The 72,089-nt window shown below is 45.6% G+C and overlaps 1 protein-coding gene across 1 annotated transcript; it reads left to right on the forward strand.

The window, feature by feature from the left end:
- Window positions 1-1,740: 1,740 nt before the first annotated feature.
- On the forward strand, window positions 1,741-57,659 carry LOC120020192 (amphoterin-induced protein 3-like). Its single transcript, XM_038963691.1, has 3 exons — window positions 1,741-1,758; window positions 10,906-13,329; window positions 57,112-57,659. Exons 1-3 carry the CDS (start codon window positions 1,741-1,743, stop codon window positions 57,187-57,189), a joined length of 2,520 nt encoding a protein of 839 aa, XP_038819619.1. The 3' UTR covers window positions 57,190-57,659.
- Window positions 57,660-72,089: the final 14,430 nt, after the last annotated feature.

Raw genomic sequence — 72,089 nt, forward strand, 5'->3', positions numbered from 1 at the left:
AATTTTCCCCGAATGACAACCAAGTGACGAACAGCTGTTGTGATAGAAGATGTGCTGCAACAACAGCCCAAGTGCTGCGAGAAATGTCCAGAATATTTTTGGTGTCGCGTTCGTTACACCGTTGAAGACAGTTGTGCCTGGATCCACGTTGGATCTAATATTCCTAGTGAATTGATGTTGATCATCTGTTGTCGTCTGCTTGATTTACAGCAAGGTGTCGTTAGATTTAACAGAGAAAACATCAAGGTAATGAGTTTATGTTATCGTATGTTTTTGTCTCCCTCGAATTGGACACTGAGTCAGTCTACTGTGCGCAATTGTGTAGGATAGACTAATTGCCCAACACCCAACACTAGTCCTTCAGTTTGATTAGCCAATACCTTCATGAAGCCTGCTTTAAAGATGGCCCAAGGCCTATGTGGTTGTATAGCTGGAGTTAAGGTCTAATTTGTATATATTTACTATTATCACTCTAAGTACACATGTGTAACGGAATAAAAAAAATCATTTTAATTTTGGTTTCAAACCATTTAGAGATGTTGATCCCAATGTCACACATTGGCACCCATTTATTTATAGAAAGACCCAAGTGACCTCAGTCGCTAAGCAATTGTCCATTCGTGAATTTAGAAAAAATGAACCGTTCCTATAATAAGGATTCACTATCGTTTCACAAACAATTGAACACATAACCCAACCCAACACAGAGCAAAAAAAATAAAAAAATAATGAAAATACCGCAGGGAAAAAGTGGACTCAGTCAGTCAAACCCTCAATCTGCAAACCATAGGAGATTTGTAGTTTTCCAACAATGGAAATGAGTGTGAATCAGATTTTTGATAATCTTACGGCACGGCTATAATATGATAAATGATTCAGTAGAATAGAATACATCATTTACCATAAGTATAATAAAGGAAGGCACAATTTATAGTCCAAAATTACAGAAAATATATTCTGCAAGCACCTGAAGGGAATCGATGCCCAAACATTCCACCACAAAGCCCTCACCTACAGAGAAATGACCCTAGAGATGAGTCCCCTCTGCTAGCTGGTGCTGGGGCTCTGTTCACAAACACAAACATACCCCACAGAGCCCCAGGACAGCAACACAATTAGACCCAACCAAATTATGAGAAAGCAAAAAAAGATAATTATTTAATACACAAGAAAGAATACCTGACCACTGTAACTGTCCCATGACGCTCTCCCAGAAGATTGGCTGGTGATTGGCTGGTGAGTAAAACCAGCCAATAGGGGACCATGACGCTCTCCCAGAAGATTGGCTGGTGAGTAAAACCAGCCAATAGGGGACCATGACGCTCTCCCAGAAGATATGCTGGTGAGTAAAACCAGCCAATAGGGGAACATGACGCTCTCCCAGAAGGTTGGCTGGTGAGTAAAACCAGCCAATAGGAGACCATGACGCTCTCCCAGAAGGTTGGCTGGTGCCTAAAACCAGCCAATAGGGGACCATGACGCTCTCCCAGAAGGTTGGCTGGTGCCTAAAACCAGCCAATAGGGGACCATGACGCTCTCCCAGAAGGTTGGCTGGTGCCTAAAACCAGCCAATAGAGGACCATGACGCTCTCCCAGAAGGTTGGCTGGTGCCTAAAACCAGCCAACAGGGGACCATGACGCTCTCCCAGAAGATATGCTGGTGAGTAAAACCAGCCAATAGGGGACCATGACGCTCTCCCAGAAGGTTGGCTGGTGAGTAAAACCAGCCAATAGGGGACCATGACGCTCTCCCAGAAGGTTGGCTGGGGCCTAAAACCTGCACATTCAGACAAACAAAAAGGTACACTCGAAAAGACATTGCAGAAAGCTTACATCATTTTTCTTTTCTTTTTTTATTATTTTCATTGCATCAGGGATAACTTATACAGATGTATTGGCTTTGCAGCCTTCTTCAGTGACTGACCCAAAATTAAGAAACATGTTTGACTTAGGTACAGACTCAGTGAGCTGAGCATAGCCTTGCTATAGGCAGACCTGGCTCTCAAGAGAAGACAGGATATATGCCCACTGTCTAGAAAATGAGGTGGAAACTGAGTTGCACTTCCTGACCTCCTGCCAAATTTTATGACCACATTAGAGACACATATTTCCCACAGATCACACGGATCCACAAATAATTTGAAATCAAATCAAACATTGATTAACTCCAATATCTATTAGATTAAATACCACAGGGTGCCGTCACAGCAGCAAGATTTGTGACCTTTTGCCACGAGAAAAGGGCAACCAGTGAAAAACAAACACGATTGTAAATACAACCCATATTTATGTTAATTTATTTTAAAATATTTGCACATTGTTACAACACTGTACATGTCCATAATATAACATTTGAAATGTCTCTATTACGTTGAAACTTTTGTGAGTGTAATGTTTACTGTTAATTTCTGATTGTTTATTTCACTTTTGTTTGTTATTTATTTCCCTTGCTTTGGCAGTGTAAACATATGTTTCCCATGCCAATAATGCCATTTGAATTTAATTAAGAGAGAGAGTGAGAGAGATAGAGAGAGAGAGAGAGAGAGAGAGAGAGAGGGCGAGAGAGAAAGAGCGAGCGAGAGAGATTGAGCGGGTGATAGTGAAGGAGAGAGAGAGAGGGCGAGAGAGAGAAAGAGCGAGCGAGCGAGAGAGATTGAGCGGGTGATAGTGAAGGAGAGAGAGATTGAGCGGGAGATAGTGAAGGAGAGAGAGATTGAGCGGGTGATAGTGAAGGAGAGAGAGATTGAGCGGGTGATAGTGAAGGAGAGAGAGATTGAGCGGGTGATAGTGAAGGAGAGAGAGATTGAGCGGGTGATAGTGAAGGAGAGAGAGATTGAGCGGGAGATAGTGAAGGAGAGAGAGATTGAGCGGGTGATAATGAAGGAGAGAGAGATTGAGCGGGTGATAGTGAAGGAGAGAGAGATTGAGCGGGTGATAGTGAAGTAGAGCGAGAGGGCGAGAGAGAGAGATTGAGCGGGTGATAGTGAAGGAGAGAGAGATTGAGCGGGTGATAGTGAAGGAGAGAGAGATTGAGCGGGTGATAGTGAAGTAGAGAGAGAGGGCGAGAGCGAGAGATTGAGCGGGTGATAGTGAAGGAGAGAGAGATTGAGCGGGTGATAGTGAAGGGGAGAGAGATTGAGCGGGTGATAGTGAAGGAGAGAGAGATTGGGCGGGTGATAGTGAAGGAGAGAGAGATTGAGCGGGTGATAGTGAAGGAGAGAGAGATTGAGCGGGTGATAGTGAAGGAGAGAGAGATTGAGCGGGTGATAGTGAAGGAGAGAGAGATTGAGCGGGTGATAGTGAAGGAGAGAGAGATTGAGCGGGTGATAGTGAAGGAGAGAGAGATTGAGCGGGTAATAGTGAAGGAGAGAGAGATTGAGCGGGTGATAGTGAAGGAGAGAGAGATTGAGCGGGTGATAATGAAGGAGAGAGAGATTGAGCGGGTGACAGTGAAGGAGAGAGAGATTGAGCGGGTGATAGTGAAGGAGAGAGAGATTGAGCGGGTGATAGTGAAGGAGAGAGAGATTGAGAGGGTGATAGTGAAGGAGAGAGAGATTGAGCGGGTGATAGTGAAGGGGAGAGAGATTGAGCGGGTGATAGTGATGGAGATTGAGAGGGTGATAGTGAAGGAGAGAGAGCTTGAGCGGGTGATAGTGAAGGAGAGAGAGAGCGGGTGATAGTGAAGGAGAGAGAGAGCGGGTGATAGTGAAGAAGAGAGAGAGCGGGTGATAGTGAAGGAGAGAGAGAGCGGGTGATAGTGAAGGAGAGAGAGCGGGTGATAGTGAAGGAGGCGCCATATGAGGCTGAGGGAGAGAGCAGTCAAACTTCACAGTGAATGGGGTGGAAAGCGGGAGGGACAGACTCAAACGCAGGGAGGATTAAATGAGAGAGCGAGAGAGAGAGAGAGAAAGAGCTAGAGAGAGAGAGAGAGAGAGAGCAAGAGAGAGCAAGACAGAGAGAGAGAGCGCGAAAGAGAGCGAGAGAGAGAGCGAGAGAAAGAACGAGAGAGAAAGAGCGAAAGAGAGAGCAAGACAGAGACAGAGAGAGCGAGAGCGAGAGATTTTGCCAGTTGGAATTTGCCCAACCGGGAAAATGGCGGACGGAAGACAGGGTGGTGCGGCAGGTGCCGCTTCTCATTCGAATGCTGTAATTTTATCTAAACCATCAGGTGTACGCCGACCCCAGCTAAGTAACTCATGCAAAGAGTTAAAGCTCAATTATGTGTTTTATCTCCAGTACTCTGCCATGATTGTCAGTTATGTAGCTGCTCTACTGATAATCTCAGTGCGTCCTTGCTGGGATGACACAATCAGTCTACTACTGGAGAATATTAACACCAAACACATTGGTTCACCGTTCCACGGGAGCGGACAGTACACAGCATACCATAATGTTCTGAATAATGGCCAAGTCTACCTCGCTCCTTATTCTACTGAACCGCTTAGGCGCAACAAACACAAGTCCAACATTTATCAGAAACTGTTAAACTACCTGTTCACTACCCTCCTGCTCTCCGGGGATGTGCAACTCAATCCTGGGCCCAACATCACCGAGCCAGCGATACGCACCGGAGTGGAGAGCGGTGGATGGCCTCGTCCACTGATCGTGGCCGCTGTGGAGTGCTATGGTCCTATGGTTTCTCTCGACTCACCCGGCTCCAGGATAGATTTTGACTCTTCAAACATACCAAAGTCGCTATATGCGATCCCTGACTCTGCTTCTGGTACGCAAGCTGTTTTAATTAGTTCCCCGCATCCAGTGCAGGCGGGAGGGATTGTTAATTGCGCTACCGAACTGCCCCTAATCAAAACGAAACAAAACTGCCTAAACCCAGCCGTCTAACTTTTTTCAATGTGTCAATCACTCTCGAGTCATCTGGGACCCACGAGCTAAGCCCAAGGGACTACTAGGGGGGCACTTGAACATTCGCAGTGTCATTCCAAAAAGTGATCAAATTCAACATCTACTCACAGACTCCAACCTTGACTTTCTCTGCCTCTCAGAGACATGGCTCCATAAAAACTCTCCATCTGCTGCTTTGATTGTGCCTGGCTACAATGTTTTCAGGAGAGACAGGACTGAAGGAAGAGGAGGGGGTGTGATGATTTACATTAAAGAACATATCCGATGTAAACAAATTGAGTGGTCATGTGATAATGAACTAGAATGTATTGGCCTGAACATTACACTGTCTCCCCAAATGTCTTTTACCCTCATTGGAATGTATAGGCCACCTTCCACCAAAAGTGTGTTTTTTGATCAGTTTAATAACATGCTTAGGGAATGTGATTTTGGGAAAGAGGTCATCTTAATGGGAGATTTTAACATTAATTATGAAGACAAGTGTTGTAGGAAAACCCTCAAACGGATCACTAATACCTTTGACCTTACACAGCTAGTTAAAGGGCCAACCAGGGTGACTTGTTGCTCTAAAACACAGATTGATTTGGTGTTCAGTAATAAACCAGAGAGAGTGACTAAATCATTCAATATGGTTACTGGGCTATCTGATCATAATCTGACACTTATAGCCAGAAAGCTGTCTAAGAGCAGGTTTAACCTCTCTACTGTTAGAAAGCCTGATCAACTAAGAATACCTAAGAGTGAATTAAGCTATTTTGAAAACGCAATTAAGGGAATTAACTGGAATGATCTCTTGTCCTATGCAGACGTGGAAGCTGATGGTCAAGTTTTTCTATCCACAATCCAGACTACATTAAATGGTTTCCTAAAGAAAATCAAATCCAAACCTGGCCAACAGAGCACTCTTCCTTGGCTAAATGGAGAAATCTGGAAATTGATGAAAGAACGAGATTATTATCTAAAAATAGCCCTAAGATCCAAATTAGAGCATGACAGACGTAGGTTTACCATGTTGAGAAATAAGGTGATGAAAGAAATCAGACAGGCCAAGGCAAACTTCTTTATTAACATAATTGGTGAAGCAAAGGGAAATTCTAAACTGATCTTGGAGAATCTAAAAAAGTTAACAGGGAAAGACCATAGTAACACTGCAAAAAGACTAGAAATCATGGTGAATAACAATCTAACACAGGATGCAGTCGAAATAGCAATAGCCTTCAATTCCTACTTTAGTGATTCTGTCAGGGTACTGACACAGAACCCCTCCACTGGTTTCTTGGGCTCAGTGCTAGTAAATGATGCTCAACCTGTCTTCATCATAAGGGAGGTTTCTGAGTCAAAGGTGGACAAGGTGATTAGCTCACTAAAGAACTCTAAAGCCAAAGATGTGTTTGGGATGGACTCTACCTTTCTTAAAAACTACAAAGAGTCACTCATTGGCCCCATTACTAAGGTCACCAACACATCTATTGGTCTCGGGGTGTTTCCAAGGGTATGGAAGTCGGCCATAATAACGGCCATCTTTAAATCAGGCGACCCTGCTGACGTGAGTAACTACAGGCCCATTAGTATACTACCTGTGGTGTCAAAGGTTGTTGAAAAGTGTGTAGCAGAACAACTGATTGCCCACCTCAACAACAGCCCCTTCACATTACATTCCATGCAGTTTGGCTTCAGAGCGAAACACTCCACAGAAACGGCCAACTGCTTTCTTCTGGAAAATGTGAAGTCCAAGATGGACAAAGGGGGCGTTGTTGGGGCTGTGTTTCTGGACCTAAGGAAGGCTTTTGATACTGTTAACCATGAGATTCTCATCACAAAATTGTCCAAGTTCAACTTTTCCCCCGATGCCTTGAGATGGATGAAATCATACCTTGAAGGCAGAACTCAGTGTGTCAGAGTGAGCAATGAGCTGTCGCCCACTCTTAGCTATGATGTGGGCGTGCCCCAAGGGTCAATACTGGGGCCCCTCCTGTTCAGCCTGTACATTAATGATCTGCCTTCTGTCTGTACTGGGTCTGAAGTTCAAATGTATGCAGATGATACAGTGATATATGTGCATGCAAAGAGCAAACAACAAGCTGCACAAGAACTCACTACTGTAATGGTCCAGGTTACAAAGTGGCTCAGTGACTCGTGTTTGCATCTCAATGTGAAAAAAACTGTTTGCATGTTCTTCACAAAGAGGGCAACAGATGCTACTGAGCCAGATGTCTATGTGTCAGGGGAGAAGCTCCAGGTGGTATCTGATTTTAAGTACCTTGGCATCATACTTGATTCCAACCTCTCTTTTAAAAAGCATGTGAAAAAGGTAATTCAAATAACCAAATTCAACCTAGCTAATTTCCGATTTATACGAAATTGTTTGACTACAGAGGTAGCAAAACTGTACTTCAAATCTATGATACTCCCCCACTTAACATACTGCTTGACTAGTTGGGCCCAAGCTTGCTGTACAACAGTAAGACCTATTCAGTCTGTCTACAAACAGGCTCTCAAAGTGCTTGATAGGAAGCCCAATAGCCATCATCACTGTCACATCCTCAGAAAGCATGAGCTCCTGAGTTGGGAAAATCTTGTGCAATACACCGATGCATGTCTTGTATTCAAGATCCTAAATGGCCTGGCTCCCCCTCCACTCAGTATTTTTGTTAAACAGAAAACCCAAACATATGGCAGCAGATCCACAAGGTCTGCCATGAGAGGTGACTGTGTAGTTCCCCTAAGGAAAAGCACCTTTAGTAAATCCGCTTTCTCTGTGAGAGCTTCCCATGTCTGGAATACACTGCCATCAGACACACATAACTGCACCACATATCACACTTTCACAAAATGCATGGCTAAAAGACATGGCTAAAGGTCAATCAGATTTGTGAACATGGTCCCTAGCTGTGTGTTGCCGCTTTCCATGTCTGTTGTCTGTAACTTGTGAGGTGTGGAAACACTTTGTTGCTTTTATGAATTTTGTCTTGCTGCTTTTTGTTCTATGTTGCTCTGTCTGTATGCTACGTCTTGCTTGTCCTATGTTGCTATGTCTGTTTGCTATGTCTTGTTCTATGTTGCTATTGTCTATATTGTAATTGTTTTTAATAACCTGCCCAGGGACTGCGGTTGAAAATTAGCCGGCTGGCTAAAACCGGCACTTTTACTGAAACGTTGATTAATGTGCACTGTCCCTGTAAAAATAAACTCAAACTCAACTCAAACTCAGAGCAAAAGAGAGCGAGAGAAAGAGAGAGAGCAAGAGAGAGAGCAAGAGAGAGAGCAAGAGAGAGAGAGAGAGAGAGAGCTAGTGAGAGAGAGAGAGAGAGAGAGAGAGAGAGAGAGAGAGAGAGCTAGAGAGAGAGAGAGAGAGAGCTAGAGAGAGAGCGAGAGAGCTAGAGAGAGAGCGAGAGAGCGAGAGAGCGAGAGCTAGTGAGAGAGAGAGAGCTAGTGAGAGAGAGAGAGCTAGAGAGAGAGAGAGAGAGAGAGAGAGCTAGAGAGAGAGAGAGAGAGAGCGAGAGCGAGAGAGAGAGAGCGAGAGAGCGAGAGAGAGAGAAAGAGCTAGAGAGAGAGAGAGAGAGAGAGAGAGAGAGAGAGAGAGAGAGAGAGAGAGCTAGAGAGAGAGAGAGAGAGAGAGCGAGAGAAAGAGCTAGAGAGAGAGAGAGAGAGAGAAAGAGCTAGAGAGAGAGAGAGCGAGAGAAAGAGCTAGAGAGAGAGAGAGAGAGAGAGCTAGAGAGAGAGAGAGAGCGAGAGAAAGAGCTAGAGAGAGAGAGAGAGAGAGAGAGAAAGAGCCAGAGAGAGAGCTAGAGAGAGAGAGAGAGAGAGAGAGAGAGCGATAGAGCGAGAGTGAGATGCGTAGTGTAGCGGTGGGATAGGACCAGAAGCAGCTCCACACACGACACAACGCAGAGCAGCCACACAGAGACGAAGTCACAGCCCTCCCTCACACTCCTCTCACTGGATACTACAGCAACCTGTCCTATCGTAGATGTTTCACTGGATACTACAGTATATCATCCTCCTAAACTGTAGCTATAGCTAGATACTACAGACAACCTGAGCAGAGGGAAACATTCAACTAGTTTTACAACTTTTCTTTTGGACACCGGTGTCTCAGATGAAACCCTGCCGATGGAGTCGATTATTTCATTAAGTTTATTGCAGCAGAGCCTCCCCACAGAGTGTGCAGCTTATCTTTCCTAAAGACTCCTTCCTGTGTGATCGGGAGGAGAAGACGGGAGGACGGAAGATTCTGGAGGTTTTGGTTGGAGGTTACCTGCCTACTATCAAGGAGTATTTTTCTCTAACGGATACTGGTCTCCTGAGGAGGATGTTTCTATAAATAATATTGGGCTTCGTTCGATAAATCATCCGCCAGCTCAGGGAGGGAGAAGATTGTTTATATTGACCAATGAGAGAGAGGGGTGAGTGAAACCTGAACTGCCTGTCTGTGCAGCTGGCTATATGAATGTGTTAAGTGGGCTGGACAGAATGCTGACTTTTTTCAAACCCATCCCTCGCTCTCTCTGTGCCCGCACTGTCTGTCGCAGACAGCTGGGTTAGTGACTCGTCTGACTGGATAAAAGGACATTAGATTATAACGTAAAGAAAAAAGGTGACGAGAGGGAGAGGAGATGGCAGTGGACTACGTCTTCCCCAGACATGGTGTTGACATCAAAACAGGAGTTCCTTTTTCAGAAGAAAAAATAAAAGCTAAGATAAACTGTATCGGACAATAAGTTGACTCTTTTAAAGCTGATTTCTTCAGCTCACCGGAGAGAGAACTACAACTGTCCATTTCCGTGGACCGTAAAGATAATAAATGGACAATAAAGTATTCTTCTTCTAAACGGAGAAAGAACTACAACAGATATATAAAGCTTCCCAAGGACCATTAAGAGAGAGGATTCCAGCAGGACTTTAGCAGCCTTTTCCACGTGTTTTAATTACAGCTCTGAAGAGAGAGGAAGTCGTCAGACCAGCGTACAGTCTTAACAGGGTGTCTGATGAGTACTGCCACAGCAACAGTTCCAGGAGTGGATCTAATGAGACACTGACATGATATTTATGGACTTTGAGTAGGTGAGGAGTATAAACTTAATCCACTTTCAGCTATTACTGAGCTGTGATGCAGAAGTACATTAACCCTAATCCACTTTCAGCTATCACTGAGCTGTGATGCAGAAGGACAGTAAACCTAAACCACTTTCAGCTATCACTGAGCTGTGATGCAGAAGTACAGTACATCCCCAGAGCCAAATAATGATCATGGGCTTTTCGTCAGGGATCCCTCATCTTTCAGTCACATGAAATTAACAAACCCAACCAGGGCAGGGACTGAGTGACCTTTGAGCCCCAAACCCAACCAGGGCAGGGACTGAGTGACCTTTGAGCCCCAAACCCAACCAAGGCAGGGACTGAGTGACTTTCGAGGCCAAAACCCAACCAGGGCAGGGACTGAGTGACCTTTGAGCCCCAAACCCAACCAGGGCAGGGACTGAGTGACTTTCGAGGCACAAACCCAACCAGGGCAGGGACTGAGTGACTTTTGAGGCACAAACCCAACCAGGGCAGGGACTGAGTGACCTTTGAGGCACAAACCCAACCAGGGCAGGGACTGAGTGACCTTTGAGCCCCAAACCCAACCAGGGCAGGGACTGAGTGACCTTTGAGCCCCGAACCCAACCAGGGCAGGGACTGAGCGACCTTTGAGCACCAAACCCAACCAGGGCAGGGACTTTTGAGCCCCAAACCCAACCAGGGCAGGGACTGAGTGACTTTTGAGGCTATTGAACTAGTTATTTTCTCCTCTTTGTTTTTCCGGCCCAGTGGAAAGGCAGGCCGTTCTGGCAGCTGTCAATCTACTGCTGTTATTACCTGTAGCTGCTATATTCCACAGCCAATCCAAGCTCCTGTTGAGACAGAAACAGTACAATATCTCCCAACTCCACTCCCATTGGGAAACAGAGAGGGAGACATAGAGAGAGAGAGAGAAAGAGCGAGAAAGCACCAACCAAACTCCTACTGAGACATAGAGAGACTTTACACTCACCAAAACAGAGACCGTGCAGACAAACCAAGCCCCCACGGACGGACGTACAGACAAACCAAGCCCCCACGGACGGACGTACAGACAAACCAAGCCCCCACGGACGGACGTACAGACAAACCAAGCCCCCACGGACGGACGTACAGACAAACCAAGCCCCCACGGACGGACGTACAGACAAACCAAGCCCCCACGGACGGACGTACAGACAAACCAAGCCCCCACGGACGGACGTACAGACAAACCAAGCCCCCACGGACGGACGTACAGACAAACCAAGCCCCCACGGACGGACGTACAGACAAACCAAGCCCCCACGGACGGACGTACAGATTCCACGCCTGGTGACACTCTGGCCACTCTCCCGTCCCATCGGCACCATGTTCTGGTCTCAGGGTGTAGCTGCCCCTCTGGTGCTGGTGTTGAATCCTCTCTTCCTAGTGTTGCTGCTGCAACAGCAGGTAGCTGAGGCTGAGGTCTGGGCTGAGGATGAGGTCTGGGCTGAGGCCGAGATAGGGGCTGAAGCTGGGGTTGGGGCTGGGGTCTGGGCTGATGCTGGGGTCGGGGCTGTGGCCGGGGCTGAGGCCACGGTTGGGGACTGGGTTGATGCTGGAGTTGGGGCTGAGGCCAAGGTCGGGGCTGGAGTCGGGGGCGAGGCTGGGGTTGGGGGTGAAGCTGGGGTCGGGGGTGAAGCCGTGGCTGAGGCTGGGGTCAGGGTTGAGGCTGGGGTCGGGGCTGTGGTTGGGGCTAAGGCTGGGGTCGGGGCTGGGGTCAAGGCTAAGGCTGAGGTCGTAGCCGGGGCTGGGGCTGAGGCTGTGACTGAGGCTGGGGTCGGGGCTGAAGCTGGGGTCGGGCGTGAAGCTGGGGTCGGGGGTGAAGCTGGGGTCGGGGATGAAGCTGGGGTCGGGGCTGAAGCTGGGGTCGGGGCTAAAGCTGGGGTCGGGGGTGAAGCTGGGGTCGGGGGTGAAGCCGTGGCTGAGGCTGGGGTCGGGGTTGAGGTCGGGGCTGTGGTCGGGGCTAAGGCTGGGGTCAGGGTTGGGGCTGAGGCTGGGGTCGGGGATGAGGCCGGACCTGGGGCTGATGCCAGTTTTGGGACTTGTTTAGCTGGGGTCGGGGCTAGTGAGGCCGGGGATGTGGCTGAGGTCGGGGCTAGTGAGGCTGAGGACGAGGTCAGCAGCTGTCCCAAGGGATGCCTGTGTTGCTCCGACATCTTCAGCTGCGCCGACCAGGGTCTGAAGGCGCTGCCCTCCGAGCTGCACGCATACATCATCACCCTAGACCTCAACCACAACCACCTGACTGAGTTGAAGGAGGGAAGCTTTGCCACACTGCCCCGTCTGGAGTCCCTCCGCCTAGCTCACAACCGGCTGAAATGCCTCGAGGCCGGAACCTTCCGGAACAGCAGCTCGCTACGGCAACTGGACCTGTCGTCCAATCAGCTAGACAAAGTGGAGGTGCACTACTTCCTGGAGCTGACAGGATTGGAGGAGCTGCTGCTCTTCAACAACCGCATCGTTCGGGTGGAGAGCAAGGCCCTGGCTGCGCTCGGCAACCTGCGCAAGGCCTACATCAGCCACAACCACCTCACGGACTTCCCATTCTTCTCCATCCAGGAGGACAGCCACCCCTTCCTGGCCACTATGGACCTGTCCTCCAACAGCATGTCCAAACTCCCCCTGGTGGACATCGAGACCCTGCCGGCGGCCTTGCAGAGCGGACTCTTCCTCCATAACAACACCCTGATCTGCGAGTGCGAAATGTACAACATGTTCCGGCGTTGGGAACTGAAGGGATTCACCTCCATCAGGGATTTTCGTGAGGAGTACACCTGCCTGGTGTATGGGGAACGCAAGGCCTCCGTTAAGTTTTTCCAGCACAGACGCTTCTTTGAACTGAACTTAAACTGCAGTTCGGCGGTGGCTGGAGTTGTCAGGGAGCCTGAGGGCAGCCTGTTGGTGTACGAAGGAGACGGCGTGGTTCTGGACTGTCACACCACGCTCAGAGGACAGCACCTGACCTACCTGTGGGTGTCGCCTCACCATGGAGCCGGTGCTCCACCGGAGAACAACGGCACTCTCCGCATGCACGCCAACGGCAGCCTGGAGATCGTATCAGCGCAGGCTGAGGACTCCGGCGTGTACTGGTGCAAGGTCTTTGACACAGTCAAGAGGAACGAGTCATGGGAGGTCAACGTGACAGTGTTGATGCGGCACGACGAGGCCGAGCCTTTCAACACGGGGTTTACGACCCTCATAGGGTGCGTGACGACCCTCGTCCTGGTCCTCATGTACCTCTACCTGACCCCCTGCCACTGTTGGTGCTGCAAGCAGCCCCCGCCGCCGGGTACCCCCAGCCAAGCCAACGACCAGTGCAGCGCCCAGTCCTCGATCCTGACCCCCCCCCCACCCACCACCACTGAGGGCCCAGGCCGCAAGGTCAGTAACAACAAGCATGTGGTGTTTCTGGAGCCCATCAAAGAGGTGTAGAACGGCGGTTTTAGTTTCGAGGCACCCCATCACCTCAGTCTTCTGACTCACCCATTGTACCATAACACCAGACAGACATCTCCTACTGTACTTTCCCTCTACCCAACACCTCCCTCCTCTACTCCACCCCACTCCCAGAGAAAGTTTGTTGGGCTACCCACCAGGCAGGGAGTTGGACACTGCCTCTCATTGTAGGGGAAAGGCAGCAGAGATACAGAGAGGGAGTAGGGAGAGAGGCAGAGAGGCAGAAATAGGGATAGGAAGAGGAGGCAGGGAGACAGAACGCAAGACAGCGAAAGAGAGCAGAGAAATGAAAACGTAAACTCAACTGGCCCAGACAGGTTTGACTGGACTGCCTTATCAGAGGAGTAAAGCTGTAAGGAGCATATTGAGTGAGAAACAGAGACACCGGGTTAGGGTGACTTTCCCCAAAGTGTCGTGGTTTTTCAGAAATCCAGATTTGAAGATTCCTGGAATTACGAGGGGGAATACGCAGGAATACTCAGGCAATTCTCCAACCAGGATTTCTGTAAAAATCAGGGAATTTATGGAAAGTTCCCTGAACTTTGTAACCCACCACTGGGTAAATATTCAAAACAAAACAGAACAGGAGCTGTCCCTCTTTGCACGGCTTGAACCCTTTAATAAACCATATCTACTGTTATGGATGCTTTGTCTAGAAACATAAAATCAATCAAAGTCATAATTGTACATCTTGAAACGTTTTTTTTTATTATTGTAAGTCAGATTATTATCAGAATCAGATCTATAAAGTATAAACTTTATAGAAGAAAGACGGATAGAGAAAAAGTCCTTTGAAACCCCACTGTCGCCCTGTTAAATACCTTCGCTGTCGATTACAAAGAAAAGTATAAACAGAAAACTGAGTACGTGGGCAGAACGGTTGAACAGCAGACCTGCTGTGATTACGATGAGAGGAGATAGAGGAGATCGCTGCTGTTGAACAAGTTTCTTATTGACGTTCAGCCATGTTGGTTGCTACACTGACAAATGCAGAATATTGAGCGACAAAGTGCCAAATAACTAAAGTTATGGTAAATGTGTCGCTAGATTGAATTTCCAAAACAGACAGCTTGTTGTTTTCCAACTGGAATGATTTACCTCCTCTATCACCACGTACCCCAACACCCTTCTCCTCCCTCACACTTCTCCCCCTCCCTACTTCCTCTCCCCCTCCATCTCACATCCTTTCTTTCTCAATCAGTTAATACATCTTAATTAATAAATTCATATTAGTTAATAAAGCTTCTTGGACCGCAGAGGTAAATGTCTTCTGCCTTGTTATTATCGCGTGTCTGTGGCCAAGATTAGAGGAAGTGTGTGTGTTGTCTTGTGTTTATACTCAAGTCTTTACGAGATATATAATATGATATGCTAGCAAAGACGGGAACAGAGAAAGGTCAGCTGGTTGTTTTTTTTTTTAGATGTGATACGGGCGGTATGATTTCTACTGCTGACAACAGTCAATATACTGTCACACAAGATAATGCCCACCCAGGTCAATATACTGTCACACAAGATAATGCCCACCCAGGTCAATATACTGTCACACAAGATAATGCCCACCAGGTCAATATACTGTCACACAAGATAATGCCAACCCAGGTCAATATACTGTCACACAAGATAATGCCCACCAGGTCAATATACTGTCACACAATGACACCCAACACAATGACACACAACACACACACACGCAATTATGCACTCACACATACGCAACCACACACACACGTACTTAAGTGCATATACACACACAAAACACACACACACACAAAACACACACACGTTACTCTGGATAAGAATGAGAGGCGATGGGATTGATGGGGGTTTGCTAGAAGGAAGAATAGCCTAACTAACTGTTTCTGTCTCTGCCCAATATTTATATTAAATACTGGTTTCCTCATGTTGTCGCCATACTTGAAGCAGGGGTTATGATGCTCCATAATGTGTGTGTGTGTGTTTCAGTGTGTTTCTGTGTTTCAGTGTCTGGGTGAGAACAGGAAAGAAGGAAAGTACAAGAAGTGTAGCATTTAACAATCCCACATTTACTAAACCCACATTTACTAGACCCACATTTACTAGACCCACATTTACTAGACCCACATTTACTAGACCCACATTTACTAGACCCACATTTACTAGACCCACATTTACTAGACCCACATTTACTAGACCCACATTTACTAGACCCACATTTACTAAACCCACATTTACTAGACCCACATTTACTAGACCCACATTTACTAGACCCACATTTGCTAAACCCACATTTACTAAAAGCACATTTACTAAACCCACATTTACTAGACCCACATTTACTAGACCCACATTTACTAGACCCACATTTACTAGACCCACATTTACTAAACCAACATTTACTAGACCCACATTTACTAAACCCACATTTACTAAACCCACATTTACTAGACCCACATTTACTAGACCAACATTTTCTAAACCCACATTTACTAAACCAACATTTACTAAACCCACATTTACTAAACCAACATTTTCTAAACCAACATTTACTAAACCAACATTTACTAAACCAAAATGTACTAAACCCACACATTATTGGATGCTTTACAGTAGTGCCTGGCCTGCTCTGGCCTCCTCTCAAACAAACAGAGGTAAAGACATGAACACAACACACGGCCCACTAAAAAGTAGATTGTGTCTCTCTTTTAGAAGTAGCAGACAACAATCGAGATCACACATTTGTCAACCCAGTGAGATGGGTCCATGGCTGGCTGAACAGTCTCAGTGGGACTTGAATTTGAGCCACAGATCGTGTCTGAGGAGATCTGGTTATTGACCATTTGAACTGTGATGAGTGAGAGAGAGACTCCTGTCCTTTCAGGTTTGGAGCTAAGTGCCTCAGTCATCTCAGTCTCCTCTTCTGTCTATTTTTTTTTACTCTCCCCTCCCTCTCTCCTCTCCTCTTTCCTCTCCTCTCCCCTCTTTCCTGACTCCTCACTCTTTCCACTCCTCTCTCCTCTCCCTCTCCTATTCTCTGGTCTCCAGTAGAAAACCTCTTTATCTCAGTGGCCTGGTAAATATAAAGACTACAGCCATGAATCCAGATGAAGTATACATATATATATACATATATATATATATATATATATGTGTGTTCTATTGCCTCTTTAAGTAGATACATTCTGTGCTGGATTTCTTTTCTATTAACACTTCAGTTTTCACGTCTCTCTTATTCGTAAAGAAACATTCCTGTTTTCCTGATCCAACTAGTGTAAATAATCGTGTGTGACTTCGCCAGAGCCAGGGCCTGGACGGTAAATGGCTGTGTTAGAGATGGATGCTGATGGTGTGTTACTGGCTGCCTGGCTCCGCGTGATTGGGTATTAAAAATGAAATACTCCGGCTAGCATCACAGTGATTGGAGGAAATTATGAAATTGCACAACCGATTAACTCAATGTATCTACGACCGACGAGAACTAAACGAAAAGAGGGAATACTTAAGAGGAAAGAATAAAAATTAAAAGGGAATAAGCTACTTAAAAATGCTAAACAAGAATAAAGGAACTCTGTGTTAGCACACCGTCACATGAAACAGCATTAACAATGACAGTAAATATAGGTAGAATGAGTCTATTTACATTGTTAACAATGACAGTAAATATATGTAGAATGGGTCTATTTACATTGTTAACAATAGGAGTAAATATAGGTAGAATGAGTCTATTTACATTGTTAACAATGACAGTAAATATAGGTAGAATGAGTCTATTTACATTGTTAACAATGAGAGTAAATATAGGTAGAATGGGTCTATTTACATTCCTTGGCAGAATGATAATAATAAAGTGGTAATAAAGTCACCCCACAGACAATATCCCTCATTACAACCTCCCAGCAGCCAACCAGCTCCCTGCACCTCCTCCTCCACCCCACAGACAGTATCCCTCATTACAACCACCCAGCAGCCAACCAGCTCCCTGCACCTCCTCCTCCACCCCACAGACAATATCCCTCATTACAACCTCCCAGCAGCCAACCAGCTCCCTGCACCTCCTCCTCCACCCCACAGACAGTATCCCTCATTACAACCTCCCAGCAGCCAACCAGCTCCCTGCACCTCCTCCTCCACCCCACAGACAATATCCCTCATTACAACCTCCCAGCAGCCAACCAGCTCCCTGCACCTCCTCCACCCCACATACAGTATCCCTCATTACAACCTCCCAGCAGCCAGCCAGCTCCCTGCACCTCCTCCTCCACCCCACAGACAATATCCCTCATTACAACCTCCCAGCAGCCAGCCAGCTCCCTGCACCTCCTCCTCCACCCCACAGACAGTATCCCTCATTAAAACCTCCCAGCAGCCAGCCAGCTCCCTGCACCTCCTCCTCCACCCCACAGACAGTATCCCTCATTACAACCTCCCAGCAGCCAGCCAGCTCCCTGCACCTCCTCCTCCACCCCACAGACAGTATCCCTCAAACCCCCCAGCAGCCAGCCAGCTCCCTGCACCTCCTCCTCCACCCCACAGACAGTATCCCTCATTACAACCTCCCAGCAGCCAGCCAGCTCCCTGCACCTCCTCCTCCACCCCACAGACAGTATCCCTCATTAAAACCTCCCAGCAGCCAGCCAGCTCCCTGCACCTCCTCCTCCACCCCACAGACAGTATCCATCATTACAACCTCCCAGCAGCCAACCAGCTCCCTGCACCTCCTCCTCCACCCCACAGACAATATCCCTCATTACAACCTCCCAGCAGCCAACCAGCTCCCTGCACCTCCTCCTCCACCCCACAGACAATATCCCTCATTACAACCTCCCAGCAGCCAACCAGCTCCCTGCACCTCCTCCTCCACCCCACAGACAGTATCCCTCATTACAACCTCCCAGCAGCCAACCAGCTCCCTGCACCTCCTCCTCCACCCCACATACAGTATCCCTCATTACAACCTCCCAGCAGCCAGCCAGCTCCCTGCACCTCCTCCTCCACCCCACAGACAGTATCCCTCATTACAACCTCCCAGCAGCCAGCCAGCTCCCTGCACCTCCTCCTCCACCCCACATACAGTATCCCTCATTACAACCTCCCAGCAGCCAACCAGCTCCCTGCACCTCCTCCTCCACCCCACATACAGTATCCCTCATTACAACCTCCCAGCAGCAAGCCAGCTCCTGCACCTCCTCCTCCACCCCACAGACAATATCCCTCATTACAACCTCCCAGCAGCCAACCAGCTCCCTGCACCTCCTCCTCCACCCCACATACAATATCCCTCATTACAACCTCCCAGCAGCCAACCAGCTCCCTGCACCTCCTCCTCCACCCCACAGACAGTATCCCTAATTACAACCTCCCAGCAGCCAGCCAGCTCCCTGCACCTCCTCCTCCACCCCACAGACAGTATCCCTCATTACAACCTCCCAGCAGCCAACCAGCTCCCTGCACCTCCTCCTCCACCCCACAGACAATATCCCTCATTACAACCTCCCAGCAGCCAACCAGCTCCCTGCACCTCCTCCTCCACCCCACATACAATATCCCTCATTACAACCTCCCAGCAGCCAACCAGCTCCCTGCACCTCCTCCTCCACCCCACAGACAGTATCCCTAATTACAACCTCCCAGCAGCCAGCCAGCTCCCTGCACCTCCTCCTCCACCCCACAGACAGTATCCCTCATTACAACCTCCCAGCAGCCAACCAGCTCCCTGCACCTCCTCCTCCACCCCACAGACAATATCCCTCATTACAACCGCCCAGCAGTTAGAGTGTTGCTCCCCGGATGCCGATAATGTGGATGTCGATTAAGGCAGCCCCCCCCCCCCCCCCCCCCTGCACCTCTCTGATTCAGAGGAGTTGGGTTAAACGCGGAAGACACATTCTCCCCCCCCCCCCCCCCCAGTTTGTGGCTTCCATCCATTACCACTGGGCAGCTTGACAAACAAAGCCTTCTCTACCCAGCTCTCTGCAACTCTTTACTTTATCCCCTGAAGCTAGTTTCCTCTTCTTTTTCTCTCCACCCATCAACCCACTACCTTCCACCCCCTCCCACCCACCCAGCCACCCAGCCACCCAGCCACCCAGCCAGTCATACACTCTTGCAGTCTGGTCGATACCTTGCAGTAGTCTGGTCTCTGTACTCCATCCATTAGCCAATGGGCAATTCAGACAGAAAGTATGAACGGTTTCCCAGCAGAACAACAGAGAATAAATCAACTTCTATCTCGACCAGGCTGCCATTTTAATTTCCTGCCTCCTTCCTGTGTGCTATGTTATTCATAGACATCTTATTCTCAGCGTTAGCCCAGAATGTGTGTGTCAGGGTTTTCCGTTAGCCGTTGATAGCCGGCTTTTGTCAGTTTTTGTTGTTGTTGTTGTTGTTGTTGAAAAGCTGATTGCCGCTGGCCAATTGTCCCGGGAGAAGAAGAAAAAATCCCATTGCTAAATATTGACTTTGAGCCTATCAGAGAGCATCGGGCCTCCCTTGACAAAAAAAAAATAAGAAAAAAAATGTGCCAATCAGCGTCGAGCTAAACTGAGCGAGCTCAACTGTGAATGGTCCTGGCGCACCAAAACAAAGTGTCAAGGGGAAACCAGCTTGGATTTGACGTCACTCCTATCAAATCCCATTGAGCGCCAACGTCATGGACAGAAACACCTTGAATTGTAGCATCTCGTTGTGTTGTCGTTCTCCGGTGGCTAGCTAGCCAGCCTTTTTCCTAAATTAGCCATGGATGGAGATAGGGATTTGGACTTGTGGTTTTACTTAATTCTCCATACTGGTCAATGATTAAAATGGCCAGATTATAAAATTCATACATTGTTGTGCACCTGGCCTGAGAGGATGGAAGTTCAATATGTACCTAGATGTAGAAGGCTAATGTTAACTAGCTAACGTTGCCCATGCGTGGAAGATAGGCTAGCGAGCAAGCCTTTTAGCCAGGTAGCCTAGGACAACATAAAATAAAAGTGTGTACAGTATGACAGTGATACTGTTTCGTCAACATGAGAGGAGGATGGCATTGACATTTCTCTACAAGTAGGGTGAGTCAACAATGTTTTCTACTTGCACGAAACCAGCTTACGTTGATTGGACGAAATTGTTTTTTGGTATCTTTTAGTTGTCACTGTATTAAACTAAGCAGAAGTGATTTTATGATGCTGAAATGTTGAAGTTGAAATAGTGCTGGAATAGTGGAGGCAGATCCTGTTTTATTTGTGACTTGCGGTAACTCTCTGTGGTTATAAATCAATAGTTTGGTGGTCCGAAAATATCGGGGAACATTAACGTGCTTGACCATGCTGTAGGTCATGTAACTGTCTGTTACTGTACATTCAATATGATGTGGACTTCACTAGACAGAGGATGCTATCCAGTTTTGGTTGAAAACAAAAGGTGTGGTTGAATTTATTCTGCCACTGTGTCTTCTTATTGTCTCGGCCTTTAGGCCTATATATATCACAGTCGCAAGGCATATGAATTAACAGGTTATAGAGCAAACAACGCAATTATCACAATAATAAATAAACAATGAATAAACTGCAACATGTCAGCTAAAGCGTTTGAATTCACAAATGTATTTGACTGTTTTTAATATTGACCATCAACCAAAAACACAGCATCTACCATGGTAGAAATATGTTATTGAGGTTTAAATATTTTTTATTATAATCTAAATTCATGTTTATTAGGTAGGCTACATTGTCTTTAAATACAATGCTCCCCCTTGCCGCCTTTCCTACCCTCCTTCTTGGACTCCTTCTTGACTTCCTTCTTGGTGTCCTACTTGATCTCCTTCTTCGGACTCCTCCTTTGTTCTCCTTCTTCGGACTCCTCCATGTTCTCCTTCTTGGACTCCTCCTTTGGTCTCCTTCTTGGACTCCTTCTTGGTCTCCTTCTTGGACTCTTCGATCTCCTACTTGGACTATTCCTTCTTCACTTGGACTCCTCCTTGATCTACTACTTGATCTCCTCAATCTTCTTGGACTCCTTTGTGGAATCCTCCTTGATCTCCTCCTTGGAGTTCTACTTGGACTCCTCCTTGATCTTCTACTTGGATTCCTCCTTGACATCCTACTTGAAGTCCTACTTGGGCTCCTCCTTGATCTCCTTAAACTCCTCCTTGGACCCCTTTGATCTTTCTTCTTGAACTCCTACTTGGGTTCCTACTTGGGCTCCTCCTTGGACTCCTACTTGGCGAAAGTCTATTGTTCTGCTAATATCCCATCATGGTGGATGGCTTCTTTTGTATTCCAATGTATTGAATGTATTAATTAGTAATTTACCGTTCTCTTTCTGAGAGCGGAAACATTGTTTGTTGAGTTCACAACCTAACTACACTTGTCATAAACAAGTGTTTGTAAACATGTTTTCAAAATGCCTCCAGCTGTCCATCACTACAGTAAACCGAGAACTGTATTCTAAAAACCAAAACACATCATCTACATTGGTAAAAAAATATATTATTGAATTCGATTTTTTTTTAAATACACTGTTTAAAATCAAATCAAATCAAATTTATTTATATAGCCCTTCGTACATCAGCTGATATCTCAAAGTGCTGTACAGAAACCCAGCCTAAAACCCCAAACAGCAAGCAATGCAGGTGTAGAAGCACGGTGGCTAGGAAAAACTCCCTAGAAAGGCCAACACCTAGGAAGAAACCTAGAGAGGAACCAGGCTATGAGGGGTGGCCAGTCCTCTTCTGGCTGTGCCGGGTGGAGATCATAACAGAACATGGCCATTTAAAAATGTATATGTTTATTAGTCTGACAAAAACCAACAGGACAATGAGATGTTTACTGTAGCCTACATAGTAAACATAGTGAAGTGCCTATCCTTACATAAGGGAGAGCAGACCATGTCCAGACTTTCTCAGTGACCTCAAGTACTCATTAACTCTGTTTTTAATGCTTTTTTCGGGTTGCATCACTCATGGACAGGAACTTCTGAGACACAGTATTAAAGATGAACACCCGGAGGTTCCCTGGTAAGCCACATTTTCCTCTGGATCCATCCCATTTGGTATTCTGTATCGCTCTTCGGTTACACACCCTTGGAATAGCAGAGCGACATAACGACGTGTAGTTCAGAGAGAAGCCAGCTGCCAGCCTACGACCAGGCGTGGTGCATGACATCTCTTTCCTGCACAGCAATTTGAAGACTGTTTTTGAAGTTATTGTTTTAATATGTATTTGTTTGTCTAATATCAGAAGGTTCTTTAAAGCGATTTGAGTTGTCAAAGTGCCGCATTGTGAGAAAAAAAAAAATCTATGTCGTGGTTTCTTTTTATCCAGATGTTGAATAGACGTGCAGACAAATTCATTAACGCAGGAAGGGAAGAGAGGAATAATATCCTACCGTCTTATCAAAACAATTAGGCGAAATACATTTATTGTTTTGTTAGGTAACGGATCGGCTCTCAGAACTCATTAAAGAGGCGGCTTCTATCTTCAATATATTCATTCAGAAAGGTTAAACCCTTTAGGTATTAGGCCTGCAGTAAATTAAACTACCAGATTAATTTGTCATTAGATTATAATAATCCATGCCTTCTGGGAATGTTAAAAAGTCCAAAAGTTATAGGTGGAGTTAGAAATTGACCGTAGCGTCGGTGCTTAACATTTTGTTTTTTGAAGTGTCGAAATAAAAGTTTATTTGACGTGTTCATTTTGACACGTTGAAGACCTGAACGGCCTTCCATTTGAAATAAATTACGATTTATACAGTTGTTTGTGTGGAATCACCTCATACATGCTCACTGTTTTGCTTAATGAGATAGACCCCCTCACCACATTCAGATAGATCTCCAGTGTTCATACCCAGACAAAAGCTGTGCTCCAGGTGGGTTGCAGACCTGGGTTCAAATACTATTTAGAAAAATGTCATATACTTTAGTATTAAAAAGAATCAACCAAAGTTAACCTTTAAATGCTTTATTTTCTAAATGTTGAAAGAGTGTGGGGGCGACGGGGAGAAAGAAAATGGTGCAGTTTGAGGCCATGTGGCGGAGAGTGATGCACTGGAGATGGGGGTGTGAGCAGGTATGTCTGGACAGGGGTGATGTAGTTGTCGTTTGTATGTGTATGTCATGTACGCTTCTTGGCGGAGGGAACGCAACACCCTGCTACAACTCAACTCCCCGTGGAGTGAAAAAGGTATGTGATCGTAGGTACGGGGGAAGGATGACAGAGGCAGAGTAAATTACTGTTTACAGGGAATTTATTATTCCTAACACGGTATTGTGGGTAAATGGGGCTGGACGAAGGCAAAGAAAGTTAGAGTTAGAGAGTCCCATCTACCTTACCAACTACTTACCTAATCTTTTAGCAGCTCCTGGCGTGTTAACCAAAATACAGGGGGTGGTCCGCCCAGGTCTTACCTATTGTGCATAGACAGTGAATATACTACAGGTATATGTATACCCGTAGGCCTCTTGCCTAAACACTCCTAAGGTGCGTTCCCCTTCCCCCCTGGGAACAAATGAAACTGAATAATTACTAACTTAAAGTGACCAACTTCAATAATCAAAAGCACTAAGTCCTATTGGCACACACATACCTCAGAAGTAGCGACTACAAAAATACTTTCAACAAGATTTTCACGGACTAACAACCAACACAGGACATCAAAGAAACTCTCTCTCTCTCTCTCTCCTGACAAAGGAACACTGGCTTTTATCCAGCTGGAGAAGGAGTTGGTAATTGAAGACAGCTGTTTCCCCTGACGAGCGGGAGGGTTCAGAGCTCCAATCATCGATGGGGCCGACCAATCAGCTGTTTGAGGAATCAAGGATTCCATTTACTGAAATACACTCACACACACACATACAAACCCACAACAACACAGAAACTGGGGAATTTAACAGTGTAGGTTTTTATTGTCGAAAAATATGAAATAAAATCGTACAAAAAAAAAAGTCTGGAAAAATTAAAAGCTTGCAACACGTATTCCTATGATTTATTCGTCATTATTCATTATGAATAAAATGTATTGGATTTATTTAGGTTAAATTCTTCATTGTAAACCACAATTTCACAAATAATTGAACACACACACAAAACATAAGCAGATTAACTTGGTCAAAACATTTCTTTATTAAAAACTTTATGTTGGTACTTATTTATTTTGATCCAAGCCCACACATGAGTCAGTCAGTCAGCTTTACGCTGACAATTATAGATTTATGCTGCAAAATAGCCTACTAAATAGGCCAAGCCTAAATGAATATATTAAATTGCCTAAATTGCAATGCTGAGTAAAAGACACATTCTTTCTGATTGTCTTTAGCAATTACTATTTGGATTATAATAAATTAGTATATTTGTAGGGGTTGTTGCATTTTTCGGCAGGTCTGTGATATTTCAGTTAGAAATGTAAATCTTTAGAGTACTTAAGCCTCGAATACATTATAAGTGAATCCCCTTTTTGTCCTTTAGGCTATACTTTATTATAGGACTCAATTCTGAAGCATTTCACAAGCATTTTACTACACTAGCAATAACATCTTCTAACCATGTGTATGTGACCAATAAAGTTGGATTTGATTTGATTAGAAATTTTGACTGACATCAGCATCTATCGGTAGCCTAAACTGTGGCACAAATTGGGGGATTTTTCACACCTAGCCCGAGCTAATAGACTATCCGTTTGTAAATTAACCTCTCTGGTACAAGTGGGACGCTAGCGTCTCGCCAACAGCCAGTGAAACTGCAGGGCGCCAAATTCAAAACAACAGAAATCTCATAATTAAAATTCCTCAAACATACAAGTATTATACACCATTGTAAAGCTAAACTTCTTGTTAATCCAGCTACAGTGTCTGATTTCAAAAAGGCTTTACGGCGAAAGCAAACCTTGCGATTATGTTAGGTCAGCGCCTAGCCACAGAAAACTATACAGCCATTTTCCAAAGAAGGAGAGGTGTCACAAAAGACAGAAATAGCGTTAAAATTAATCACTAACCTTTGATGATCTTCACCGGATGGCACTCCCAGGACTCCATGTTAGACAATAAATGTGTGATTTGTTCGATAAAGTTAATCTTTATGTCCAAAAACCTCATTTGAAATTGGTGCGTTATGTTCAGAAATGCATTGTCTCAAACAAACATCTGGTGAAAGTGCAGAGAGCCACATCAAATTACAGAAATACTCATCATAAACATTGATCTAAGATACAAGTGTCAAACATACGATTAAAGATAAACTTCTCCTTAATGCAACCGCTGTGTCAGATTTCAAAAAAGTTTTACGGTGAAAGCACACCATGCAATTATGTTAGGTCAGCGCCTAGCCACAGAAAACCATACAGCCATTTTCCAAAGAAGGAGAGGTGTCACAAAAGACAGAAATAGCGTTAAAATGAATCACTTACCTTTGATGATCTTCATCTGATGGCACTCCCAGGTCTCCATGTTAGACAATAAATGTTTGTTTTGTTCGATAAAGTTCATATTTATGTCCAAATATCTCCTTTTTGTTCACGCGTTTAGTCCAGTAATCTAAAATGCACAAGACGCGGGAACTAAATCCAGACGAAAAGTCAAAAAAACGTTCCATTACAGTTCGTAGAAACATGTCAAACGATGTATATAGTCAATCTTTAGGATGTTTTTATCATAAATCTTCAATAATATTCCAACCGGACAATTCCTTTGTCTTTAGAAATGAAAAGGAACGGAGCTCGCGCTCACGGCCGCGCCGGTGACTAAACTAAATGCTTTCAACCAGACCACTGGTTCAAACAGCTCTTATTCTCTCCCCTTCACAGTAGAAGCCTGAAACAACGTTCTAAAGACTGTTGACATCTAGTGGAAGCCTTAGGAAGTGCAATCTGACCCCATAGACACAGTATATTGGATAGGCAATCACTTGAAAAAATGACAAACCTCAGATTTCCCACTTCGTGGTTGGATTTTTCTCTGAATTTCGCCTGCCATGTGAGTTCTGTTATACTCACAGACATCATTCAAACAGTTCTAGAAACTTCAGAGTGCTTTCTATCCAAATCTACTAATAATATGCATATCCTAGTATCTGGGCCTGAGTAGCAGGCAGTTTACTCTGGGCACGCTTTTCATCCAGACGTGAAAATACTGCCCCCTACACCAGTGAGGTTAATGGCGGTGTGAATGTACATTTCATAAATAAATGAAGTAGCTCGGGTCTTCAAAATATGGGCAACCTTTTTCCACTCCCTCTCCTCGCTGGACGCTCTTTCATTCAGTTTCTTCTTCACATTAGCAAAGAAGTACAGAGTTTCAGAAACTCACTTCATATAGAGGGACTATCACTCTCAGGCTGTGGTAAATAAAGACAGTTTGTTTATTTAGAATGATTTCGTTCTGTTTTTAGAGGGAGAGAAAACAAAGGCGCACCGTCCATATCTTTCGAAAATCATCAGTCCACAGTCCATTGTATTTACCCAACTTTTCTCAACTCCAGGACCACCCGCCAGCAAATTTGTTTTGCCTGATTCAGGACTCTAGTGACGTAAGAAGAGGGACTCACGGACTAAAACATTCACACCTTCATTCATTTACAAAAAGATGGATCAACGCTCTAACTCCCCCTTGTGGTGCAATGACAGAATGACGCAATTTACCACAATCTGCCACCATTTACCACAATCTGCCACCATTTACCACAAATGCGACATAAGGAAGCTAGTCTATATCTACAAGCTGACCAATAGAATAGGTAGCATAAAAATGTTCTACTATAGTAGATTGACATAGGCTAGTGATTTTTGCCATCCGTTACTCGTCTTGTTGGCTGAGGGAAAGTAAATGTGGACAGTTATTCTAACATGTTTAAATTACACATTGTTGCATTCTCGACTTCCATGTTCTGTTAATACGAATGAACGTATTCTAAATGTGATTTGTCATTCTGAGGACTGTGGGTGGACGCCCTAATCCTAATCAAGCCCCCAATGCATATGGGTCTGGTACAGTTCTCAAATGTACGGTAAATTAAAATGTTTCTGGTCAAATGCTACATTTTCCTAACAGAAACCCTGGTGTGTGTGTGTGTGTGTGTGTGTGTGTGTGTGTGTGTGTGTGTGTGTGTGTGTGTGTGTGTGTGTGTGTGTGTGTGTGTGTGTGTGTGTGTGTGTGTGTGGATAATTTATCTGAGAGCAAAAGTTTTACATGAAAAGATTTAAAGAGCAGTTAGAAATCAGGTACATTTACACCAAAACTTGAAATGTTCCTTCCTCTGTGGCTGATACACACTAACACACTAACACACACACTCACTAACACACGCACACTAAACCACACACACAAACACACACACACACACACACACATAAACACACACTAACACAGACACACTAACACACACACACACACACACACACACACACACACACACACACACACACACACACACACACACACACACACACACACACACACACACACACACACACACACACACACACACACACACACACTAACACATAAACACACACTAACACAGACACACTAACACACACACACTAAAACACACACTAACACACACCCTGAGCCCTCCTCTCTCCTGACCTAGAGGGTGACACCCTGAACCTTCCTCTCTCCTGAGGACTTCCCTCCTCTCACTACTGAGGGCTTCCTTCCTCTCTCCTGAGGACTTTCCTCCTCTCACTACTGAGGGCTTCCTTCCTCTCACTACTGAGGGCTTCCTTCCTCTCACTACTGAGGGCTTCCTTCCTCTCTCCTGAGGACTTCCTTCTGATCTGGGTTTATGGATTATTTATGCTAACTGTGAGCTTGATATCACACTTCAAATGGAAACATGTAGCCCATTTTTTGGGTATTGCATTGCAGAGATTAAACAGTGCTCCCAACAGCCATCAAAGGAAAATTCAAAGCTGTATTTTGGCTATTCTTATGCCTACAGGTAAGCTTGTCCCATGTGGTCATTATAATATTAAATATATTCCCTTTAACTATTGTTCTTACTGGTTTCAACAATACTTTCTTACTGTCTACAAGACCAACTAGAAACCTTTCAGAAACCGGTAGGCCTAGAGGACAGTGTTCGGAGTGTACTAGAGGACAGTGTTCGTAGTGAACTAAAGGACAGTGTTCAGGGTGTACTAGAGGACAGTGTTCGGAGTGTACTAGAGGACAGTGTTTCGGAGTGAACTAAAGGACAGTGTTCGGAGTGTACTAGAGGACAGTGTTCGGAGTGTACTAAAGGACAGTGTTCGGAGTATACTAGAGGACAGTGTTCAGGGTGTACTAGAGGACAGTGTTCAGAGTGTACTAGAGGACAGTGTTCAGAGTGTACTAGAGGACAGTGTTCAGGGTGTACTAGAGGACAGTGTTCGGAGTGTACTAGAGGACAGTGTTCTGAGTGAACTAGAGGACAGTGTTCGGAGTGTACTAGAGGACAGTGTTCGGAGTGTACTAGAGGACAGTGTTCAGAGTGTACTAGAGGACAGTGTTCAGGGTGTACTAGAGGACAGTGTTCGGAGTGTACTAGAGGACAGTGTTCAGAGTGTACTAGAGGACAGTGTTCGGAGTGTACTAGAGGACAGTGTTCAGAGTGTACTAGAGGACAGTGTTCAGGGTGTACTAGAGGACAGTGTTCAGAGTGTACTAGAGGACAGTGTTCGGAGTGTACTAGAGGACAGTGTTCAGGGTGTACTAGAGGACAGTGTTCAGAGTGTACTAGAGGACAGTGTTCAGCCTCAACAATTCAAGCAGGAGCTGTCTTTTTTTCCAAAACAAAACACTTCTCTCATCTTAGCATAGCTCATAGACTGGTTATAAAGACTAGACTGGTTATGAAGACTAGACTGGTTATGAAGTGGGAAACAAATACGTTTTCCCACTGGCTCAGAATGTTAGTGTGTGTGTTTGTGTGTGTGTTAGTGTGTGTTAGCCTGTGTGTTTGTGTTAGCCTGTGTGTGTGTGTGTTAGTGTGTGTGTTTGTGTGTGTGTTAGCCTGTGTGTTTGTGTTAGTATGTGTGTGTGTTAGCCTGTGTGTGTGTGTGTGTTAGTGTGTGTGTGTTAGCCTGTGTGTTAGTGTGTGTGTTTGTGTTAGACTGTGTGTGTGTGTGTGTGTGTGTGTGTGTGTGTGTGTGTGTGTGTGTGTGTGTGTGTGTGTGTGTGTGTGTGTGTGTGTGTGTGTGTGTGTGTGTGTGTGTGTGTGTCAGTAACAGGGGGAAGGAGTGTTGTTTACAGACATTATGTTTAATGTTTTGGTGTAAATGGTCCTGAAATTAAAAAAGACACACACACACACACACACACACACACACACACACACACACACACACACACACACACACACACACACACACACACACACACACACACACACACACACACACACACACACACGGAGTTAGTGGTGACAGACCACTGTAATCAGTCCACTGAGTAGGCAACCAATGTTGACGGAGAATCTAAAAGCTATTTCCTTATTAGTACCGCAATCAAATGTACCCCCATAAATCTAGCTGTGTAAAACACTGTTAGAGCTGAGCTGCTCAGTTAGGCCTAAACACTAAACACAGGCAGTGAGAAGTGGCAGTGGAGTGTGTGTTTGTGTGTGTGTGTGTGTGTGTGTGTGTGTGTGTGTGTGTGTGTGTGTGTGTGTGTGTGTGTGTGTGTGTGTGTGTGTGTGTGTGTGTGTGTGTGTGTGTGTGTGTGTGTGTGTGTGTGTAGACTAATGAGGACCATGGCTTGGCTGAACCTGTCAAATTATTTAAATCCACCAATCAACTGTACAAAAAAAGGATCAAAACATTTCAAAGGTCCCTGTCTGCGTGGCACTAAAGGGTACAGGAAGCACCTCCTTCTCCAAACAATTAGGCTGCCCACGACAGATGAAACAGAGCAGTACCTAGCCAATTGCTTTGCCATAGATTTTGTCAGAACACAAACGGGAGGCCGTGCTCTTCGAGCATCTGTACGTGGCCTAGACTGTCGAATAGCAGCGCCGCCAGCTTGCACCTCCACCCGTGGCTGTTCCAGCCTGCTTGCACCTCCACCCGAGGCTGTTCCAGCCAGCTTGCACCTCCACCCGTGGCTGTTCCAGCCTGCTTGCACCTCCACCCGAGGCTGTTCCAGCCAGCTTGCACCTCCACCCGAGGCTATTCCAGCCAGCTTGCACCTCCACCCGAGGCTGTTCCAGCCTGCTTGCACCTCCACCCGTGGCTGTTCCAGCCTGCTTGCACCTCCACCCGTGGCTGTTCCAGCCAGCTTGCACCTCCACCCGTGGCTGTTCCAACCTGCTTGCAGCTCCCCACAACAACATGAGCACCTGACATATTGGTTGGCACAGTGCAGAGCAGTGAGTTTCCCCCACAGCCTCAGGCCAGTCCAGTGTTGCAGTAGCTGCATCTGTCTAATACCAAGGAGTGTTGTCCTGGATATAAGAGGAGATGTTCCACAATGGGTGACAAATGCCTCCACTCCTACACCGCGAGTCACTGGCTCAGTTTGCATATCAGTCCGTGTCCACCTGAGCTCCAGTCCAGTTGCACAGGTCATTGAGGTCCAGCCAGTCTGACCGGACTCCAAAGCCCGCAGCAAGAGTGTCCAATTTTCCATTGGCTTTCCTCTTGAAGTCCAGGAAGTTGTCCTGGCCAGTGGAACTTTCCTTCCCTTGTAGGTCCAGAAGGAGGGAGGCTCTGGCTAATTCCCTAACTGTCACATCATCACTGTTGAGCATGTCTGATAGCAGTTTACATCCACTCAATATTCGGGACACCAAAACCTTGCATCTCTTTGGCTTCGGAAGAGCAACATCCTGTGTGGTGTGTGTGCTTAAGGGTACTTTCTCACCACTTCCACTGTTTTGTTAGAATTTTCTGTGGGATATTCATATTTGCAAGCAGATGTTGAATCTTTGCTAGGGCCACCTCTCTCGCAGCTTCTAGCTTCATGACCACATGCAGAGGGGAAACGTCAATCATATCAAGCATGGTTGACTACTCACGGAGAACCTTCTCAACTTGTTCCCCCGTCCCCACTCGCAAGCAACATTAAACGTAAACTCAGCAAAAAAAGAAATATCCCTTTTTCAGGACCCTATCTTTCAAAGATAATTCGTAAAAATCCAAATAACTTCACAGATCTTCATTGTAAAGGGTTTAATTAAACACCGTTTCCTATTGTCACACCCTGACCATAGAGAGCCTTTTTATTTCTCTATTTGGTTAGGTCTAGCAATCTAGTTTTCCTATTTCTTTGTTTGGCCTATTATGGTTCCCAATCAGAGGCAGCTGTCTATCGTTGTCTCTGATTGGGGATCATACTTAGGCAGCCTTTTTTCCCACCTTAGTTTGTGGGATCTTGATTATGTTAGTTGCTGTATAGCCTGCAGAACTTTACGTTCGTTTTGTATTTTGTTGGGTTTTGGTGTTCATTTTAAAATAAAGTAAGATGTTCGCCAACCATGCTGCACCTTGGTCTCATTCCAACAATTAATGAACATGCGCCTGTGGAACGGTCGTTAAGACACTAACAGTGTCAGGAATGCACAATCCCTCCATCAGTGCACAGACTGTCCACAGTAGGCTGAGAGAGGTTTGACTGAGGGCTTGTAGGCCTGTTGTGAGGCAGGTCCTCACCAGACATCACCGGCAACAACGTCGCCTATGGGCACAAACCCACCGTCGCTGGACCAGACAGGACTGGCAAAAAGTGCTCTTCACTGACGAGTCGCGGTTTTGTCTCACCAGGGGTGATGGTCGGATATGCATTTATTGTCAAAGGAATGAGCGTTACACCGAGGCCTGTACTCTGGAGCAGGATCGATTTGGAGGTGGAGGGTCCATCATGGTCTGGGGCGGTGTGTCAAAGCATCATCATACTGAGCTTGTTGTCATTGCAGGCAATCTCAACGCTGTGCGTTACAGGGAAGACATCCTCCTCCCTCATGTACCCTTCCTGCAGGCTCATCCATACATGACCCTCCAGCATGACAATGCCACCAGCCATACTGCTCATTATGTGCGTGATTTCCTGCAAGACAGGAATGTCAGTGTTCTGCCATGGCCAGCGAAGAACCCGAATCTCAATCCCAATGATCACGTCTGGGACCTGTTGGATCGGAGGGTGAGGGCTAGGGCCGTTCCTCCCAGAAATGTACGGGAACTTATAGGTGCCTTGGTGGAAGAGAGGTGGAATATTTCACAGCAAGAACTGGCAAAGTAAAAATCTGTGTTTGCTAAAATGTTTGATCAAAGCCAGGCCATTGCTCTCATTTGTCTATACACACACATACACACACACAAACACACACTCCGCTGCCACTTGTCACTGCCTGTGTGTTTAGTGTTTAGGCCTAACTGAGCAGCTCAGCTCTAACAGTGTTTTACACAGCTAGATTTATGGGGGTACATTTGATTGCGGTACTAATAAGGAAATATCTTTTAGATTCTCTGTCAACTTAATTGGTTGGCTACTCAGTGGACTGATTACAGTGGTCTGTCACCACTATCTTCCTGTGTGTGTGTGTGTGTGTGTGTGTGTGTGTGTGTGTGTGTGTGTGCGTGCGTGCGTGCGTGCGTGCGTGCGTGCGTGCGTGCGTGCGTGCGTGCGTGCATGCGTGTATGTGTTTTTTTTACCAATCAGGGCATGGCCTGGCTGAACCTGGAAGAGCCATAGACAGAAGCTGGAAAGAAGTTGTCTTGTAGAGCTTTGATCAAACGGTTAAACACACACACACACATTTTTACATTTTAGTAATTTAGTAGACGCTGTTATCCAGAGGGATTTACAGTATTGATTGCATACATATCCGTCTTCATCTGTGTCTGGTGTTAGCTAGTTACTGGCATGCTAGGTCTTCATCTGTGTCTGGTGTTAGCTAGTTACTGGCATGCTAGGTCTTCATCTGTGTCTGGTGTTAGCTAGTTACTGGCTAGCTAGGTCTTCATATGTGTCTGGTGTTAGCTAGTTACTGGCTAGCTAGGTCTTCATCTGTGTCTGGTGTTAGCTAGTTACTGGCATGCTAGGTCTTCATCTGTGTCTGGTGTTAGCTAGTTACTGGCTAACTAGGTCTGCATCTGTGTCTGGTGTTAGCTAGTTACTGGCTAGCTAGGTCTTCATCTGTGTCTGGTGTTAGCTAGTTACTGGCTAGCTAGGTCTTCATCTGTGTCTGGGGTTAGCTAGTTACTGGCTAGCTAGGTCTTCATCTGTGTCTGGGGTTAGCTAGTTACTGGCTAGCTAGGTCTTCATCTGTGTCTGGTGTTAGCTAGTTACTGGCTAGCTAGGTCTTCATCTGTGTCTGGTGTTAGCTAGTTACTGGCTAACTAGGTCTTCATCTGTGTCTGGTGTTAGCTAGTTACTGGCTAGCTAGGTCTTCATCTGTGTCTGGGGTTAGCTAGTTACTGGCATGCTAGGTCTTCATCTGTGTCTGGTGTTAGCTAGTTACTGGCTAGCTCGGTCTTCATCTGTGTCTGGTGTTAGCTAGTTACTGGCATACTAGGTCTTCATCTGTGTCTGGGGTTAGCTAGTTACTGGCATGCTAGGTCTTCATCTGTGTCTGGTGTTAGCTAGTTACTAGCTAGCTCGGTCTTCATCTGTGTCTGGTGTTAGCTAGTTACTGGCATGCTAGGTCTTCAGCTGTGTCTGGTGTTAGCTAGTTACTGGCAAACTAGGTCTTCATCTGTGTCTGGTGTTAGCTAGTTACTGGCTACCTAGGTCTGCATCTGTGTCTGGAGTTAGCTAGTTACTGGCATGCTAGGTCTTCATCTGTGTCTGGTGTTAGCTAGTTACTGGCTAGCTAGGTCTTCATTTGTGTCTGGTGTTAGCTAGTTACTGGCTAGCTAGGTCTTCATCTGTGTCTGGTGTTAGCTAGTTACTGGCTAGCTAGGTCTTCATCTGTGTCTGGTGTTAGCTAGTTACTGGCTAGCTAGGTCTTCATCTGTGTCTGGTGTTAGCTAGTTACTGGCTAGCTAGGTCTTCATCTGTGTCTGGTGTTAGCTAGTTACTGGCTAGCTAGGTCTTCATCTGTGTCTGGGGTTAGCTAGTTACTGGCTAGCTAGGTCTTCATCTGTGTCTGGGGTTAGCTAGTTACTGGCTAGCTAGGTCTTCATCTGTGTCTGGTGTTAGCTAGTTACTGGCTAGCTAGGTCTTCAGCTGTGTCTGGTGTTAGCTAGTTACTGGCTAACTAGGTATTCATCTGGGTCTGGTGTTAGCTAGTTACTGGCTAGCTAGGTCTTCATCTGTGTCTGGTGTTAGCTAGTTACTGGCTAGCTAGGTCTTCATCTGTGTCTGGTGTTAGCTAGTTACTGGCTAGCTAGGTCTTCATCTGTGTCTGGTGTTAGCTAGTTACTGGCTAACTTAGGTCTTCATCTGTGTCTGGTGTTAGCTAGTTACTGGCTAACTAGGTCTCCATCTGTGTCTGGTGTTAGCTAGTTACTGGCTAGCTAGGTCTTCATCTGTGTCTGGTGTTAGCTAGTTACGGGCTAGCTGGTCTTCATATGTGTCTGGTGTTAGCTAGTTACTGGCTAACTAGGTCTTCATCTGTGTCTGGTGTTAGCTAGTTACTGGCTAGCTAGGTCTTCATCTGTGTCTGGTGTTAGCTAGTTACCGGCAAACTAGGTCTTCATCTGTGTCTGGTGTTAGCTAGTTACTGGCTAGCTAGGTCTTCATCTGTGTCTGGTGTTAGCTAGTTACTGGCTAGCTAGGTCTTCATCTGTGTCTGGTGTTAGCTAGTTACTGGCTAGCTAGGTTTTCATCTGTGTCTGGTGTTAGCTAGTTACTGGCTAGCTCGGTCTTCATCTCTGTCTGGTGTTAGCTAGTTACTGGCTAGCTCGGTCTTCATCTGTGTCTGGTGTTAGCTAGTTACTGGCTAGCTAGGTCTTCATCTGTGTCTGGTGTTAGCTAGTTACTGGCTAGCTAGGTCTTCATCTGTGTCTGGTGTTAGCTAGTTACTGGCTAGCTAGGTCTTCATCTGTGTCTGGTGTTAGCTAGTTACTGGCTAGCTCGGTCTTCATCTGTGTCTGGTGTTAGCTAGTTACTGGCTAGCTCGGTCTTCATCTGTGTCTGGTGTTAGCTAGTTACTGGCTAACTAGGTCTTCATCTGTGTCTGGTGTTAGCTAGTTACTGGCTAGCTAGGTCTTCATCTGTGTCTGGTGTTAGCTAGTTACTGGCTCGCTAGGTCTTCATATGTGTCTGGTGTTAGCTAGTTACTGGCTAGCTAGGTCTTCATCTGTGTCTGGTGTTAGCTAGTTACTGGCTAACTAGGTCTTCATCTGTGTCTGGTGTTAGCTAGTTACTGGCTAGCTAGGTCTTCATCTGTGTCTGGTGTTAGCTAGTTACTGGCTAGCTAGGTCTTCATCTGTGTCTGGTGTTAGCTAGTTACTGGCTAGCTAGGTCTTCATCTGTGTCTGGTGTTAGCTAGTTACTGGCTAGCTATGTCTTCATCTGTGTCTGGGGTTAGCTAGTTACTGGCTAACTAGGTCTTCATCTGTGTCTGGTGTTAGCTAGTTACTGGCTAGCTAGGTCTTCATCTGTGTCTGGTGTTAGCTAGTTACTGGCTAGCTAGGTCTTCATCTGTGTCTGGTGCTAGCTAGTTACTGGCTAGCTAGTTCTTCATCTGTGTCTCGTGCTAGCTAGTTACTGGCTAGCTAGGTCTTCATCTGTGTCTGGTGCTAGCTAGTTACTGGCTAACTAGGTCTTCATCTGTGTCTGGTGTTAGCTAGTTACTGGCTAGCTAGGTCTTCATCTGTGTCTGGTGCTAGCTAGTTACTGGCTAGCTAGGTCTTCATCTGTGTCTGGGGTTAGCTAGTTACTGGCTAGCTAGGTCTTGATCTGTGTCTGGTGTTAGCTAGTTACTGGCTAGCTAGGTCTTCAGCTGTGTCTGGTGTTAGCTAGTTACTGGCTAACTAGGTGTCCATCTGTGTCTGGTGTTAGCTAGTTACTGGCTAACTAGGTGTTCATCTGTGTCTGGTGTTAGCTAGTTACTGGCTAGCTAGGTCTTCATCTGTGTCTGGTGTTAGCTAGTTACTGACTAGCTAGGTCTTCAGCCAGCATGGAACAAATGAAAGTGTGGTTTAAAACTCTCTGAAGAGAAGTAGGAGAGAGGAAGGCAATAGGCAAAGAGGAAATGAATCAGGGCCCTTTCCACATCTTATAACCTTTATAACCATCCTCATAAATCTTCTTACAACTTCTTATTACCTTTGAGATTATATACTGGGGTCATCATCTTCATTGAGATTATATACTGGGGTCATCATCTTCATTGAGATTATATACTGGGGTCATCATCCTCATTGAGATTATATACCTGTAACGATCTGGGTGTCGGGGGGTGCGAAGTCAGACGCAGGAACAGCAGAGCTTCAATATGTTGAGTCTTTAATACCCAACTGGCAAACACAATGTCCAACACGGACGTACTGGGTGTCATACACAACGGTCCAACGACACGAGAAACAAACCCAGTCCACAATAATAACATCCACTCCCGAAATCCAAAAGTTACAATGTAACAATCCCGCACAAAGAAGCGTACGGGCTGGCTGACTAATAAAGCCACACTAATTAACAATTAACTGAACACAGGTGATACAAATAAACACATAAGGAGGGGGAGGAAAAAGAGTCAGTGGCAGCTAGTAGGCCGGTGACGACGACCGCCGAGCGCCACCCGAACGGGAAGGAGAGCCTGCCTCGGTTGAAGTCGTGACAGTACCCCCCCTCTGACGCGCGGCTCCCGCAGCGCGCCGACACCGGTCTCGAGGTCGACCCGGAGGACGAGGCGCGGGGCGATCCGGATGGAGGCGATGGAAATCCCTTAACATAGATGGATCCAAAATGTCCTCCACCGGTACCCAGCACCTCTCCTCCGGACCGTACCCCTCCCAGTCCACGAGGTACTGCAGGCCCCTCACCCGGCGTCTCGAGTCCAGAATGGCCCGTATCGTGTACGCCGGGGACCCCTCGATGTCCAGAGGGGGGGGAGGGACCTCCGGCACCTCACCGTCCTGCAGGGGACCAGCTACCACCGGCCTGAGGAGAGACACATGAAACGAGGGGTTAATACGATAATAGGAAGGGAGTTTTAATCGATAACACACCTCGTTTATTCTCCTCAGGACTTTGAAGGGCCCTACACACTGCGGCCTCAGCTTCCGGCAAGGCAAGCGGAGGGGTAGGTTTCGGGTCGAGAGCCAGACCCTTTCCCCCGGTACAAACACGGGAGCCTCACTGCGGTGGCGGTCAGCGCTCCTCTTCTGCCTCCTAGTAGCTTGTTGAAGGGACTCCTGGACGGCCCTCCAGGTCTCTTTGGAGCGCTGTACCCACTCCTCCACCGCAGGAGCCTCGGTCTGGCTCGGATGCCATGGTGCCAGGACCGGCTGGTACCCCAACACACACTGAAAGGGGGACACATTAGTAGAGGAGTGGCGTAGTGAGTTCTGGGCCATCTCGGCCCAGGGAATGTATCTCGCCCACTCCCCTGGCCGGTCCTGGCAATAGGACCGCAGAAACCTACCCACCTCCTGGTTCACTCTCTCCACCTGCCCATTACTCTCGGGGTGAAAACCGGAAGTCAAGCTGACCGTGACCCCCAGACGCTCCATGAACGCCCTCCATACTCGGGACGTGAACTGGGGACCCCGATCAGAAACGATGTCCTCCGGCACCCCGTAGTGCCGGAAGACGTGAGTGAATAAGGCCTCCGCAGTCTGTAGGGCAGTAGGGATACCGGGCAACGGGAGGAGACGGCAGGACTTAGAAAACCGATCCACAATTACCAGAACCGTAGTGTTTCCCTGAGAAGGGGGAAGATCGGTCAGGAAGTCCACGGACAGATGAGACCATGGCCGTTGTGGAACGGGGAGGGGTTGCAACTTCCCTCTAGGAAGGTGCTTAGGAGCCTTACTCTGAGCGCATACCGAACAGGAGGAGACATAAACCCTAACGTCCCGAGCTAAGGTAGGCCACCAATACCTTCCCCGAAGGCTCCCCACTGTCCTCGTCACCCCAGGGTGACCCGAGGAGGGTAGGACATGAGCCCACCGAATCAGTCGGTCCCGAACACCAAGCGGTACGTACTTACGGCCCGCCGGGCACTGAGGAGGCGCGGGTTCCGCCCGTAACGCCCGCTCGATGTCCGAGTCCACCTCCCATACCACTGGCGCTATCAGCCTCGAGGCGGGGATGATGGGAGTGGGCTCGGTGGTCCTATCCTCCGTGTCGTAAAGGCGAGACAGTGCGTCAGCCTTTACGTTTTGGGAACCGGGTCTGTAGGACAACGTGAACCTAAACCGGGTGAAAAACATGGCCCACCTTGCCTGACGCGGGTTCAGTCTCCGAGCTGCCCGAATATACTCCAGATTCTGGTGGTCGGTCCAGATGAGAAAAGGGTGCTTAGCCCCCTCAAGCCAGTGTCTCCACACCTTCAGAGCCCTGACCACCGCTAACAACTCCCGATCCCCCACATCATAGTTACGCTCCGCTGCACTGAGCTTACTAGAGAAGAAAGCGCAGGGGCGGAGTTTTGGTGGCGTACCTGAGCGCTGTGATAGCACGGCACCCACCCCAGCCTCGGACGCGTCCACCTCCACTATGAATGCTAAAGAGGGATCCGGATGCGCCAACACGGGAGCATCCGTGAACAGAGCCTTCAACCTGTTGAAAGCTCCGTCCGCCGCCGCTGACCACCGCAACCGCACCGGGCCCCCCTTTAGCAGTGAGGTAATGGGAGCCGCTACCTGACCAAAACCCCGGATAAATCTCCGGTAGTAGTTGGCAAAACCCAAAAACCGCTGCACCTCTTTCACCGTGGTTGGAGTCGGCCAATTACGCACGGCCTTTATGCGGTCACTCTCCACCACCACCCCCGAGGTGGAAATGCGATAACCCAGGAAGGAGACGGCTTGTTTGGAGAACACACACTTCTCAGCCTTGACGTATAGGTCATGCTCCAGCAGTCTGCCAAGCACTTTGCGCACCAGAGATACATGCGCGGCTTGAGTAGTTGAGTAGATCAGAATGTCATCGATATACACAACTACCCCCTGCACGTGCAGGTCCCTGAGAATGTCGTCTACAAAGGATTGGAAAACAGCTGGAGCATTCTTTAACCCATACGGCATGACGCAGTACTCATAGTGGCCCGATGTGGTACTAAATGCGGTTTTCCACTCGTCTCCTTTCCGAATACGCACCAGACTGTACGCGCTCCTGAGGTCCAGTTTTGTAAAGAACTGCGCTCCGTGAAATGATTCCACCGCCGAAGCGATGAGAGGTAGTGGGTAACTAAACCCCACTGTGATGGCATTTAGACCTCTATAATCAATACACGGACGCAAACCTCCCTCCTTCTTCTTCACAAAAAAGAAACTCGAGGAGACGGGTGAGATGGAGGGCCGAATGTACCCCTGTCCCAGAGACTCCGCGACATATGTCTCCATAGCCAACGTCTCCTCTTGGGACAAAGGGTACACGTGACTCTTGGGAAGCGCAGCGTTAACCTGGAGATCTATCGCACAATCCCTACCCGGTCGATGTGGTGGTAATTTCGTCGCTTTCTTTTTACAGAAAGCGATTGCCAAATCGGCATACTCGGGGGGAATGCGCACCGTGGAACCCTGGTCTGAACTCTCCACCGACGTGGCACCAATGGAAACTCCCAGACACCTTCCAGAACACTCCTCTGACCACCCCTGGAGAACCCCCTGTCTCCACGAAATACTGGGATTGTGCCGGGCCAACCAGGGAATACCCAGCACCACTGGAAACGCAGGCGAATCAATAATAAAGAGACTGATACGTTCCCTATGATTCCCCTGCGTCACCATGTCCAGGGGAACTGTGGCCTCCCTGACCACCCCTGACCCTAATGGCCGGCTATCTAGGGAGTGCACGGGAAAGGGAGAATCTATCGGCACAAGCGGAACGCCCAACTCTCGGGCGAGTCCGCGATCCATAAAGTTCCCAGCTGCACCTGAATCGACTAGTGCCCTATGCTGGGAAGAGGGGAAAAAATAAAGGAAAAAAATTGAGACAAACATGTGACCGACAGGGGGTTCTGAGTGAGTTTGGTGCTGACTCACCTGGGGTGATCGAGAAGCGTTCCGCCTGACATCTCGACTCCCAGACAGACCCCCCCAGCACCGATCGGCCGTGTGTCCTCTCCGACCACAGCTGGTGCAGGGGAGGCCTCCTCCTCCGATACCCCTAGGCGCGGCCCCTCCCAACTCCATCGGGATGGGAGCCGGGGCGCTGGATGGTGGAACGCACAGGACCCTCTCCGAGCGCCCGCGGGCAGCCAGCAGATTGTCCAGTCGGATGGACATGTCGATAAGCTCATCCAAAGACAGAGCGATGTCCCGACACGCTAGCTCCCTGCGGACGTCCTCCCGGAGACTACACCGGTAGTGGTCAATAAGGGCCCTGTCGTTCCACCCTGATCCCGCGGCCAAGGTCCGGAACTCCAGCGCGAAATCCTGTGCGCTCCTCTTCTCCTGCCTGAGATGAAATAGTCTCTCACCCGCCGCTCGGCCCTCTGGGGGGTGGTCAAACACGGCACGAAAACGACGGGTAAACTCCAGGTAGTGCTCCTTCGCTGAGTCCGGGCCATTCCAGACTGCGTTGGCCCACTCCAGAGCACGACCCGTTAGGCAGGAGACGAGGACACTCACCCTCTCCGCTCCCGAGGGAGTGGGGCGAACAGTGGCCAGGTATAGCTCCAGCTGGAGTAAGAACCCCTGGCACCCTGCCGCCGCTCCATCATAATCCCTCGGGAGCGTAAGACGGAGCGCGCTGGAGCCGGGGGATGGAGAGTCCTGAGGAAGGGGAGCCGAAGGTGGAGAGAGGAGCCCACTCCTCTCCCATCGCTCCATTCTCTCCATCATCTGGTCCATGGCTGATCCGATCCGATGGAGGACGGTGGTGTGGTGGAGAACCCGTTCCTCCATCGATGGGAGAGGGTTGGCTGCTGCTCCTGCTGACTCCATTTCCTGGGTGCGGGATTCTGTAACGATCTGGGTGTCGGGGGGTGCGAAGTCAGACGCAGGAACAGCAGAGCTTCAATATGTTGAGTCTTTAATACCCAACTGGCAAACACAATGTCCAACACGGACGTACTGGGTGTCATACACAACGGTCCAACGACACGAGAAACAAACCCAGTCCACAATAATAACATCCACTCCCGAAATCCAAAAGCTACAATGTAACAATCCCGCACAAAGAAGCGTACGGGCTGGCTGACTAATAAAGCCACACTAATTAACAATTAACTGAACACAGGTGATACAAATAAACACATAAGGAGGGGGAGGAAAAAGAGTCAGTGGCAGCTAGTAGGCCGGTGACGACGACCGCCGAGCGCCACCCGAACGGGAAGGAGAGCCTGCCTCGGTTGAAGTCGTGACAATACCGGGGTCATCATCTTCATTGGGATTAAATACTGGGGTCATCATCTTCATTCTCATTGAGATTATATACTGGGGTCATCCTCCTCATTGAGATTATATTCTGGGGTCGTCTTCCTCATTGAGATTATATACTGGGGTCATCATCCTCATTGGGATTATATACTGGGGTCATCGTCCTCATTCTCATTGAGATTATATACTGGGGTCATCATCCTCATTGAGATTATATACTGGGGCCATCATCCTCATTGAGATTATATACTGGGGTCATCATCCTCATTGAGATTATATACTGGGGTCATCCTCCTCATTGAGATTATATTCTGGGGTCGTCTTCCTCATTGAGATTATATAGTGGGGTCATCATCTTCCTCATTGAGATTATATACTGGGGTCACCATCCTCATTCTCATTGAGATTATATACTGGAGTCATCATCCTCATTCTCATTGAGATTATAAACTGGAGTCATCATCCTCATTGAGATTATATACTGGGGCCATCATCCTCATTGAGATTATATACTGGGGTCATCATCCTCATTGAGATTATATACTGGGGTCATCCTCCTCATTGAGATTATATTCTGGGGTCGTCTTCCTCATTGAGATTATATAGTGGGGTCATCATCTTCCTCATTGAGATTATATACTGGGGTCACCATCCTCATCCTCATTGAGATTATATACTGGGGTCATCATCTTCATTCTCATTGAGATGATATACTGGGTTCATCATCCTCATTGAGATTATATACTGGGGTCATCATCCTCATCCTCATTGAGATTATATACTGGGGTCATCATCTTCCTCATTGAGATTATATACTGGGGTCATCATCCTCATTGAGATTATATACTGGGGTCACCATCCTCATCCTCATTGAGATTATATACTGGGGTCATCATCCTCATCCTCATTGAGATTATATAGTGGGGTCATCATCTTCCTCATTGAGATTATATACTGGGGTCACCATCCTCATTCTCATTGAGATTATATACTGGGGTCATCATCCTCATTCTCATTGAGATTATATACTGGGGTCATCATCTTCATTCTCATTGAGATTATATACTGGGGTCATCATCCTCATCCTCATTGAGATTATATACTGGGGTCATCATCTTCATTCTCATTGAGATTATATACTGGGGTCACCATCCTCATTGAGAGTATATACTGGGGTCATCATCCTCATTGAGATTATATACTGGGGTCATCATCCTCATTGAGATTATATACTGGGGTCATCATCCTCATTGAGATTATATACTGGGGTCATCATCCTCATTCTCATTGAGATTATATACTGGGGTCATCATCTTCATTCTCATTGAGATTATATACTGGGGTCATCATCCTAATTGAGATTATATAATGGGGTCATCATCCTCATTGAGATTATATACTGGGGTCATCCTCATTGAGATTATATACTGGGGTCATCATCTTCATTGAGATTATATACTGGGGTTATCATCCTCATTGAGATTATATACTGGGGTCATCATCCTCATTGAGATTATATACTGGGGTCATCATCCTCATTGAGATTATATACTGGGGTCATCATCTTCATTGAGATTATATACTGGGGTCTTCATCCTCATTGAGATTATATACTGGGGTCATCATTTTAATCCTCATTGAGATTATATACTGGGGTCACTATCCTCATCCTCATTGAGATTATATACTGGGGTCACTATCCTCATCCTCATTGAGATTATATACTGGGGTCATCATCCTCATCCTCATTGAGATTATATACTGGGGTCATCATCCTCATCCTCATTGAGATTATATACTGGGGTCATCATCCTCATCCTCATTGAGATTATATCCTCATAGCTGTGAGATTACATAGGAAGGCCATCTGTCTCACAGTGAGGAGGTTTGGATAACAGTATTATCCTCCCTGAGAGAACTATGACTCTGAAAACAACAGTCACATTCTGTCTGTCTGTGTTGTGTACTATTGTGTTATTCTGTCTGTATGTCTGTCTGTGTTGTGTACTATTGTGTTATTCTATCTGTATGTCTGTCTGTGTTGTGTACTATTGTGTTATTATGTCTGGCTGTATGTGTTGAATTGTGTCATTCTGTCTGTGTGTCGGTCTGTGTTGTGTAGTATTGTGTTATTCTATATGTCTGTCTGTGTGTGTTGTGTAGAATTGTGTTGTTTTATCTGTCTGTCTGTGTGGTGTAGTGTTGTGTTATTCTGTCTGTCTGTGTAAGGTTCGCGTAACTGGTGGCAGGGAAGTCAGACGCAGGAGAGCAGAACTAGGTAATAGCCGGAGCAGTTTAATTGCAATATCTAACGGCATAAAGAATAACAAACATGGGTACAAAACCCGTCGCGCACCAGTAAACATGTGCACAAGCACTTACAACAAACAATTTCACACAAAGACATTGGGGGTACGTAGGGTTAAATACACAACACTTAATGAGGGAAATGAAAACCAGGTGTGTAGGAAAACAAGACAAAACAAATGGAAAATGAAAAGTGGATCGACGATGGCTAGAGGACCTGCGACGCCGACCGCCGAACACCGCCCGAACAAGGAGAGAACCCGACTTTGGTGGAAGTCGTGACAGTCTGTCTGTCTGTTTGTGTTGTGTAGTGTTGTGTTATTCTGTCTGTCTGTATTTGTTGTGTAGTACTGTGTTATTCTGTCTGTCTGTCTGTTTGTATTGTGTAGTACTGTGTTATTCTGTCTTTACGCGTTGTGTGGTAATGTTTAATTCTTTCTGTCTGTGTTGTATAGTATTGTGTTATTCTGTATGTCTGTCTGTCTGTCTGTCTGTCTATCTGTCTGTCTGTTGTGTTGTATTGTGTTATTATATATGTCTGTGTTGTGTAGTATTGTGTTTTCTGTCTGTCAGTGTTTTTTAGTATTGTGTAATTCTGTCTGTCTGTGGTGTGTAGTACTGTGTTATTCTGTCTCTGTGTTGTGTAGTATTGTGTTATTCTGTCTCTGTGTTGTGTAGCATTGTGTTATTCTGTCTCTGTGTTGTGTAGTATTGTGTTATTCTGTCTCTGTGTTGTGTAGTATTGTGTTATTCTGTCTCTGTGTTGTGTAGTATTGTGTAATTCTGTCTCTGTGTTGTGTAGTACTGTGTTATTCTGTCTCTGTGTTGTGTAGTATTGTGTTATTCTGTCTGTGTTGTGTAGTACTGTGTTATTCTGTCTCTGTGTTGTGTAGTATTGTGTTATTCTGTCTGTGTTGTGTAGTATTGTCTTATGCTGTCTGTCTGTATTGTGTAGTATTGTGTTATTCTGTCTCTGTGTTGTGTAGTATTGTGTAATTCTGTCTCTGTGTTGTGTAGTACTGTGTTATTCTGTCTCTGTGTTGTGTAGTATTGTGTTATTCTGTCTGTGTTGTGTAGTACTGTGTTATTCTATATCTGTGTTGTGTAGTATTGTGTTATTCTGTCTGTCTGTATTGTGTAGTATTGTGTTATTCTGTCTCTGTGTTGTGTAGTATTGTGTTATTCTGTCTCTGTGTTGTGTAGTATTGTCTTATGCTGTCTGTCTGTATTGTGTAGTATTGTGTTATTCTGTCTCTGTGTTGTGTAGTATTGTGTTATTCTGTCTGTCTGTATTGTGTAGTATTGTGTTATTCTGTCTCTGTGTTGTGTAGTATTGTGTTATTTTATCTATCTACAGACAGTCATGTTAGATCACAGGCACAGTTAGTTCCTCTTCTCAACCCCAGTACTAAAACTAATGTAACTCCATCCAAAAGGAAGATGTTCTCTCCTCTCTCTGCCATCTAAAACGTTTTCCATTAAAGATTCATGAGAGATTACAGTAAATAAAAGCTTCTTCTTCTTCTGACGCAACTAGAACAGAAAGATAAAAGTCAAAGACACAGCACACTACGCCAGCCTGCCTGGGACATAAACACTTAACCAAGGTCAAAGACACCTCCCGCTACACCAGCCTGCCTGGGACATAAACACTTAACCAAGGTCAAAGACACCTCCCGCTACACCAGCCTGCCTGGGACATAAACACTAAACCAAGGTCAAAGACACAGCACACTACGCCAGCCTGCCTGGGAGATAAACACTAAACCAAGGTCAAAGACACAGCACACTACGCCAGCCTGCCTGGGACTTAAACACTAAACCAAGGTCAAAGACACCTCCCGCTACACCAGACTGCCTGGGACATAAACACTAAACCAAGGTCAAAGACACCACCCGCTACACCAGCCTGCCTGGGACATAAACACTAAACCAAGGTCAAAGACACCTCCCGCTACACCAGCCTGCCTGGGACTTAAACACTAAACCAAGGTCAAAGACACCTCCCGCTACACCAGCCTGCCTGGGACATAAACACTAAACCAAGGTCAAAGACACCTCCCGCTACAACAGCCTGCCTGGGACATAAACACTAAACCAAGGTCAAAGACACCTCCCGCTACACCAGCCTGCCTGGGACTTAAACACTAAACCAAGGTCAAAGACACCTCCCGCTACACCAGCCTGCCTGGGACTTAAACACTAAACCAAGGTCAAAGACACCTCCCGCTACACCAGCCTGCCTGGGACTTAAACACTAAACCAAGGTCAAAGACACCTCCCGCTACACCAGCCTGCCTGGGACATAAACACTAAACCAAGGTCAAAGACACCTCCCGCTACACCAGCCTGCCTGGGACATAAACACTAAACCAAGGTCAAAGACACCTCCCGCTACACCAGACTGCCTGGGACTTAAACACTAAACCAAGGTCAAAGACACCTCCCGCTACACCAGCCTGCCTGGGACTTAAACACTAAACCAAGGTCAAAGACACCTCCCGCTACACCAGCCTGCCTGGGACTTAAACACTAAACCAAGGTCAAAGACACCTCCCGCTACACCAGCCTGCCTGGGAGATAAACACTAAACCAAGGTCAAAGACACAGCACACTACGCCAGCCTGCCTGGGACATAAACACTAAACCAAGGTCAAAGACACAGCACACTACGCCAGCCTGCCTGGGACTTAAACACTAAACCAAGGTCAAAGACACCTCCCGCTACACCAGACTGCCTGGGACATAAACACTAAACCAAGGTCAAAGACACCTCCCGCTACACCAGCCTGCCTGGGACTTAAACACTAAACCAAGGTCAAAGACACCTCCCGCTACACCAGCCTGCCTGGGACTTAAACACTAAACCAAGGTCAAAGACACCTCCCGCTACACCAGCCTGCCTGGGACATAAACACTAAACCAAGGTCAAAGACACCTCCCGCTACACCAGCCTGCCTGGGACATAAACACTAAACCAAGGTCAAAGACACCTCCCGCTACACCAGACTGCCTGGGACTTAAACACTAAACCAAGGTCAAAGACACCTCCCGCTACACCAGCCTGCCTGGGACTTAAACACTAAACCAAGGTCAAAGACACAGCACACTACGCCAGCCTGCCTGGGAGATAAACACTAAACCAAGGTCAAAGACACAGCACACTACGCCAGCCTGCCTGGGACTTAAACACTAAACCAAGGTCAAAGACACCTCCCGCTACACCAGACTGCCTGGGACATAAACACTAAACCAAGGTCAAAGACACCACCCGCTACACCAGCCTGCCTGGGACATAAACACTAAACCAAGGTCAAAGACACCTCCCGCTACACCAGCCTGCCTGGGACTTAAACACTAAACCAAGGTCAAAGACACCTCCCGCTACACCAGCCTGCCTGGGACTTAAACACTAAACCAAGGTCAAAGACACCTCCCGCTACACCAGCCTGCCTGGGACATAAACACTAAACCAAGGTCAAAGACACCTCCCGCTACACCAGCCTGCCTGGGACATAAACACTAAACCAAGGTCAAAGACACCTCCCGCTACACCAGCCTGCCTGGGACTTAAACACTAAACCAAGGTCAAAGACACCTCCCGCTACACCAGCCTGCCTGGGAGATAAACACTAAACCAAGGTCAAAGACACCTCCCGCTACACCAGCCTGCCTGGGAGATAAACACTAAACCAAGGTCAAAGACACAGCACACTACGCCAGCCTGCCTGGGAGATAAACACTAAACCAAGGTCAAAGACACAGCACACTACGCCAGCCTGCCTGGGACATAAACACTAAACCAAGGTCAAAGACACCTCCCGCTACACCAGCCTGCCTGGGACTTAAACACTAAACCAAGGTCAAAGACACATCACGCTACACCAGCCTGCCTGGCTTTGGACATGAACACTAAACCAAGGTCAAAGACACCTCCCACTACACCAGCCTGCCTTTGGACATGAACACTAAACCAATTCCAGGTACCCAGTCAGTCAGTCAGTGAAATAGGCTAAACAGGAAACAAATGCCAGCCAGCCAGCCAGTCAGTCACTCAGCAAGTCATTCAGTCAGGTACCCAGAGAGTCAGCCAGGCATTAAGTAACTCAGCCTGCATGCCAGCCAGCCAGCCAGTCAGTCACTCAGCAAGTCATTCAGTCAGGTACCCAGAGAGTCAGCCAGGCATTAAGTAACTCAGCCTGCATGCCAGCCAGCCAGCCAGTCAGTCACTCAGCAAGTCATTCAGTCAGGTACCCAGAGAGTCAGCCAGGCATTAAGTAACTCAGCCTGCATGCCAGCCAGCCAGCCAGTCAGTCACTCAGCAAGTCATTCAGTCAGGTACCCAGAGAGTCAGCCAGGCATTAAGTAACTCAGCCTGCATGCCAGCCAGCCAGCCAGTCAGTCACTCAGCAAGTCATTCAGTCAGGTACCCAGAGAGTCAGCCAGGCATTAAGTAACTCAGCCTGCATGCCAGCCAGCCAGCCAGTCAGTCACTCAGCAAGTCATTCAGTCAGGTACCCAGAGAGTCAGCCAGGCATTAAGTAACTCAGCCTGCATGCCAGCCAGCCAGCCAGTCAGTCACTCAGCAAGTCATTCAGTCAGGTACCCAGAGAGTCAGCCAGGCATTAAGTAACTCAGCCTGCATGCCAGCCAGCCAGCCAGTCAGTCACTCAGCAAGTCATTCAGTCAGGTACCCAGAGAGTCAGCCAGGCATTAAGTAACTCAGCCTGCATGCCAGCCAGCCAGCCAGTCAGTCACTCAGCAAGTCATTCAGTCAGGTACCCAGAGAGTCAGCCAGGCATTAAGTAACAGTCTGCAAGCCAGCCAGCCAGCCAGTCATTCAGTCAGACAGACAGTCAATCCATCAGCCAGCCACCCAGTCAACCAGCCAGCCAGTCAGCCTGTGAGGTGGAACCGGCTAATAATGGCTGGACATAGAGCAAGTCAGTCAACCAGCCAGCCAGTAAGCCTGTGAGAGGGAACCGGCTGATAGTGGCTGGACATAGAGCCAGTCAGTCAACCAGCCAGCCAGTCAGCCTGTGAGGTGGAACCGGCTAATAGTGGCTGGACATAGAGCCAGTCAGTCAACCAGCCAGCCAGTCAGCCTGTGAGGTGGAACCGGCTAATAGTGGCTGGACATAGAGCCAGTCAGTCAACCAGCCAGCCAGTAAGCCTGTGAGAGGGAACCGGCTGATAGTGGCTGGACATAGAGCCAGTCAGTCAACCAGCCAGCCAGTCAGCCTGTGAGGTGGAACCGGCTAATAGTGGCTGGACATAGTGCCAGCCAGTCAATCAGCCAGCCAGTAAGCCTGTGAGGGGGAAACGGCTGATAGTGGCTGGACATAGAGCCAGTCAGTCAACCAGCCAGTCAGTAAGCCTGTGAGAGGGAACCGGCTGATAGTGGCTGGACATAGAGCCAGTCAGTCAACCAGCCAGTCAGTAAGCCTGTGAGAGGGAATCAGCTGATAGTGGCTGGACATAGAGCCAGCCAGCCAGTAAGCCTGTGAGGGGGAACCGGCTGATAGTGGCTGGACATAGAGCCAGCCAGCCAGTAAGCCTGTGAGGGGGAACCGGCTGATAGTGGCTGGACATAGAGCCAGCCAGCCAGTAAGCCTGTGAGAGGGAACCGGCTGATAGTGGCTGGACATAGAGCCAGCCAGTCAGTAAGCCTGTGAGAGGGAACCGGCTGATAGTGGCTGGACATAGGGCCAGCCAGCCAGCCAGTCAATCAGCCAGCCAGTAAGCCTGTCAGAGGGAACCGGCTGATAGTGGCTGGACATAGGGCCAGCCAGCCAGCCAGTCAATCATCCAGCCAGTAAGCCTGTGAGGGGGAACCGGCTGATAGTGGCTGGACATAGAGCCAGCCAGCCAGTAAGCCTGTGAGGGGGAACCGGGTGAAAGTGGCTGGACATAGAAGTAGAATGACTAGAACGGACATTCTTATTCAAATCATTGTTACCGACTGCCATATTGAGTGTAACCATGGATACAAGCAGGAAATAAAAGCAAAAAAGGTTTATCATTCAATTTGTGCTTTTTGTCACTAATTCTATGTGGCTGGCACGGTGCTGGGTAGCTAGACGGGGTCTGTCTAAGAGTCAGAAGGTCTGATTTCCATGTAGCAGGCCGCTGAGGAAGCACACACACCAACATCCAATCTGTTACAGAGTTAGAGAACACAAAGAGGACCCATGACATCTGTGCCTGTTGACTTAATAATGACTACATGGCAGAGCAGTCATCCCAGCAGCTGGCCTGGGCTATAATTACACTTTGTGTGTTCTATCCCCACGGGAATCCCAGCAACACACACTGCCTGACACCTGTTACATGGCACCTAGCACCTTTTACCTGGCACCTGCCACCTGGAACCTGGAACCGGTTACCTGGCACCTGGAACCGGTTACCTGGCACCTGTTACCTATTACCTGGCACCTGGAACCGGTTACCTGGCACCTGTTACCTATTACCTGGCACCTGGAACCGGTTAACTGGCACCTGTTACCTATTACCTGGCACCTGGAACCGGTTACCTGGCACCTGTTACCTATTACCTGGCACCTGGAACCGGTTAACTGGCACCTGTTACCTATTACCTGGCACCTGGAACCGGTTAACTGGCACCTGTTACCTATTACCTGGCACCTGGAACCGGTTAACTGGCACCTGTTACCTATTACCTGGCACCTGGAACCGGTTAACTGGCACCTGTTACCTATTACCTGGCACCTGGAACCGGTTAACTGGCACCTGTTACCTATTACCTGGCACCTGGAACCGGTTAACTGGCACCTGTTACCTATTACCTGGCACCGGTTAACTGGCACCTGTTACCTATTACCTGGCACCTGGAACCGGTTAACTGGCACCTGTTACCTATTACCTGGCACCTGGAACCGGTTAACTGGCACCTGTTACCTATTACCTAGTACCTGGAACCGGTTAACTGGCACCTGTTACCTATTACCTGGCACCTGGAACCGGTTAACTGGCACCTGTTACCTATTACCTGGCACCTGGAACCGGTTAACTGGCACCTGTTACCTATTACCTGGCACCTGGAACCGGTTAACTGGCACCTGTTACCTATTACCTGGCACCTGGAACCGGTTAACTGGCACCTGTTACCTATTACCTGGCACCTGGAACCGGTTAACTGGCACCTGTTACCTATTACCTGGCACCTGGAACCGGTTAACTGGCACCTGTTACCTATTACCTGGCACCTGGAACCTGTTAATTGGCACCTGTTACCTATTACCTGGCACCTGGAACCGGTTAACTGGCACCTGTTACCTATTACCTGGCACCTGGAACCGGTTAACTGGCACCTGTTACCTATTACCTGGCACCTGGAACCTGTTAATTGGCACCTGTTACCTATTACCTGGCACCTGGAACCGGTTACCTGGCACCTGTTACCTATTACCTGGAACCGGTTACCTGGCACCTGTTACCTATTACCTGGCACCTGGAACCGGTTAACTGGCACCTGTTACCTATTACCTGGCACCTGGAACTGGTTAACTGGCACCTGTTACCTATTACCTGGCACCTGTTACCTATTACCTGGCACCTGTTACCTATTACCTGGCACCTGGAACCGGTTAACTGGCACCTGTTACCTATTACCTGGCACCTGGAACCTGTTACCTGGCACCTGGAACCTGTTACCTGGAACCTGGCACCTGTTACCTGGAACCTGGAACCTATTACCTGAGGGGGCTAGAAACATGATGTTCAGATCATACAAAACAACATGTTCACTACCTTCATACATCCGTGATCCAACAGACTGATGATCATTTTCTTCACTCTCACCATTATCAAAACAAGACTCAATCTGGCGGTCTGGGATATATTGTCCAGATCCTATAAACAAGATACCTCGTGTGTACCTAGAGAATGCTAACCATTCAAACTCATACATCCAACAAACTGATTACTTCCTTTTGCCATTATTGGGTACACACGGGCTCTGTTAGCAGAACGTCCAGAGCAACAAGTATTATTGGGTACACACGGGCTCTGTTAGCAGAACGTCCAGAGCAACAAGTAACATCTAATAGACGGATTTGTTCAATTCACCCATCATGACCCAACCACTAACACGATTCACCTGTCATTTAATCTAACACGATTTACCTGTAATTTAATCTAACACGATTTACCTGTCATTTAATCTAACACGATTTACCTGTAATTTAATCTAACACGATTTACCTGTCATTTAATCTAACACAACTACCTGTAATTTAATCTAACACGATTTACCTGTCATTTAATCTAACACGATTTACCTGTCATTTAATCTAACACGATTTACCTGTCATTTAACCGCTAACAGGTTTCTGGGACTAGTATGTACCAGCCTACGTGTGCCACTGCGCAATAGACGCATACTTATGAGTGGATTATGATTCAGGTCTATGATACTCATCGTGATGCAGATTAGAATATATTTATATTCACATTTTGAGTAATTTAGCAGTTATACGCTCATCATGAAGAGACGCTTTTCAGATAAATACGAAATCATCTCTTTCTCCGTCACATCATTGACATTGGTAATGCATTGTTGAGAGCTTGCGAGTTAGCATTTCACTGTACCGTTTTACACCTCCTGTATCCTGTGATAAATAAACTTTGATTTGAACAAATAAAATATCAAAACGTGGCAAAACCATCAGGAACTACAAGTAGGAGGGTGACGATTTGGTCATTAATGTCTAATGGACAGTCTGCTCTTCTGTTGTATCCTGACTACCCACCCACATCCTCCTACACCAATCATGAATCACGTCATTGGGTTTTGAAAGTCTGATTGGTTAGAGTCGATCCAAGAGTTTTGACATCAGCACCAACGACTTGTAAGGATAGCAGTTTGACGCCGGACGAATGGAGCGATCGAAACAGATTCCAAACGTAATTCATAATGAGTCGTCAGGCAACTCCTGTTGTTGCACTAATGAAATATCCAGGCAAAGGCCTATAGCCTAACTCACAATGTGAGCAGAAGAAAAATACTTCTCCACATTTACAGTGGCTTGTGAAAGTATTCAACCCCCTTTTGCCATTTCTCCTATTTTCTTGTCTTACAACCTGGAATTAAAATGGATTTTTGGCGGGTTTGTATCATTTGATTTACACAACAATCATACCACTATGAAGATGCAAAACATTTTTTATTGTGAAGCAAACAAGAAATAAGACAACAAAATAGAAAAACTTGAGCGTGCACAACTATTCACCCCCTTAAAGTCAATACTTTGTAGAGCCACCTTTTGCAGCAATTACAGCTGCAAGTATCTTGGGATATGTCTCTATAAGCTTGGCACATCTAGCCACTGGGATTTTTGCCCATTCTTCAAGGCAAAACTGCTCCAGCTCCTTCAAGTTGGATGGCTTCCTCTGGTGTACAGCGATCTTTAAGTCATACCACAGATTCTCAATTGGATTGAGGTCTGGGCTTTGACTATGCCATTCCAAAACATTTAAATGTTTCCACTTAAACCACTCGAGTGTTGCTTTAGAAGTATGCTTAGGGTAATTGTCCTGCTGGAAGGTGAACCTGCATCCCAGTCTCAAATCTCTGGAAGACTGAAACAGGTTTCCGTCAAGAATTTCCCTTTATTTAGCGCCATCCATCATTCCTTCAATTCTGACCAGTTTCCCAGTCCCTGTCGATGAAAAACATTCCAACAGCATGATGCTGCCACCACCATGCTTCCCTGTGTTGATGGTGTTCTCAGGGTGATGAGAGGTGTTGGGTTTGCGCCAGACATAGCGTTTTCCTTGAGGGCCAAAAGAGGGCCAAAAAGCTACATTTAAGTCTCATCTGACCAGAGTACCTTCTTTCTATGTTTGGGGAGTCTCCCACATGCCTTTTGGTGAACACCAAACGTGTTTGCTTATTATTTTCTTTAAAATTTCTTCAGGATTGTTGGGTCCCCTGTGGAATGGTTGAGCTAACGTAGGCTAGTGCGATTAGCATGAGGTTGTAAGTAATAAGAAAATTTCCTCAGGACATAGACATATCTGACATTGACAGAAAGCTTAAATTCTTGTTCATCTAACTGCACTGTCCAATTTACAGTAGCTATTACATTGAAAGAATACCATGCTATTGTTTGAGGAGAGAGCACAGTTTTGAACACAAAACGTTATTAATAAACAAATTAGGCACATTTGGGCAGTCTTGATACAACATTTTTAACAGAAATGCAATGGTTCATTGGATCAGACCAAAACTTTGCACATACACTGCTGCCATCTAGTGGCCAATATCTAAATTGCACCTGGGCTTGAATAATACACTATGACCGTTGTCTTGCATTTCAAAGATAATAGCACCAAAAAAAAAAATCGATCTTTTACCAGATCTAATGTGTTATATTCTCCTACATTCATTTCACATTCCCACAAACTTCAAAGTGTTTCCATTCAAATGGTATCAATAATATGCATATCCTTGCTTCAGGTCCTGAGCTACAGGCAGTTAGATTTGGGCATGTCATTTTAGGCAAAACATTTTTTTTTAAAGGGTTTGATCCTTAATTAAGCATTGGCTTTTTTTCTGGCCACTCTTCAGTAAAGCCCAGCTCTGTGGAGTGTACGGCTTAAAGTGGTCCCATGGACAGATACTCCAATCTCTGCTGTGGAGCTTTGCAGCTCCTTCAGGGTTATCGTTGGTCTCTTTGTTGCCTCCCTGATTAATGCCCTCCTTGCCTGGTCCGTGAGTTTTCGTGGGCGGCCCCCTCTTGGTAGGTTTGTTGTGGTGCCATATTCTTTCCATTTTTTAATAATGGATTTAATGGTACTCAGTGGGATGTTCAAAGTTTCTGATATTTTTTTATAACCCAACCCTGATCTGTACTTCTCCGCAACTTTGTCCCTGACCTGTTTGGAGAGCTCCTTGATCTTCATAGTGCTGCTTGCTTGGTGGTGCCCCTTGCTTAGTGGTGTTGCAGACTCTGGGGCCTTTCAGAACAGGTGTATATATACTGAGATCATGTGACAGATCATGTGACACATAGATTGCACACAGAAGGACTTTATTTAACTAATTATGTGACTTCTGAAGGTAATTGGTGGCACCAGATCTTATTTAGGGGCTTCATAGCAAAGGGGGTGAATACATATGCACACACCCCCTTTTTTTTTTCTTTTTTTCTTTTAAACAACTTTTTTTTCATTTTACTTCACCAATTTGGAATATTTTGTGTATGTCCATTACATGAAATCCAAATAAAAATCAATTTATATTACAGGTTGTGATCTAACAAAATAGGAAAAACGCCAAGGGAGTAAATAATTTTGCAAGGCACTGTACTAGACCATGTCAGCTCGTTTTTTTTTAAGCACATTTATGTTGTTGTAATAGTTAGGTCTCTCAGATATCACATGAACACACATAAGACATGGCAAAATGTGGAGAATAGCAGGAAATGAACTTTAAAACGGCAACATGTTCTCTACATGCCATGGCAAAGGGTACAGAATTGCAGAAAATAACCTTTAAACCTGCAACCTGAGCGCTCTCTCAGATGGGTGGAAGGCCAGATTGAGATGTCAACAGTAGCAACATGATAAATAATAACTACCCATCTGTGTCCCCCACAAAAACGTACCGCAAATAATATTTTCACAAACAGGATGCTAGGTACCAAAAATATCTACAGTGTGACAAATAGATGCACGTCCCCAAATGGCAGACAAACACAAACACCGACCAAATGACACCACACAGTGTCCTTTTGGATTTCCACCTACACCCAGTCGGTCACAGCTCTCAACAGAAAAACCACGTTTCAAAACTAAACCGTTATCTTGTAGACATGTTTCGGCTTGTTGGCATGACGAAACAAATATTCTGTTGCTTCGTCTTCAAAAAACATGGAAATTATACAACATTTAACGTATCTTTGTTTTGAAAAGAAACACTCAGTAGCTGATGCCAGTATCATGGTCTTCCTCTTGTGTTGATCTGTGAGACTTACAAGCTAGCCTGAATGCCAGTCGGTTTGTGCTACTATGCCAGCTCTTTCGTCACTCATTGACATTTGCTTGACAGTCAGCAGGTGGAGTCGGCACGGGAACAAAGAAGGAGACAACAGATCGGACACCAGGCAAAGCTTCGAAAAGGGTGCCATTAAAACGGTGCAGCACCTAGGCTGTACCAGGGCTGTATCACATCCGGCCGTGATTGAGAGTTCCATAGGGGAATTGGCCCAGCGTCGTCCGGGTTTGGCCCGGGCTAGGCCGTCATTGTAAATAAGAATGTGTTCTTAACTGACTTGCGTAGTTAAATAAAGGTTAAATAAAGGTTAATCCTTTAAAGGCTGTCCAAACATCTTGAGTGCATCCCAAATGGCACCCTATTCCCTATATAGTGCACTACTTTAGACCAGGGCCCTATTCCCTATATAGTGCACTACTTTAGACCAGGACCCATAGGGAAAAGGGTGCCATGTGGTAAACAACCCTTTACTGACAAGTGTGTGCTAAGCCAAAAACATCATATCTGTGCAAAACTGTCTGCTGATATACTGTAGTTCAAATGTACCAAAGTGTCTCAGTCATTTCTCACCCAAGTATGACATCTCTCTCCTCTCTGTCTCTCTTTCTCACTCTCTCCTCTCTGCACACCATCCCTTTCTCTCTCTCTCTCTCTCTCTCTCTCTCTCTTTCTCGCTCCCTCTCTCTCTCTCTCGCTCCCTCTCTCCTCTCTACACACCATCCCTTTCTCTCTCTCTCCTCTCTCTCTCTCTCTCTCTCTCTCTCTCTCTCTCTCTCTCTCGCTCCCTCTCTCCTCTCTGCACACCATCCCTTTCTTTCTCTCTCGCTCTCCCTCTCTCTCTATTCCTCTCTCTCCCGTGCTCTCTCTCTCTCTCGCTCTCTCTCTCCTCTCTGCACCATCCCCCTTTCTCTCCTCTCTTTCTCTCTCCCCCTCTCTCTGTCCTCTCTGCACCCCCATCTCTCTCTCTCTCCTCTCTGTACCCTCGTCCCTCTCTCTCTCTTTCCCTCACCCTTCTCCAGATGTGTCAATCTACCTTTACTATCACCGATCAGACTCCTCGTCTGGGAGCATGGAACAATCTTCCATCACCACGGTAACATCAGACGGCAGGGCAACCGACAGAGGCAGACTCCGGATGATGTCACAAAAACAACAACAACCGATTTCCTGAAAAAGAGAAGAAGTTTAAAGTCCTTAAAGTAGGACTGAATAGTCTTCTATAACCAGCTTCAACAAATACCACTGTCTCCCGTATAGGCACAGAGCGGTTCCTCCGTACACCACAAATAAGAGCCAACTACCTATGCACGTCTCACTCAATCACTGTGAATTGTAATGCTTTTAATGGAGCCACAAGGCCAAAGATATCAGTATTATTAGGCTCTCGGTGATGAAGAGGACAATGAATGATATTAGCAATCATTTGAAACATTATGTACTGTAGATAATGAAAGTAGTCTTGAGTAACACAGTATAGAATGACTGACCTATAGTAGCGCAGTATTATTTGTAGATTATTTAGTGTAGATTAATTGTATATTATTTAGTGTAAATTATTTGGAGATTATTTAGTGTAGATGATTTGTAGATTATTTAGTGTAGATTATTTGTAGATAATTTAGTGTAGATTATTTAGTGTAGATTAATTGTATATTATTTAGTGTAAATTATTTGTAGATTATTTAGTGTAGATTATTTGAAGATTATTTAGTGTAAATTATTTGTAGACTATTTAGTGTAAATTATTTGTAGATTATTTAGTGTAGATTATTTGTAGATTATTTAGTGTAGATTATTTGCAGATTATTTAGTGTAGAATCTTTGTAGATTCTGTAGATGATTGGGACAAGATGGGGTTGGGTGAGCAGGGGATGGGAAATAAATAAATTGGATAAAATTGAGAAATTGCTTGAATATATCAGATAAATAAAATATATTTAACATCTACCTATTCCTTTTTTTTCTGACTATGCATGATGATCATGTGCTCTTTGCATTAAGTGGTAGAAAACATATGATTTACTACCACAACTGAGGCTGTGGCGGTCATGAAATTTTGTCAGCTGGTCACTTCAAGCAAATAACTCTGTAATTGACCCTTAATGAACATAAACATATTTAGCATCTCCTGCCTTCCACGCATAGCCTACAAGCCACTGATGCAGACCTTTGTAACATCTACATAAATACATGTAATATAGCCTACACCATTACAATAAATCCATTATTTATTTTAGACAGGTCTATTTCAGAAGAACAGAATAGCATACTCTGACTTGTCCTTATGTTAGGTACTGATGTGGCTATGCCATATGGCTGTGGGCTACTCTAGTTAATTTAGCAGACAAGATTTACTTAGAATTCCATGGCATTATTGTATATTATTTTATAGTATGAAGAAGACAATTGAACATAGCTGAATAAAATAGTTAAGTTAATAGTTAAAATAGTTTAAAATAATTAAGTAGCCCTATTTTGAGATGTGAGGTATCACGATCTCTTTCAATAATGGCAGGAATGGAGGAGGTCTTTATCCTAGTGAGATTGCTAAGGCGAACACCGCCATGTATAGTTTTGCCTAGGCCGAGGCACAGACACATTTCCTCCAAACTATTGCGCACGTGCGCCTATTCTGTGTTGGGCGGTTAACAAAGAATGCTACTTCAGTTGTGATACAAACATTTAAATCAAAATCAAATCAAATTGTATTTGTCACATACAAACATTGGGCTATATGTTTTGATTTTTAATACATTGTAAGGCTGCATGATGAGACTAATGATGATTTGAAAAAAGTTGTATGAAAGGCATGAGCTCTGCTTTGTTTTTTTGCGCAGGCTGTACACACTACATCAGTCTCTCATTCACAATTTGACAAGCACTTCATAATGCCTCAAATTTCCGAGTGGCATCACCTTTGTGTGGCCGTAATAACCCCTAAAATCCACACCCATCTCTCTCTCTCTCTCTCTCTCTCTCTCTCTCTCTCTCTCTCTCTCTCTCTCTCTCTCTCTCTCTCTCTCTCTCTCTCTCTCTCTCTCTCTCTCTCTCTCTCTCTCTCTCTCTCTCTCTCTCTCTCTCTCTCTCTCTCTCTCTCTCTCTCTCTCTCTCTCTCTCTCTCTCTCTCTCTTCTGAACCCGATCACTCTCTTTCTGTCTGTCTCTCTCTCTCTTCTCTGAACCACCATCTGATAATGAATTGCACCCACCTGGTGTCCTAGTTCTAAATCCGTCCCTGATTAGAGGGGAAGAATGGGGAAAAAGCAGTGGAACTGGCTTCGAGGTCCAGATTTGAATTTGAGGGATCGAAATACAACACATTGCAAGTATTTCAAGCCCAGAGAAAAATGTATTAAAAAAGTCGTGGACAAAGTAATTTTTTTCAGTAGACAAAACCTGTCCACTGAGAAGATAGAATGACTGACTGACTATACTCTCACTATATTGTCCTTGTGTCTACCTGCTGAAGCTGTCAACTTATCATATTCTTCTCAGACAACTGAGCAAAAGAAGATGAATAGACAGGCACATGGAGAAAAACATCAATATAAACTAAGGTGAGTGTTTGTGTTTTGTGTGTGTGTGTGTGTGTGTGTGTGTGTGTGTGTGTGTGTGTGTGTGTGTGTGTGTGTGTGTGTGTGTGTGTGTGTGTGTGTGTGTGTGTGTGTGTGTGTGTGTGTGTGTGTGTGTGTGCGTGTGTGTGTGTGCGTGTGTGGTCTCTGCTGATGTGTCAGTTCTTTATGCCTACAGTGACTTGCGAAAGTATTCACCCCCCTTGGCATTTTTCCTATTTTGTTGCCTTTACAACCTGGATTTAAAATAGATTGTTGGGGGGGTTTGTATCATTTGATTTACACAACATGCCTACCACTTTGAAGATGCAACATATTCTTTATTGGGAAGCAAACAAGAAATAAGGCAAAAAAAAAAGAAAACTTGAGAATGCATAACTATTCACCCCCTTAACCTCTCTTGGGCACGTGAGACGGTAGCGTCCCACCACTTCAACAGCCAGGGAAACTGCTGGGCACCAAATTCAAATACAGAAATACTCATTATAAAAATTCAGAAAACAAAACATATTTTACATAGGTTTAAAGATTAACTTCTCGTGGATCCAACCACGGTGTCAGATTTAAAAAATGCTTTACGGCGAAAGCATACCTTACGATTATTTGAGAACATAGCCCTCTAGACAAATCATTACAAACAGTAGCCAGCCAGGTAGAACAGTTACACAATTTAGAAATAGAGATAAAATTAATCCCTTACCTTTGATGATCTTCATATGGTTGCACTCAGCAGACATTCATTTACTCAATAAATTTTATTTTTGTTCGATAAAGTCTCTTTTTAACCAAAAACCTCAGTTTTGTTGGCGCGTTTTCTTCAGTAATCCACAGGCTCAAACGCAGTCAAAACAGGAAGACAAAAAAATCCAAATTGTATCCATCAATTTCGACTATTTTGTGTTTGTCAATTACATGAAATCCAAATATAAATCCATTTAAATTACAGGTTGTATTGCAACAGGAATAGGAAATTGGAAAAGCACCAAGGGGGATGAATACTTTTGCAAGGCACTTTATAACAACACAACTGTTTAATTATATCAGTAGACTTCTCCTCTATGTCACAAATGGCACCCTATTCCCCATTTAGTGCACTACCCATAAGGCTCTGGTCTAAAGTAGTGCACTACCCATAGGGCTCTGGTCTAAAGTAGTGCACTACCCATAGGGCTCTGGTTTAAAGTAGTGCACTACCCATAGAGCTCTGGTCAGAATTAGTGCACTACCCATAGGGCTCTGGTCAGAAGTAGTTCACTACCCATAGGGCTCTGGTCTAAAGTAGTGCACTACCCATAGGGCTCTGGTCTAAAGTAGTGCACTACCCATAGGGCTCTGGTCTAAAGTAGTGCACTACCCATAGGGCTCTGGTCTAAAGTAGTGCACTACCCATAGGGCTCTGGTCAGAAGTAGTGCACTACCCATAGGGCTCTGGTCAGAAGTAGTGCACTACCCATAGGGCTCTGGTCTAAAGTAGTGCACTACCCATAGGGTTCTGGTCTAAAGTAGTGCACTACCCATAAGGCTCTGGTCTAAAGTAGTGCACTACCCATAGGGTTCTGGTCTAAAGTAGTGCACTACCCATAAGGCTCTGGTCTAAAGTAGTGCACTACCCATAGGGCTCTGGTCTAAAGTAGTGCACTACCCATAAGGCTCTGGTCTAAAGTAGTGCACAATTTAGAGAACTGGGTGCCATTTGTGAAGCAGACTTGTGCTAGCAGTTACCATACACTTCCAGTCATTGCGCTAACGCTAGTTGCTAACACTAATTAACGCCAGTTAGCAACTTCCTTCAAATTAAACGCGGAAAAATAAAAACGTTATTCACTAGAAGTACTATAAGGGCTTTATTAACCCGAAGTGTCCCTTTGGACAGAGTGCAGTTGTCTAGCATTGTATGTGCTGCGTACCCTGACTGCCGATCTCAGGAGTCAGTGTACATCTAACTTACCAAAGCCAATAACAAATGAAAAATTGTATCACCCAGCATGTTCTATTAGTGAGAAGATTGTAATACAATCATTCACAACAACACAGGTGCTGCTGTAAGGAAGTCAACGTCGAGTCAAGGAAGCAGTTGGTGTTAGAATGCGCTCCTTCACTTCCTCTCTCCTCGGTGTTGTTGATTAACACAGGCCTGATGCGTCCTACCTTTCAGAGCTGCGTGCTCAATCAGCTGAGGAGTGTCTCTGTGTGTGTCTGTGTGTGTGTGTGTGTGTGTGTGTGTGTGTGTGTGTGTGTGTGTGTGTGTGTGTGTGTGTGTGTGTGTGTGTGTGTGTGTGTGTGTGTGTGTGTGTGTGTGTGTGTGTGTGTGTGTGTGTGTGTGTACGTGCGTTTACATGTGTGCGTTCGTGCGTGTTGTGTTAACATTCGTTCAGTTTCAGCTCCCCTCTGTCTAGGAGAGCTCTCTGGGAAACCAAACAAACCTTGAACGGGAAAGGAATCACTTCTATCAGCTCCTATCAGAGGAGCGAGGCATAAAACTATTCACTTCTATCAGCTCCTATCAGAGGAACGAGGCATAAAAGTATTCACTTCTATCAGCCTCCATCTGATGAACGAGGCATAAAAATATTCACTTCTAAAAACTATTCACTTCTATCAGCCTCCATCTGATGAACGAGGCATAAAACTATTCACTTCTATCAGCCTCCATCTGATGAACGAGGGATGACACCACGAAATAGAGATGTAGCCACAGACATAGCAACACTTCTGTACTTATTCTATACTAGAACATGGAAAACAGTTTAGCACTAGAATTTGTTGTTACTTTCAGTACTTGTGTCAAATGTGTCTCACAAATCAAGTCTGTTTATCAGAGCAGCGGATGTCCCACTTATAGCGTGAGCACACTGTGCCTTCTCCACTTAGCCTGCACTGGGAGTCTGGACTGCATCATGTTAGCTCTCCACTTAGTCTCCACTGGGAGTCTGGACTGCATCATGTTAGCTCTCCACTTAGCCTGCACTGGGAGTCTGGACTGTATCATGTTATCTCTCCACTGAGTCTGTACTGGGAGTCTGGACTGTATCATGTTATCTCTCCACTGAGTCTGTACTGGGAGTCTGGACTGTATCATGTTATCTCTCCACTGAGTCTGTACTGGGAGTCTGGACTGTATCATGTTATCTCTCCACTGAGTCTCCACTGGGAGTCTGGACTGCATCATGTTAGCTCTCCACTTAGCCTGCACTCGGAGTCTGGACTGCATCATGTTAGATCTCCACTCAGCCTCCACTGGGAGTCTGGACTGCATCATGTTAGCTCTCCACTTAGCCTGCACTGGGAGTCTGGACTGCATCATGTTGGATCTCCACTGGGAGTCTGGACTGCATCATGTTAGATCTCCACTCAGCCTCCACTGGGAGTCTGGACTGCATCATGTTAGCTCTCCACTTAGCCTGCACTGGGAGTCTGGACTGCATCATGTTAGCTCTCCACTTAGCCTGCACTGGGAGTCTGGGTTGCATCATGTTAGCTCTCCACTTAGTCTGTACTGGGAGTCTGGACTGCAACATTCAGACATTTGGGTGGAGTGTTCTTTAAGTAACCTTCTGTCTTATGTAACCATGCCAAACTTAGTAAGGATCCGCCCCTTTTTAAAATGTTTACCTAAAATGACATACCCAAATATAACTGCCTTTAGCTCAGGACTTGAAGCGAGGATATGCATATTCTTGATACCATTTGAAAGGGAACACTTTGAAGTTTGAGGAAATGTGAAATTAATGTAGGAGAATATAACACATTAGATCTGGTAAAAGGTAATACAAAGAAAAAAACATGTTTTTTTTGTATTTTCTTTGTACCATCATCTTTGAAATGCAAGAGAAAGGCCATAATGTATTATTTCAGCTCAGGCGCAATTTAGATTTTGGCCACTAGATGGCAGCAGTGTATGTGCAAAGTTTTAGACTGATCCAATGAACCATAGCATTTCTGTTCAGAATTTTGTATCAAGACTACCCAAATGTGCCTTGTTGGTTTATTAATACATTTTCAAGTTCATAACTGTGCACTCTCCTCAAACAATAGCATTGTATTCTTTCACTGTAATAGCTACTGTAAATTGGACAGTGCAGTTAGATTAACAATAATTTAAGCTTTCTGCCAATATCAGATATATCTATGTCCTGGGAAATGTTCTTGTTACTTACAACCTCATGCTAATCACATTAGCCTACATTAGCTCAACCGTCCCACAGGGGACCCACCGATCCTGTAAAGGTAGAGTATCACACTAATTTGAGTGATCCAGATGTTACGTATAGTCTATGAGACCAGGATGGTTGCACAGGGAGGGGTTCAGACCCAGGGCCCTGAGCTTAGTGATCAGCTTGAAGTGCACTATGGTGTTGACGGCTGAGATTTAGTCGATGAAGGGCAGTGTGCAGTGTAATGGTGATTGCATCAACTGTGGATATGTCGGGGCGGTTTGCGAATTGCAGTGGGTCTAGGTTGCCGGGTGGAGGTAATATGGTCCTTAACTAGTCTCTCAAAGCACTTCATTTTTATTTATTTTTTCATGATGACAGAGGTGAGTGCTATGGGGCGATCGTTATTTAGTTCAGTTACCTTCACTTTCTCGGGTACACGAACAATGGTGGACATCTTGTAGCGTGTAGGAACAGCAGACTGGGATATAGAGAAATTTAATATGTCAAAAAATTCTCCAGACAGCTGGCCTGGACATGCTCTGAGGACGCATTTTAGGATGCCGTCTGGGCCGGCAGCCTTGCGAGGGTTAACACGCTTAAATTACTTAATCACATTGGTTATGGAGAACGAGAGCACACAGTTCTCGTGAGTGGAGGAGGCCCGTGTCGGGCGGCTCAATGGTGTTTTTCTCGAAGAGGGTAAAGAAGGTTTTTAGTTTATCTATGAGCAAGGAGTCTGCGACATGGCTGGTTTTATAATCCGTGGTTGTCTGAAATCCCTGCCACATACAGTTGAAGTCGGAAGTTTACATACACCTTAGACAAATACATTTAAACTCAGTTTTCACAATTCCTGACGTTTAATCCTAGTAAAAATTCCCCGTTTTAGGTCAGTTAGGATCACCACTTTATGTTAAGAATCTGAAATGTCAGAATAATAGTAGAGAGAATTATTTATTTCAGCATTTATTTATTTCATCACATTCCCAAGGGGTCAGAAGTTTACTCAATTAGTATTTGGTAGCATTGCCTTTAAATTGTTTAACTTGGGTCAAACGTTTTGGGTAGCCTTCCACAAGCTTCCCATAATAAGTTGCGTGAATTTTGGCCCATTCCTCCTAACAGAGCTTGTGTAACTGAGTCAGGTTTGCAGGCCTCCTTGCTCGCACATGCTTTTTCAGTTCTGCCCACAAATTGTCTATAGGATTGAGGTCAGGGCTTTGTGATGGCCACTCCAATACCTTGACTTTGTTGTCCTTAAGCCATTTTTCCACAACTTTGGAAGTGTGCTTGGGGTCATTGACTCATTTGTGACCAAGCTTTAACTTCCTGACTGATGTATTGAGATGTTGCTTCAATATATCCACATAATTCCCCCTCCTCATGATGTCATGTGTTTTGTGAAGTGCACCAGTCCCTCCAGCAGCAAAGCACCCCAACAACATGATGCTGCCACCCCCGTGCTTCATGGTTAGGATGGTGTTCTTTGGATTGCAAGCCTCTCCCTTTTTCCTCCTAACATAACGATGGTCATTATGGCCAAACAGTTCTATTTTTGTTTCATCAGACCAGAGGACATTTCTCCAAAAAGTACGATCTTTGTCCCCATGTGCAGTTTCAAACCGTAGTCTGGCTTTTTTATGGCGGTTTTGGAGCAGTGGCTTCTTCCTGTTGTTCTGGGATTGATTTGCACTTTTCACACCAAGGTATGTTTATCTCTAGGAGACAGAACGCGTCTCCTTCCTGAGCAGTATGACAGCTGTGTGGTCCCATGGTGTTTATACTTGCGTACTATTGTTTGTACAGATGAACGTGGTACCTTCAGGTGTTTGGAAATTGCTGCCAAGGATGAACCAGACTTGTGGAGGTCTACAATTTTTTTCTGAGGTCTTGGCTGATTTCTTTTGATTTTCCCATGATGTAGAGCAAAGAGTCACTGAGTTTGAAGGTAGGCCTTGAAATACATCCACAGGTACACCTCCAATTGACTCAAATGATGTCAATTAGCCTATCAGAAGCTTCTAAAGCCATGACATCAATTTTCTGGATTTTTCCAAGCTGTTTAAAGGCACAGTCAACTTAGTGTATGTAAACCTCTGACCCACTGGAATTGTGATACAGTGAATTATAAGTGAAATAATCTGTCTGAAACAATTGTTGGAAAAATGACTTGCATCATGAACAAAGTAGATGTCCTAACCAACTTGCGGAAACTATAGTTTGTTAACAAGAAATGTGCGGAGTGGTTGAAAAACAAGTTTTTATAACTCCAACCTAAGTGTTTGTAAACTTCCGACTTCAACTGTACGTCTCGTGTCTGAGCCATTTAATTACGACTCCACTTTGTCTCTGTACTGTCTTTATGTTCCTTTATGATTGCCTTGCAGAGGGCATAGTTGGTCTGTTTGTACACGTCCATGTTCCCAGTCACCTGGTCACATGGTTAAATGCGATGGTTTGCGCAGTTTTCCCAAATGCTGCAATATATCCACAGTTTTTGGTTTGGATAAGTTATAATCGTCACAGTGGGAACAACATCCTCTATGCACTTATTTTGATAGACCCAGTCACAGTCAGTCAGTGGAGGCTCCTCAGATAAAAACTATACAAAATATATTCATGTCACCAAATAATTGATTAAAACACACTGTTTGCAATGAATGTCTACAGTAGCCTCAACATCACTCTGTAGGTGGTGTAGCCGGTGTAGCCGAAGGACAGCTAGCTTCCATCCTCCTCTGGGTACATTGACTTCAATATAAAACCTAGGAGGCTCGTGGTTCTCAACCTCTTCTATAGACTTACACCTTAATTATGACAACTTCCAGAGGACATCCTCCAACCTATCAGAGCTCTTGCAGCATGAACTAACATGTTGTCCACCCAATCAAAGGATCAGATAATTAATCTAGTACTGAAGCATAAGCTACAGCTAGCTAGCACTGCAGTGCATAAAATTTGGTGAGTAGTTCACTCAGAGAGAGAAAGATAATAGCTGAACAGTTTTGAGCAACTTAATTTCTTCAAAAATTAAGGAGATGTGAGACAGAGAGAGAGAGAGAGAGCTAGCTAGCTAGCCATATTTTGTCATATATTTTTTCACCTTCACTTACTTAGCTAGCTAGTTTAGCCTACTCAAAAACCCGGCTCAACAGAGAGGGATGCTACATTAGCTAGCTGGCAAAGGCTATCCAAGTCAAGATACGCTTTTGGTTTTATTAATTTATTGCCACCGCGGCCCGTCGGTGTAACTGCTAAATTGCTTGCTGCTGACTGTACACTGTACTGCAAGATTGTAGCGGGTTTACTAATGCATTAGTTCTTGTAGCTATGTTGACTATGACGTTACTATGGTGACAACGAACGATGTAGTCTGAGTGTAGCGGTTATGATATGAAGGTTTGGAAAGATTTTTACTCCTGGTCACAGACAGCTGATGTGTTCTACATTGAAGTCCACAAGCGAAGGGAAAAGGTGAGAGGAGGAGAGCGCGTAGACGCGAGAAGGAATTATACAACGATCAAAGGGATCATGCTGTTTGTATGTGGCTGCTATGTGAACTGTGTGTGATCAGGGGTGTATTCATTCTGCCGATTCTGTTGAAAAACTTTTCTTAAATGGAAACAAAAATAACAAAATGGGGAGAAACATACCTGAATTTGGCCAATAGAAACTCTCGTTTGCTAAATGATCCAACAACTGTTGGACTAATGATTACACCCACTATCAGCTATGCGGGCAAGAATGTGCAAGGCGGTATTGAATGTGTCACTGTCTGTCACCTCTAATGTTTCTCTCGAACTGTGTGCACCTACGTTGTAAACTGTCATTCATAGGCTAGGTAGTAGCAACCTCATAATGGGTATAGGGAAAATGTGTGTATCATGTAGAAGCCTAAACCTATCGATGTTACATTTAACTGGGTTGTCACGTTGGTATGAAGGATCGGGAGACAGGCACAGGAATGCGGAATATGTTTTTTTTATTTCACCCAAATTACGGCGTTCCGTGTAAGGGCACGTGGACGAAGACCAAACATACACGTAACAGAAATACAGGGTTGAAACCCAGACAAAAGAGCACCTCAAATAAATAACACACGCTGATTAACACACGGGACGAGACCCGTAAACATCTGCGCAATCCACAAGGACACGAAAGCCCAAAACACACAGCACAGATACTCACACATACCAACGGACATTGTAACAATAATGGACAGCCCAATGGAAACCAAAGGGCACACTTATACTAATACAATCCGTGGGAATAGGGGCCAGGTGTGAGTAATGAAAGTCCCGGAGGGACCCGTGAAATGGGTGAATGGAATATGAATGACAGTCATCCAATATGCCGTAATTGTAACGGCAGCCTTCCTTCTCTTCAAGAGAAGAGGAGGTGTAGCAGGGATCGGACCAACACGCAGCGTAGCCAGTGCTCAACATGTTTAACCTGTTGGGGATAGCCCCCCTTTTTCTCAATTTCCGCCTGAAAACATACCCTAATCTAACTGCTTGTAGCTCAGGCCTAGAAGGAAGGATATGCATATTCTTGGTATCATTTGAAAGGAAACATTCTGAAGTTTGTGTAAATGTGAATTGAATGTAGGAGAATATAACACAATAGATCTGGTAGAAGAAAATACAAGGAAATCAACAGACGTTTTTTGTTCTTTTACTGTTGTTGCATCTTTAAAAATCAACAAGAAAGGCCAAACATTCAGTTATGATACTGGGGATCATTTCAAATGAGAACATAGGTAGGCAACAGTATTTTACCAAAGTTTCAGATGGATACATTCAGGAATGAGTGAGGTACATGCCATTGAGCATGAGGTCAACCAGGTGTCCCTCACAAGTTTCCCAAATATACCCAAGTGGCCGAATTGGTACAATGATACAATGATACAAAACCTATATACAAAATACAAAACAATTATTCTAACATACCCCAAAAAATATATATTTGAAAAATTCAAGAAAAAAAAATGAATATTTCAAAAAAATAAAAAAATAACAAGGGGAACTATTTACACTTCAAATGTTCAATCATGTGAAGACTCTCTGTCCTCTAAACAATGTTGCGCTCCTGATGCCATATCCCATAGCAGTCTCTCTCTGGTGTGAAACAGAGGGTCACAGCACAGGTGGTGCAGGTGACAGGGGACTTCTTGTGGCACAGGGCACAACGAAGCCGCCCTACTGTGCCCCTTTTTCCCTGAGGCACATCCCTGCCTGCAATGATGAACTTCACCATGTGCGTACCGCTGGTTGGAGCAGAAGGGACAGAGGTAGAGGGGACAGAAGGTGCTACAGTGTTCTTGCTGTAGTTAGCAAGCTCCTGGATGAGCTGCTCCCTAAAGGGTAGCTGTGAGATGGGGGGCTGTCCACAGTTCTTGGCCATTTCCTTCTGGAGGATGAAGGAATTCACCACAGCAATGTCAATAAAATGATAGAATAGAGTTTTGTACCATTTCATGGTCTTGTGAAGTACATTATAATAGCCTATCAGCGCATCCGATAGGTCTACACCCCCCATGCTCTTGTTGTAATCCCTCACAGCATCTGGAATGGGGACATTTCTGGCAGTCCAAGCGCCTGTAGGACCTTTCAAACGTCGAACAACGTGATCCCCACCGAACGACTTGTGAATAGTGGAACACATGACTACCTCTCGAGTGTCCATCCACTTCACAAACAGCAAACCATCTTCACGGATCCATCTCATGGTACCCCGCTCAGCCCGCTTAGGCATGTCGTTTACCCTGGTTTTTGGAAAACCCACTCGGTTGGTCCGAATGGTGCCACAGGCCCACATCTCCAGCTTCCTCAGGTCTGTGAACAGGGTAGGGCTTGTGTAGAAGTTGTCTACAAATAGTTTGTAGCCCTTCCCCAGCAGCTGGAAATCTAATAACTGCATCACAGAATCATAACTGAGTCCCTTACCGCTCGCACAAGTGTTCTTCCCCTCATAGACAAAAAAATTGCACGTGTATGCACACGCAGAATCGGCCAAAACAAACAGCTTGTAACCCCATTTTGTGGGTTTGTTGCGCATGTACTGTTTTAGGCCAATTCTGGCCTTTGAGGCTACCATTCTCTCATCTATGGAAAGGTTCTGGGCGGGCTGAAAATATGTCTTGCATGCCTCAACGATATCATGGTAGAGAGGTTTAATCTTGCATAGTTTGTCAAAGCCTGCTGTGCCTCGTTTCGCCTCGTTGTCCTTATCAACCTCTGGGTCACTAATGTGAAGTGCCCGTGAAATTGTCAGAAACCTCTTACAAGACATGACCGTTGAGGGGAAAGGCAGTTGATAGAGTGGTGCAGTTTTCCAGTAGTGTTTGAGGTTCTTCAGCTTCACCACCCCCATGTAAATGACCATAGACAGGTAGCAAAACAGATCTGAAATGGAAATGTCCTTCCATGCCTCTGTCTTGCCTTCCTGCTTCTTAGCCCCATATTTATTAGTGTTCATCACCAGGGTATCAACAACTGCCGAGGTGAAGAACAACTGGAAAAGTTGCATGGGGCTGTATTTAGAGGTTGTGTCCAATTGAGGGCCTACTGGGCGTTTTGGGCGGAAAAGTGGAGATGGTGGGGCCACATCCTCCTCAAGAACAGAGTGCCAACGGTCCTCCTCCGCTCTGTCAGGTTCCACGCTGGACGGTTCCACGCTGCCCTTCCTCCGCTTCTTTGCCGCCGGCTTACCACCCCTTGATGGCCGGGCGGGGGTAGGTGTGGTGCCGGATACAGCCGGGGTCCAGCTGGATGGACCAGCTTCAGTGGGGGATTTTCTCCTTGGCTCCCAATCAGAATCGCTGGGACTGTGAAATAAAGACACAGACACAAAGACACATATTATATATACACAATTTGTGACCATGGTGAGGTTTTGTCCATTTCATTTTAGAGATAAAATACATGGAAACAATTAGGTAATAATTATACAGACACATATTATAGAAGCACAATTTGTGACCATGGTGAGGTTTTGTCCATTTCATTTTAGAGATAAAATACATGGAAACAATTAGGTAATAATTATACAGACACATATTATAGAAGCACAATTTGTGACCATGGTGAGGTTTTGTCCATTTCATTTTAGAGATAAAATACATGGAAACAATTAGGTAATAATTATACAGACACATATTATAGAAGCACAATTTGTGACCATGGTGAGGTTTTGTCCATTTCATTTTAGAGATAAAATACATGGAAACAATTAGGTAATAATTATACAGACACATATTATAGAAGCACAATTTGTGACCATGGTGAGGTTTTGTCCATTTCATTTTAGAGATAAAATACATGGAAACAATTAGGTAATAATTATACAGACACATATTATAGAAGCACAATTTGTGACCATGGTGAGGTTTTGTCCAGACACACAGACATACACCCACAATGTAGAGCAATATGTACTTTCTACATTTCAATATACTTGTGTACTTTTATATTTCATGTCCTAGTCATATTTTTATATAAGGCAAATAAAATACAATATCTCAAACAACTCAAATGAATTATATTTGATATTACTAATTTCAAACAACGTTACTCACCGATCCAAAACTGCGTCTTCACCGTGGAGGAACATGTCTTCGAATTCTGAATCCACGGATTCAATCTCACTGGATTCATTTAGCTGTTCACTATCACTAGATCTCTCTATTTCATCAATGATATCGTGCATATCTGTATACCTGGTCTTGGTCTTTGATTTTGCTGATTTATTAGCCATTATTGTAACTTGAAAATGCTCAGAACAAAACGTTTGCGGCGCGTAAAACGGCAGGGATCCTTCTGGTAGAATTTTCAATGGCGAATAGCTGTGTACGCATGGCTTTACAACGAAGCCTATTATTTCCAGGTAGAACCATTGCATATGCCCATGTACCTCTGTTCATTGGCTATCTATCCAGCTAGATCTCAAGAAGATCCGTGGTCATTGGTCCGAAATACAGTCAATCAACGAAGTACAGGTCATTCGATTGGCGCATCAGGAAGTCGTTGTTTGGTCTGTTCAAATCAATTTTTTTCGGTCAATATGTCCCGGGAAAAGAACCATGAAGTTTGGTTGTTTTACTAACAAACAGAGGATTCTAATGAAACCGAACTTGACTTGATAAACGTCCCTTTAGAGTGAGTAATTACAATGAATGTTACGTCCAAAGTTGAACGACGCTGAATTTTCCACACAAGCCGTTCACAAAATGTTTCGTTTTAGGCTATAAAAATGGATTATATCGAACAAA

The sequence above is a fragment of the Salvelinus namaycush genome, chromosome 2 (genome assembly GCF_016432855.1).
Source record: "Salvelinus namaycush isolate Seneca chromosome 2, SaNama_1.0, whole genome shotgun sequence".
In the NCBI taxonomy this organism is placed as follows: domain Eukaryota; kingdom Metazoa; phylum Chordata; class Actinopteri; order Salmoniformes; family Salmonidae; genus Salvelinus; species Salvelinus namaycush.

Excerpts from the sequence above, each read along its gene's own strand:
- LOC120020192 (XM_038963691.1), top strand. Across the intron at positions 13,330-57,111 it reads CTGAGGGCCCAGGCCGCAAG|ATGTGTCAATCTACCTTTAC; the intron begins GTCAGTAACAAC and ends ACCCTTCTCCAG.